Source organism: Phodopus roborovskii, unplaced genomic scaffold (genome assembly GCF_943737965.1).
Source record: "Phodopus roborovskii unplaced genomic scaffold, PHOROB, whole genome shotgun sequence".
In the NCBI taxonomy this organism is placed as follows: Eukaryota; Metazoa; Chordata; class Mammalia; order Rodentia; family Cricetidae; genus Phodopus; species Phodopus roborovskii.
The window spans coordinates 73420-145508 of NW_026125382.1; the positions used below are offsets into that span (position 1 = coordinate 73420).

A 72089-nucleotide genomic window follows, 5' to 3' on the forward strand; every position below is an offset into this window, starting at 1 on the left:
TTGTTTGAGATAGTACCAGTTGAGCTCTGAAGCTTGGTAATGAAGGGAAGGAACAAGCATTGTGGGTAATCTACATAGTATATGAGGAGATATTGTAAAGAAAAGGTGGCAACCTGGAAGTCTGAGAGAGGCCAGTGTGGCTGTAGGAGCACCCTGTGTCTCATGGTTTGAGAGGTAGGCAGGGCTTCAGGGCTTTTGTGTATGATATCTGACACAGAAGTTCAGCCAAAATTCTGCATCGTGTTTTCTCAGTGGGTTAATGACTTAGAGCACTTAAGCCATTATGTGCTTGGGCCACAGAATCTTGAATCAAAGAGGCAAGCAGTTGCTAGCTTGGCCACTAAAACCAATGACCAGCCTCTTGCCATTTAATGGTGATACTAAAGGGAGACTAACTTTTCATTTATTACTGATTTATTTTTTATGGCATTTAAACATTTTTATTTTATTATTGTGTGTCTTAGGGTTACTATTGTTATGATAAAACACCATAACCAAACTTGGGGAGGAAAAGGTTTATTTGGTTGATACTTCTATATCACAGCTCTTCACCAAAGGAAGTCAGGACAGGAAGTCAAGCAGGGCAGGATCCTGGAGGCAGGAGCCGATGCACAGGCCATGGAGGGTTGATGCATACTGGCTTGCTCCTCATGGCTCATTCAGCCTGCTTTCTTACAGAACCCAGGACCACCAGCGCATAGATGGCTCCACCCATAAAGGGCTGTACCCTCCCCTATCAATCACTAATTAAGAAAATGCTAACTAAGACATTTTCTCAATTGTGGGTTCCTCCTTTCAGATATCTCGTTTGTGTGGCAAATGGACATGAGACTAGACAACACAATAGTGTTTATATGGTGTGTGTGTGTGTGTGTGTGTGTGTGTGTGTGTGTGTGTGTGTAGGTCAGTAGACAGCTAGTGGAAGTTGGTTCTCTCCTTCTACCACAGCACCCAGTATGGACTTCTGGTTGTCAGGCTTTGGGGCAAGACTGGGACAAACACATTTACCTTCTGATCCATCTTGGTGGCCCAAGAACATCTTTTTTAGGCCTTTGTTTGCACAGTGCCCTGTGCAGCAGTGGAACAGAATGCTGTCTTGGGAACCCATCCATTTTTCATTTGCTACCTTTATGTTCTTCAGCTATTCAATAGGAATAGAAATAATTTCTTTCCAAAGTCTGTACTTAGCACACCGCTTGACTCAGCAACTATTCATTAAATATAACTATTATTTTATCTGTTAAATGGAGACAGCAGTAGCTGTCTTCCGTGTTTCCCTCCTCCCTTCCCTTCTTCCTCCTTCTCCCTCTCACCTTCTATAGCCCTGGTTGGCCTGGAACTCTCTCTATGTAGACCAGGGCTCTAATTTGTATAAAGTGTAAATCCTCCCTTTCATAACTCCCTGAGTGCTGGGATTAGATATGCAATTTACTTTCTTTCCTTCCTTCCTTCTTTCCTTTCCTCCCTTCCTCCTTCCCTCCCTTTTCTCCCCCCCCCCCTTTCTCTTCTTTTAAGGTCTTCCTTATGTATCCCTCTCTGGACTAGAAATAGAGATCCCCCAATGGCCAAGCTTCCTAGTTCCCTAGTGCCAGGATTACAGGCCTATATTGGTCCATTGCTGGTTGTAAAATCTTACTTTTTGTTTTTGTAGACAGGATCCTACCTTTTCAGAGGCATCTGCCCAGGGCAGGATAAATGCCTGGTGCATTCTGTTAAAAGTGGCCTTGCACTTTCCTCTTGCTTGGGGCTACTCATTTTTCGATTTATGGGTGTTTTTCCGTTTGGCAATCTGCAGACACCAGGCTGGGAAGCAAGCACAACTACCATGCCCCGCCCCGGCCGGCCACCGAAGATCAGTTAGACTGAAGCGCCGGGGTGCAGCAGAGCAGATCAGCCAATCAGAAGAAGTTTGGCCCTCTGCAGTTTCCGTCCGCTCACTAGGAGGCGCTGCGGCGGCCGCGGCGGCCCGGGCTGTCGCGGGCCGGGGCGGTTGGGGCTAGTGGCTGCGGCCATGGAATGGAGTTCCGAGTCGGCGGCCGTGAGGCGGCACCGCGGCGCGGCGGAGCGTCGGGAGGGCCCGGCGGCCGCGCCGCACCGGGAGAGAGAGGCCTCAGCGCAGGCGGACGCGAGCGGCGGCGGGAGGACGCGGAAGGGGAGCTCGGGGAGCGGAGGCGCGAGCCGGGGCGCGGGGACCGCGCTGTCCGAGGCGCGCACGGTGCTGGCGCTCGCACTGTACCTGCTCGCACTGCGGGCGCTCGTGCAGCTCTCGCTGCAGCGGCTGGTGCTGAGCCGGACCTCCGGGCTCCAGGGCGAGTTCGACGCTCGCCAAGCCAGGTACGGTCGACCGGCCCGGCCGCACGTCCGCTGCTGCCCCAGGCGGGAGAGCCCGGGGTGGGGAGCTCCGGGTCGGTGACTCTAGTCTGGCTGCGCGGTGTTGGGTTCGGGGGGGGGTCCCTGGGCGCACGTGGGTGGGAAGCGGGGTGGTCCCGCGCGTCCCTCTGGGTCTGAATGGCGGGTATCCGGGGCTTGCAGGCTCCCCTTTCGCTTTCTCAGGGTGGCCAGGTGGATCGAATCTGCTTCCCCGTGCACTCTGCCCCGCCCGCAGATGATTGGTTGTTAGCACGCCCCTGTGCGTGGGGTGTTTGGGCCAAGACTGCGTTCATTAAAAAGCCCTTTGGGGATGGTGTTGGGAAGGTGTAAGGTAGTGTGCTGCCTTCCCAAGCAACGCAGCCCCCAAATCCGAAAGCTGTGGACACTAATCCAAGAGGCCACTCATTCAGAGTTCTGCCTACACTTTCTCAAGTTCGCCTTTGGTCAGTGGCCCTAATGTGATAACGGATTGTATAGGGCTCAAGCTTTTTAAACGACCCCAGGTGTACTTGGGAAGGTGAACTCTTTGATTTTGTAACTTGCATCTTAAACCAGATGAATCCTAAGCTAGCAGAAAGTTTTTAACTGCGGTTGTTTTAAAAGCTGCTTCTTTGGATGTAGCGCGTTGAAAACATTTTCTTAAGGGTTTTTCTCACCATCGGTTTCTGCCATTTAGACCCAGTAAGGAACAATCTGTAACTAGCCTGTGAAGTTGTGTTTTCCTACCTAGCCTTCAGCAGCCACACATACTGAATATAAGCCCTAGTCTTGGTACTGATTTGATGTGGAATCAAAGGAGGAAAATTTGAAAGCATTAGTTCCTGGGATGTAATATAAAGTGATGAAACCTCCAGGTAATTTTCTTGGGGTGTCTGATTTTTTTTTTAGTTTATTTGTTTGTTTACTTATTTTTTTTTTTAAAGTGCCTTTAGAGGCAGAGGCAGGTGGATCTTTCTGATTTCGAGGCCAGTTTGATCTATGTAGTGAGTTCCAGGATAACTAGTGACCATGACTTAGACATGGGGGAGGGGCAGTGTTTTTGCATTTGGTTTTTCTTTATGTGAGAATTCAAAAGAACTAAACTTTCTGAGGTAGGAGGCAAGCTCTAAGATATGGTCATTTTAAGTTTATCATCATCATTCCTTTTGATTGCTTTCAGGGATTATCTGGAACACATAACAGCCATTGGTCCCAGGACTACAGGAAGTACAGAAAATGAAATTCTGACAGTGCAGTACCTATTGGAGCAGATCAAACTGATTGAAAGACAAAGCAGCAGCATTCACAGAATTTCAGTGGACATACAAAGGCCTACAGGTTCCTTCAGCATTGACTTCTTGGGAGGTTTTACAAGCTACTATGACAACATTACTAATGTTGTGGTAAAGCTGGAACCCGGAAGTGGAGCCCAGCATGCTGTACTGGCTAACTGTCACTTTGACTCGGTGGCAAACTCACCAGGTATGTACTTGTCATAATTACTAAACAGTGGCCCACAAGCCCCATGACAATCATGAGATGTTTTTGGTAGGCTGAAGTAGCCTTATTATTAGTTTACCATGTGTCTGTCCACTTGTAAGTGCTTACACAGCCAGGCGTTGCACTAGGCTTTGGGAAAAAGATCCCTACATTTCAGGAATACATGGTTTGGAGGACATTACTTCTAGCAGTTTCTGTTCACTTCAAAAGTTAGAATTACTGTCCACTGAGGGTATGATATATTGCTAGAATACTTAGCCTAGCACTCTGAATAGACATTGGCAAGATAGAAAACTTGATGTTTAAGACAATGACTGATTTAATACATATTTGTCAAATCAGTATGAATCCCCTAAATTGAACTTGTTTATTTTTTTTTAATTTAACTTTTTATTGATTCTTTGTGGATTTCACATCATGCATTCCAAGCCCACTCATCTCCCTGTTCCGCCACTTCCGCCCTCTGCTCTTGCAGCTCCCCCCAAAACAAAATTTAAAAGTAAAACCAAAAATAACAAAACAAAAAACATAAAAAAAAAAAAAAGTCTCGGTGTGGAAGCTGTCGTGTGGCTCAGTGAGTCACACAGATTATCCTTTAGTCCACACATCTTTTCCTGTTAAGTGTTCATTGCAATGAGTCATTGGGAACTTTTTTTAAATATAAGATTTTTCAACCAGGTGGTGGTTGCATTAGAAAGGCAGAGACAGGTGGATCTCTGTGTGGTCTAGGCTAACCTAATTTATAGAATGAGTTCCAGGAAAAGGCTCCAAAGCTACAGAGAAACCCTGTCTCGGGGGGGGGGGGGGGGGAAGAAAACCCAGAAACAAAAAAGAAAAAAAGAAGGTAACTCAGAAACAAGTTTTCAGTAGTTTAAGTGGTTTCTTCATGTGTCCCGAGGCCAGACTCTGGGTCTCTTTCTCCCTACAGTAGCACCAGAGAGTGCAAGGTATGTTGGCAAGAGCAATGGTAAGAAAGCATTTAAAACTCTTCAGCTGTTTGATGGGTATTGGTTGAAATGAATGTAGCCAAAACTTAAACCAGAAGAGGCATTATGTATGCTTCCCCAGAAATGTCGAGGAAAAGCATTACAATCAACAGGAGTAGCTTGGAAGTAGAGAGATGCAGTTAGCTTGAAAGTTCTCCTAGGATGTAGAGGTATTGATATAGCTGTGGGCCACAGGGATTCTGTTTGCTTTTTTTTTTTTTTTCATATGTATTTATGAAGTATTTTGAGAGAGAGTGAGAGTATGTATGTATGTATGTACATACGTATGTACTTGCGGGCCAAGAGAGGGTGTCAGATTCCTTGGAGTTGGAGCTTAGACATCTGTGAGCAGTTGTGGATTGTGGTGTCTGAACTTGTCCTCATGATTGCGAGGCAAACTGTCTTAACTGTTGAGCTTTAAGGATTTACTACTATTTTGATTTTTTGAGACAGGGTTTCTCTGTGTCGTCCTGGCTGTCCTGGAACTCAGAGTTCCTCCTGCCTCTGCTGGAATTAAAGATGTGTGCCATTACCACTGCCCAGCTCCAAGGATTAATTTTTTTATTTAGAGATGGTGATGTTTTGGGAAAGTATTAGAGGGAAACAAAACCTACCATTGAAATGCTATTATATGAAACCTTCTTATTGTAATTAAGTCCTAAAATCTTTTATCATGTAAGTAAATTTCCTTGACTCTCTTACAATGGCCTCATGTCTTAAACCAATGACATGCATTATCTCTAAAATTTCTTCTCTATATACTCATGTAAACAAATAAGACATGCAAAACAAAAACAAAAAACAGCTAATAATATAGGAAGGTAAGAATGGAAAGTAGTGTTTCCTGAGATTTTAGACATAAGAAGACCCCTTTTCTGATTATCACGTCTGATCCCACACAGCTGGGGTAGGTGCTTGACCTCCTGGCCAGGAAGAGGGTATCTGAGTATCATTAGGCCTTTTTGGGCCTATTGCCTAATTCATTTTTTAACTTCCTGTTAAATGGAAAAATAATGGCTAATTTCCTGATAGTATAGCTCAAAGGATTAAGTGTAAGTAAAACATTAGGACAGCATCTTTTAAGGAAATCTTCCCTTGTTGTTGGTACTATTGTTGACAATATTTCTGGTTGCCTTCGTGTATAGCAGGCTCAATATAACTATCTGGAGTCACATAAGACATAAACTAGCCTTAACTTGAAATGATTTTGTGACTGGATATTTCACATTTAGAATATGCTTTTCTTATTCAGAAATTAGTATACACATGTTCATTTTTTTTTTTAAAGGCAGAAGTGTTTTACCTTATGCTTGAGACACTAGACAAGGCCATCCTGTGTTCATTATTAAGATGCTTAAATTGGAAAGGGACACATAATGCTCTGGGTTTTTTTTTTTTTTTTTGGAGCATTGCATTAGAAAGACTGGATATATAGGTATCAAACAAATGTAGAAACCCTGAATTTTTCTTTATCTTTCGTAATCCTTATGTGGGATGGATCCTTGTAAGAAAAGATAAAAAAGAAAAGCAGACAAGGCTATTTCCCTGTGCAGATGTACCTGGGTGATACAGAAGGACACTATTTCAAAGAGGTGGTTCAGCTCTCTGGCTTAGCTATTCTTGTCATCAAGAACAAAACTGTTTTTGAAAAGTGAGAAGACAAAGGGAAAGAACCAGGTGGGGTGTAGCTTAGTGGGAGAGTGATTGCCCCAAGTCCCATCCTTAGTGCCACAGAAAAACCAAAACCAAACCAAAGGAGAAAGGACCTAGAATCAGTGGGCAGCAAATGCTGGAGATGACATGTATGGCAAGTAAAGTCTAGTTGGCTAAGTTTGCTGTCTGTAGGCTCTTCAGGGGCTAAGGTTGTCTTTGGAGGTTAACCTTTGTCCTTCCGGGTAGAGGGGGAGGTGGAACACCTGCATAGATTTGTGTTCTGCTTATAGGCAAGTGGGGGGAGGGCAGGGAGTTTTTTCCTGTTTCCTTCTGGATTTCTGTTAGTACCAAATAGTGTTTGCATTGTCTGCTGCTCTTCACACAATGCCAAGTGTATGGCTCCCATGTGGAGTCCACTAATGAAAAGATTCTTTGGACAGCCATTAGAATGCCCACCCCATTTCTTTCATACAGGGTCTCATGTAGCCCAGGCTAGCCTTGAACTGGTTTCACACTTGGCTATGTAGCTGAGGATGACTTTGCTGAGTGTGCCACTGTGCATGGTTTAAATGACTAAAGAGATTTTTTTTTTTCCAGATTGAATCTATGGTTTTCTGCATGCTAAGTAATACTCTATTTCTAGTTTAGAATCACTTTTATCTAAAATTTTATAATACTCATACTGATAGTGTGAAGGAAATATCTACCAATAATAAGGTAGGAGTAGTTTTTCAACCACTCTTCAAATAGGTGTCTATCTCCCAAATCCTTTCAGTGGATGAACTCACTGAAGCAAGAGTATTTGTGTGCTGGGGATGGAACCAGCACCCGTACTTGCCGGGCAGATGCTCTACCACTGAGCTATACTACACCTTCAGGAATATTATTGAGACATCCTCAACAGTGTAGTCTAGGCTGGCCTGAGCTTTACCAGCAATTCTGCTTTAGCCACCAAAGGACTGGGGTCGCAGGCCTCGCAGACCTGCTCAGCTGTGTTTAATTTCCTGTGAGCATCATTTTTAAGTTCTCAGCAGCATATGTGGACCCAGGAATTGATACCCACTAGAAGTAATGTTACCCACAGAAGGGCCTCATTTATCGTCTCAGCTCCTCTGCGTGGTGCCAGGTCATCAGTGAAAGAGACATTTGAGTTATTTTGGGGTGACTTCAATTTCAGGGTTGATTCTAAGTGGAAAGGTATGCAACTTAACCACTTGGCCTTTTTACTGTTCACGTTCTTAAAAGAATTTTGACCCCTTTCTGGGCCTCGCCTAAGACACTAGAACCATTAAAGTAGGGGAAAGTGAATGGGAAGTTTAATTTATCAATCAGCTATATGAGGATAAACGTTTTAAACCTTACTTAGAATAAAGAAAAGTGTTACTGTTTGCTTTTTATTTTAAAAGAACAGTTTCAATTCAAAATGGAAGTGTTTATCTGTTTTCTGGAAAGTGGCACACATAAGCTTCATCAGCTTATACTCCCTGCTCTAATTAATACTAATCAGGTAGCCATTATTTTGTTTCACTGTGACTAGTGACTAAAATACAGTCCAATATTCACCAAGAGAGGTGTCATTAGTATTGTTTCTTTTTGAGCAAGAGTGAGTTTTAGAATTTAACAGAGCCCCAGAGCAAGTATTTTATTTTACCCGGTTACAGAGCCTTCCCTAAGTTTTCAAAGAGAAGAAAACTAAGGTGGGGTGTTTCCCAGGAGCCAGGCAATGGGTGCTGTCCCGTTTAATCTGTGCATAGCTTGAACCATCAGTCCGCTTTCGAGACCCGGAAATGGTAAATGACATCCTGCTCCCCAGTGCCTGTGGAATGCTATAGCACCCTGCCGCTCTTGTGTGCACATCCAGAGGTGCTACTGCCTGAGTTAGAATAGTGTTTCTCACTCTAACTGCCCTTTAAGCTCCCTATTAGGAGAAAAATGAGATCTAGAAAACAGGGCTGCTCATTGACCTCCAGTGTGCCTCAAAGTCATGCAGCCCAGTCCTGCTGCTCTCTGCAGCCCAGTCCTGCTGCTCTCCTGCAGCCCCCTGCAGCCCAGTCCGGCTGCTCTCCTGCAGCCCAGTCCTGCTGCTCTCCTGCAGCCCAGTCCTGCTGCTCTCCTGCAGCCTTCCTGCAGCTCTCCTGCAGCCCAGTCCTGCTGCCTCCTGCAGCCCAGTCCTGCTGCTCTCCTGCAGCCTTCCTGCAGCCCCCTGCAGCCCAGTCCTGCTGCCTCCTGCAGCCCAGTCCTGCTGCTCTCCTGCAGCCCAGTCCTGCTGCTGTCCTGCAGCCCTCCTCTTCTTGGTTGTTTTGAGATTGCTTTTTGCTGCATTGGTTTCTCTATTTTAGTCTATATTGGTGAAGGATGGGGACCCCTTTGAGCATGTCAATAATATCATGAGCTAGCTCACTTAGAAAATCCAGTTATAACTTTTCAGTGTCATCAAATAGCCAGTCAGTTCCTTCAACTATCTCCCACAGAACTTTCAAAGTCAGCATATAGGGCCCAGCAAGATGGCTCTGTGCTTAAAGGCACCTGCCACGCCCAGCTGCCTGAGTCTGGACCCACATAGTGGAAGCAAAGAATGGCCTCTCAAAGATTGTCCCTCAACTTGCGTATGTGCACTGTGACAAGTGTGCCTCCCAGCCTGCACACAGAGTCAGTGCAAATGTTAAAATAGTGGATTTTATTATTATTATTTTTTAAATCAGAGCACTAGAGTTCTTTTTATCATCTTTAATATTATTTCCTGATGTACTTGACTGCATGCTATACCTTTCCAGTGCTGCCATTAGTTTGTTCTTCTTACCATTCAGGCGCCTCCTTTGTGCTCTTTCATTACTCTGTCCATTCAGAAAATCTTTAAAAAGTGTTACCTCATCCAATGTGAACATCCATTGCAGAGTGTTGCTCCGTCTGTAAATGTGAAGTGCTACAGCTTTTATGGTTTTGAAGGTCAAGGAAATGATAGAGTGGAGGAGGCCATAAGTACCAGAAGTAAAGAATTCTCCAGGGGGTGATGGGAGAGGATGAATCCCAGTTGGCCTTAGGTCCTATCTGGTTAATTTTTCAACACAGCTATTGAGTGTGTACTATAAGGGTGGTTCCAGGCACCGATTATGTCATTGAGCAGACCAGACAAGGATCTTAATGGGTGTGTCTTTGTTGGGCATAGTTGTCATCCTATGATGACAGTCGTGCTTCCCGGTCATGCCGCTGTTATGACGCTTCTCTGAGGGGAAAACTGCATTCCACAGGCAATGAGAAGTACTGAGACTCTGAGAAGTGACTCTGTTTTCTACTCCTAGGTGCCAGTGATGACGCAGTTAGCTGTGCAGTAATGCTCGAGGTTCTCCGTGGCATGTCAGTGTCATCAGAACCCTTGCAGCATGCTGTGGTGTTTCTCTTCAACGGTGCTGAGGAAAATGTCTTGCAAGTAAGGTTTTATTGTTTTAAATATTTGAGCCGACAAATGGCTGATTACTGTTACATTTCATTTGTGTGTTTTCTGGAAAGGGTGAAGCAATGAGGCAGAAAATCCAGTAGATATCAAGTGTTGGCACAAAGGGTTTTTATAAATAATAGGAACTTTGTGTTGTTCATACTTGCAATGTGTATGTTTTGTTTAAACTCAGAGTTATACACCAAAAGAATGAATTTTAATGTGTGAATTTTTTAAAATAAAAGTAATTTTAATGAAAAAATAAATATTTGAGTTGAGTAATAATGAGAGCAATAATGATTGGTTAGTAACATTTATTGTGTTTTATTAGCAATATGAGTAATGTCATAAAATAACATGCAAAACAAATACTGTACTTAGTAGTACTTTAAAAATACCCATGATGCAGACATGCTCAATATGTTAGAAACCCAACTCATCTTGTTAGTATGTGATTCTTTTATTTTCACTATCTTCCCACCCCCCCAAAGGACAGTGTTTCTTTGGTAGCATTGTCTGTCCTAGAACTGGCTCTGTAGATCAGGCTGACCTCAGATGCATAGAGATCTGCCTGTTTCTGCCTCCTGAGTGCTGGGATTAAAGGTGTGCACCACCACTGCCTGGCTGTTTTCACTTTTAGCTTTTGAAACAGGGACTTGCTGTGTCTCCCAGGATACCTGGCACTTGTGATCCTCTTGCTCAGTTTTCTGAGTGCTGGGATTACAGGCATGTGCTACCATGCCCAGAAAAGTGTTTGATTCAAGGGCTTTTGAATGTTATAATTACTCTCTGAGTTTCAGAGAGATGATTTGAGGAAGGTACACAGTACGAATGCCCAACCATATGGATTATCTCTCCTGCATTTTCTTAACTTTTGCATATCCTCACAGTGACTTTCCTCTTGGCTAACTGAACACCATTATATACAGGAAGATGCCTTTAGAGTCTGTCTGCCTTTAAAAAATGTTTATTTTGTTCCCGTAGTCCCCACCTTTTCAAGATAGCCATTCTGTCATGCAAATAAACAATATAAAAACATATTTTAACATACATTTGTTTCTCCCTCATTAAGGCCAGTCATGGTTTTATTACTCAACATCCCTGGGCCAGTTTGATTCGAGCATTTATTAACCTGGAGGCAGCAGGTGTAGGAGGGAAAGAACTTGTGTTCCAAACAGGTATGTGAGGTTGCGCACTGAGCATTTCAGTGCAGTTCTGGTCTTATGACAGTGGAAAGTTTTTCAGTGTCACGAATCTCTTAATGAGCAATCTATTGAATGAGATTTATTTTTAAGATGTGAGGTAATTTTAACTTTGTGAAAAATTTTGGTGTGTACATGTGTGGTATATGCACGTGTGTGTGTGTGTGTGTGTGTGTGTACATGCTTATGGTTTTGGTGTGTACATGTGTGGTATATGCACGTGTGTGTGTGTGTGTACATGCTTATGGTTTTGGTGTGTACATGTGTGGTATTTGCACGTGTGTGTGTGTGTGTGTACATGCTTATGGTAGCCCAGATGTGTTAGCATCCAGTGACTTCTTCAGTTACATCCTACCTTATAGAGACAGGAACTTACACATTCAGCTACGCTGGCTGATCATTTTTTTAAACAAAACAATGTGATCAGCATGTGGTTCCTCAGTAGTACATATTATATGCAAATGTTATTTGGAACATGCGCTGCTGTACATTGAGTTATTTAGTTCGCAAAGCAACTTGAGGAATACATGCTGCTATACTTGTACTTTGTAGATGAAGAACAGAGGTGGGCGAGTTTAACTTGCAAGGTTTTATAGTTGGTATGGCATGATTTGAACCTGAGTGATTGAGGCTCAGAGTTGGTTCAGAGCCAGTAATGGGATTATAGTATGTGCTGGTTTTCTGTTTTTTTTTTTTTTTTTTGGCAATATGACTCAAAGTAGAGTTAATTGGAAAGACAGATTCTCAATTGAGGAACTGCCTCCATCAGACTGGCCTGTAGGTATGTCTGGGGGGGCATATCTGTGGACATTTTCTTGATTAATGATTGATGTGGAAAGGCCCAGCTTCCTGTAGGTGGTATCACTCCTACACAGGTAGCCCTGAGTTTCACATGAAGCAGGCTGAGCAAACCGTAAAAAGCACGCCAATAAGCAGCCATTCTTCCTCTGTGGCCTCTGCTGTAGATTTGCTTCCAGGTTCCCAGCTGAAGTTTGTACCTTGGCTTCTGTTGTGATGGACTCTATACTCTGAAGGCTAAATGAACCCATTTCTCCCTGCAAGTTCCTTTTGGTCAGTGTTTTACCACAGAGCTGAGAAGCAAAAGAGGACATCATATAAAATGCAATAAAAATACACAAAAAATGTAATTAAAAATCATATTCATGGGGGGGAGGGGTGGCGGTGCATGCCTTTAATTCCAGCACTCGGGAGGCAGAGGCAGGGGAATCTCTGAGTTTGAGGTTAGCCTGCTCTAAACAGCAAGTTCCAGGTCTACACAGAGAAATCCTGTTTCAAATAACCATTAAAAAAAAATCACTATTATAATGGTGAATATTATTTTTAATTATGGATGATTATAAAGGTTTTTAAGTGATAATTTATGAGTTAGAATGAGAAAATTTACCCACAGTTGAAGGAAATTAATTCCATCACTGAGTTAATTTGAAAAAGTCAAAAATGGACAGCAACCATTTTATTTAGTGGCTCTCTGGCTATTATACTTACTATATTTATATAATATATAACATAATACATATTATACTTAATAGCCAGAGAGTTTAAATTTTAGGCAGAGACTTTCCTGAAGATAACAGGATACAATTAATAAATACCATGCACTAGTCATCCTAGCAGAAGTTAAAGCTCACAGATTTGCTCAGCCAAGGCCTGTTGAGACCCAACACTGGAAAGTCCATTTCTTGTCCTCTCCTTCTACAAATTTGGGCAAAGTAACAATGCATTTTAGCCACACACATAGCTTCTGCCAAAAGCTGTTTTTGTTGTTGTTTGAGTCAAGATGGTCTTACTTCGTATCCCTGGCTGCTCTTGAATCCTGATCCTTCTGCCTCTTCCTTCAGAGTGCTGGGATTATAGGCATGTCATATCATGCCTGATTTGCCAGGAGTCTTAATGGCAAATAGTGTTTTGGGTGAGGTGGGCTAGAGGAAATGACTTTGTAGCATCTTTAAAAGACATGGTATTGTTTAAGTTTTGAAATTACACCAAGTACTAAGTGTTTTTTGTAACCTAAATAGTATCATATTTCAATACTCTCAAACTTACTTTACACTCTTTCAAAATGGAACCAGGTCTAAATAGGGAATACCAGGTCAGCCAAGGCTACATAGTCTTGACTCAAAACAGACACTCACATACACACACACACACACACACACACACACACACACACACACACACACACGATCACAAGGTGAGATACAGCAAGATTTTGTTTTAGCTCTCAGATTTTTCTGTTTTCTCTTGAATCAGTGTGAAGCAGCTGAAGTCTAACATCTATAGGGATAGGCAGCTGTCTCCACCTCCAGCTTCTTGGATATCATCCATAATAGGAGGAACACTTTAACAGCTACTAAATCAAAAAGGAGCAGCAGAGAACTCTAAGCAAAGACAACAGTGAGTTCTCACCTGCTGTGAAAATCCCAGGCTCTGCTAGAGCAACAGCCCATGTTACATATTTCCCCGCCAGAAGTGCACTGTAAACTAAGTACCTTCATTGTTCTATGCTCTTATTCAGAGATAGTGCCACTCACTGCCTATAGACAGCCAGCTTCCCTGTGGCGCTGCTGTTTTCTAGAAAGCCCGCTATTGTTTGTGCATTTGACTATGAGAACAGGCACTCCTGGGCCAGCAGGTATGGGTTGTGTTTCAGAATGTGTGCCAGATCGCCATCCTCAGTGTTTTTCTGTGTGGTGAAACTTGTCCTATCTTGGCTTTTCAGATCAAACAGTTTGTACTCTCCAGAGTACCATTGTAACTTCAGAGGGAAATGCTCATTTGGGGAGCTTTTGGTGGCTGGAATAATCATTCTTAATGTCAGAAGCAGTGGCCCACCAAGTCAGCACCATAGTGAGTCAGGATGCTTGCCGGCATCATGTTTGCAGATGTTAATAAAATACAACCTTGTAAAATTTAAACAGATTAAACCATTAATATATGTTCCATTTTGAAAAACCCAGGCTCCACCAGCTGAGTAGAAGAAACCCTGTAAGCCAGACACTCATGGCACTCACAATGCCCTGAGCAAACCGGTGCTACAATTGTTTCTTTCAGGGAATTTTAAATAATGTCTATTTATGCACAAAAACACATATACACATTGTTTCCTTAAAATGTGGTATTTTGCAACTGTAGACTTCTTTATAATATATATATAAATACAAATGTTTATAAAAATAAATCATGGCTTATTATATCAAGATAAATGCCCTATAAGTTCACCAACTTAAATGGTAAAATTTAGTGGTTTTTTGTTTGTTTGTTTTTGTTTTGTTTTTAGCTATTTCCATAGTCATACATAATTCTAGAACATTTTAAAAAAGTTTATGTGTATGTGCTCATTATCTTTGAATATGTGTGTGTCTGTGCAGGTGCACCCAAAAAGGTTTGAAGAGATCATAGGATCTCTTGGAGCTGGAGTTAAAGGTGTTTGTGAGCCCCTTTACATAGGTGTTGGGAACCAAACTCTTGCCCTCATGACTGAGTGGTAAAAATTCTAACCACTGAGCAATCTCTCCAGTTCCTAGAACATTTTTTCATCACTCCTAAAACAATCCTGGTACTCATCAGTTAGCTGTTGCTTATATTTTCTCAGTACAGCCAACCATGTGTGGGTATGTTGAACAAAGCTATCTGGTTAACCTTGTATTGTCTTGTTTCATTTCAGGCCCTGAAAATCCTTGGCTGGTCCAGGCTTATGTCTCAGCAGCTAAACACCCGTTTGCTTCTGTGGTGGCTCAGGAGGTTTTTCAGAGTGGAATCATTCCTTCTGATACCGACTTCCGGATCTACAGAGACTTTGGAAACATTCCAGGTACTCTGTCAGTGGCCATAGGCTATTAGGTCAGAAGCAAACTCTACTTCTTGAGGACACTGTATATAAGAGCTTTGTCTTCTGACTCACCAAAGCAAAGTTCTTGATCCTCTCCTTTAAACCCATAGTAACTGAGATGCTGCCTGCTGTAGGGTGCTGTTGTAGACCACAGTGTGGGAGTTGGAGAGAACCGTTTAGCACTTCACCCCCAAAGATGCCAGGGTCCTCAGCGACTTTGGCTCCCATGCTTGTTGTCTCGATTTCCAACTCCTTTAGTGACTTGTATAGCCCAAATTCTATCCCTCAAACTTTCTTCCCTAATGTGTGATTTAAAATGCTTTAATTATTATGCTTTAAATTTATGGACCATAGTTACAGATTTTGTAAGAACAAAAAAGGGTTTATGACATTTCATGAATATGACAGACATCAGGCAACCTCATGTTTTGCCATTTTGTCTTTTAGAATTTATTATGTTAAACAAACAGGCCTAACCCTAGTCTGATCTTTAAAGTAAGATGGCTTTTTTCATTTTCTGTTTTAGGAATAGATTTAGCTTTTATTGAAAATGGATACATATATCACACCAAGTATGACACAGCAGACAGAATTCTCATAGATTCCATTCAGAGAGCAGGTTGGTATTAACAGGTTTGGCTTTTGGCATACAATGATGAAATATCTAGAAAGTGCGTTCTGTATGTACCCTGTGTGGTTGAATGAGTTAGATTTGAAGTTGGAAAGAAGAAGGCTTGCATTTTTGTCTTTACTGTCTGACTTAGCAGTTGTCACTGTGGTTACTTAGAAAGGAGTGGCTCAGGGCTATGGTGGGGGATGCTGATTTACTGTAAAGATTTGGAAGGGCGGCCCCAGGCTTATAGGGTTGTTGAATAGTAAAGAATGTAGCTAAAGTGAGAGCTGTGAATCGGAGGTAGCATCAGGACGTGGGTTTGTGTTTGTGGCACTGGCTTTGAGTAGAGAATGATAATATGGGCCCGTGGTAGGGTGGTGAGGACAGATGAGGCCCTGACCTAGCACAGAGCATTGTGGTGCTTTCCAGGGAGGCAAACCTGAGCCTTAGGGGAGAGCTGTAGGAGAGGGCCAAGGTTGAGCTTCCAAGTGGACAGGAAGAAAAGCAAGAGAGGGACTTTACCTGGGACATTTGGTAAGAAAGGGGGAGAGCTCCCAGTCACTTCTGTTTCAGATAGTGCCTGATCTGTTTCTGCTTTACATGGTATGTGTAAATCACGACCCAATCGATCATCTTATCTGTCTTATTAAAAGGTGACAACATTTTAGCAGTTCTTAAACACCTAGCTACATCTGACATGCTGGCCTCTTCGTCTGAGTATCAACATGGAAATGTGGTCTTCTTTGATGTGTTCGGCCTGCTTGTCATTGCATACCCTTCTCGTGTTGGCTCAATAATAAACTGCATGGCGGTCATGGCTGTTGTTCTGTTCCTGGGGAAAAAACTGCTGCAGCCCAAACATAGGAGTAAGTATTCCCCTAAGGTATGGGTACTGGGATGGGGTGTGATGTCTGAGAGATTTTACCCATTTAGGAGTAAGTATTCCCTCTAAGGTATGGGTACTGGGATGGGGTGTGATGTCTAAGAGATTTTACCCATTTAGGAGTAAGTATTCCCCTAAGGTATGGGTACTGGGATGGGGTGTGATGTCTGAGAGATTTTACCCATTTAGGAGTAAGTATTCCCCTAAGGTATGGGTACTGGGATGGGGTGTGATGTCTGAGAGATTTTACCCATTTAGGAGTAAGTATTCCCCTAAGGTATGGGTACTGGGATGGGGTGTGATGTCTGAGAGATTTTACCTATTGTTTTTGTTTCTTCCTAGGAAGTATAGCATCTTAGGAGAACATTACTTGATTTATATTTTTAGAATTCCTAGATAAGTACTGAATTGGTATGCTCATTATACGTTCAGGTTGGTGAAGTCAACAGTTTTTGCACTCACCCTGAAATTGGTAAAGTTAGCCGACTTGTCTGCCGTAATCAAACTAATGGAAGGCAGAGCCTCATAATGCCAAAGAGCTGTTGTGCAGTGCAATGCCCTGTGCCCTGCGGGGATCTGTGGGAAGCTGCACTGTGTGCTCCTGGAGCTGCCTGCTGTCTGAAATAGACCCTTAGTATTGTAAACGATGTAAAGAGAGGTGCTTTCATGTGTACTTCTTCAAAAGAAAAGAAAAGAAACTGTTAGGTTTCCCTACTTTTTAATAGCAAATTTTAATATGTCTTGAAATTCAGTAATATTCAACTTTATAACTTGCGTTAAAAGTTAACTTTATATACAACCAAAAAGAAAAACAAAAGGTTTATAGAAGTTGACTTTTTATGTTTTAAAAATATTTGTATTTTTTTTTTTTTTTGTGTGTGTGTGTGTGTGTGGAAGTCAAGAGGACAGCTTGTGGGAATATCCTTCCACCATGTGGTCCTGGGTGGCCTGCTGAGCTGCCTGCTGGCCCTGTGGATTACTGTTAGTGACAAGCTCCATTAAGTCTTCTTCACTATAGGCCATCAGCACAGTGCAGAAGATGGATGCAGTGCTTCTGGTTAAATTGTTCCCTTCTACCCAGGTCATTTCTGCTTGAAATGTTTCAGAAGCTAAATTGTTGTATGTTATTCAAGATAAGTATTTAGCAGCAATTTAAATAATTCTTTACCACCAGTTATTTTCCCTGTCATTGTTTTCCAATGTTAACATCTTTTAAAACATTTTTACACTTATTTATTCATTTATTCTTGTGTGTGTGCGCGTGCGTGTGCGTGCGCGTATGTGTGGGGCTGGTAATACTACCATGCACCATATGCCATGGTGCATATCTGTGAAGTCAGTAGACAACTTGTGGGCTTCAGTTCTGTGGGGCCTGGGGATTGAACTCAGGCTGTTAAGCTTCTGTAACATGAGTTCTAACAGGTCTTAATAATAAAAACCCAGAGTTGGGTATATGCTGAAAGATCAGAGAAGTAAAGGAGCCAGACACAAGAGAGACCTCTAGTCTCTACTGAATCCTCAAACCAAATGGGTGACCCTGTTTCTAGGAAGTCTAAGATCGAATGCCATGAGCTCCTCTTTCCTCCCAGCCATATCACTCTGGTCTTCAACTCCCTAGTGCTGGGATTAAAACATGTGACTCCCAAGTACTGAGATTAAAGGTGTGAGCCACCACTGTTGGCTGTTTTTTTTAGACTGGATCAATCCTGTATAACTCAGGGTGATCTTGAACTCACAGAGATCCGTATGCCTGTGCTTCCCGAGTGCTGAGATTACTGCCTAGGGTCTATGGCTAACTAGTATAGCTAATTCTACACTTTGATCTTCAGATCACAAACAAAATAACACTACAGGCTTGTATGGTAAGTGTACTTTCCTGTGGAACCATCTTACCAGCTCTCTTCTATTGCCTTTTAGCAAGAGTTTATATGGAACTTTGCTTTTTAAAAATCCTTGCTAATGCTTAAACAAAGCATCCCAAAAATGATGACGATTACTGCCACTTTGCCTAGTAAGGAGTGTATCTGAATTGTTCCTGTGAGACATCTCTTAAGAGCTTTTACTATTATGGGAATTTCACTGTGTTCCTTGAATATCATCCTTTATTCTTATCCCATTCAGTTCTCTACACTATACTGCAATTACAGTAGTGATTTTTTTTTTTTTTTTTGTTTTAAAATTTGCCTCTTTAGCTTTACTGGTGTTATAGTTGATTTGATGAAGATGGTGACATTAACTTTTTGTATTCTTCTCTATTAGATGTTGACTACACAAGAGACTTCTTATGCGGACTTGCCATTACTTTCATTAGCTGGTTCACGAGCCTTGTTACAGTTCTTATTATAGCAGTGTTCGTCTCTCTCATTGGACAGTCTCTCTCATGGTACAACCACTTTTATGTTGCTGTTTGCCTGTATGGGACTGCAACAGTGGCTAAAATAATACTCATACATACCCTTGCAAAAAGATTTTATTATGTGGTAAGTGGCTGAGGTGTTTTGTTATTTTCTTTTTGCTGCTTTCAAGAATTGAAGACAAACAAGTGAAATTTATTATGTATGGTCTTTCAGAGGCATTAGACATTGTTGGCATGGCTGTCATAGTGTTAATTTCGTGGAGTTAGCTTATTCTGGGAATGTGTGACTGTCACTGCTCTTCTGGACTGTAAGACTGATGATGGTGGCATTGCTGGACTCTCTCTCAAGCAATGTCTGACACAACTTGTCTTCTTTCCTAAAAGAATAGTGCATTTAAAATGTTCTCATTGGTTTTCCCATCACTCTTTCTTTTGTTTTTAAGATTGTGTCATTTCCCTCTTTCTCTTTCACCTTCTAATCCCTCCCATATACCCCTTCCTGCTCTCTTTCAAAATCATGGCCTCTATTTTCAGTACTTGTTATATACATGTATGTATAAATATATGTATATGTTCACAAATATAACCTCTTTAAGTCTATATACTGTTAATCATGTATGTTTTTAGAGTTGGCCATTTGGTATTGGATAACCAATCCCTAAAAGATTATTTTTCTTCCACTCAGCATTCCTTAGTTGCCTGTCTGTCTTTGTGTAGGGCCAAGGCCTTGTGCAGCTCATTTAGACAGTCATGTTGGTGAGACTATGGATGTAGCTTCTGATATTACTAGGGGACAAAGTCTCATAGCAAACTCCCTGATCTTCTGGCTCTTGCAATCTTTGTACTTCCACTTCTGCAGTGTTCCCCGAGCCTAAGGTTCTAGAGTTGTTTGTAGATGTAGTCACTGGGACCGGGCTCCACAATTCTGCATTTTGATTGGCTGTGGTTTTCTGTAATGCTCTCTATCTGTTGCAGAGTTTCCTTAATGCAGGGTGAGGACCACACTTATCTGTGGGTCTGAGGGCATGTAGAATATGGTTAGGGATTAAAAAGTCCTGGGTATTTGGCCAGGTTTCTAGTACCAGGTTTTCAGTACCAGGCATGATTTCCCTCCGAGTAGGTCTTAAGTCCAACCACCAAGATAATGTGTCAGTCACTATTGCACCCATAGGGTTTTCTTGCCATGCTGGTCATTATGGTTTATAGGCTTCACAGCTGGGTAGGTTGCTTCCCTCCTGTGGAAGCTTGCATGTTGTCAGTTCTAGCTTATAGGCCTCCTGTGTCTGCACACGGTATCTGAGCAATAAGGACTCACCTCCACCTGTTAGGGGCAACCAAGGACAATAACAATAGCCTGTAATGTTTTGGGACTCTCTTGGGCAACTCTGACCAAAAACTTAAAAGAGGGCTTCTTAAGCCTGGTGTTAGGGTTTTGTTAGATGGCCTTTTGGCTCTTGGAGGGAGCATTACCAGCCTATATGAGAAAATTTCACTTAAACTATATATGTATATTTATACACATCATAGTATGAGTCTGTAATACTTTTTCAGACATCTTTAGTTGTTTTAGCCCCTCCCACCTCCTTCTGTGTTTATCTCCCTCCCCATCCCTAACTAGAGTACCCCCTTTCCCTGATCAGATTACTTGTGCCCTGATATTCCCCCTTCTGTTGTTCCTCCACCCTCACCCCACACATCCTAGCAATGGTCCCTTTTTACTTTGCTGGTTTCTGCAGTTAAAGGATTCATACTCACATTTGAATATCCTTGTATACTAAGCACTTTTCTTATCTCCCTCTTTTTTGCTTTTACTTTTGAGACAGGGTCTCACTAAGTTTCCTCAGGCTGGCCCTAACTCTCACTGTATCTACATAGCAAGTTTCAGTGTTCCTTACTGAGCTCTTTGAGTGCATTTAGTTTCAGACTGAATTACTGCTGCTATTATTATTTTGAGTATTTTGAGGCAGAGCCTCACTGTGTCCCAGATTGGGTAAGAATCTTGTTCTGTAGCCCAGCCCAGCTTCAAACTGCAGGGTGTCTGACTCAGCCTCAGGAGTGCTGGGACCACCGGTGTGCATCACCCATCTAGCCTTCAGGTTGAGGTCGGAGAATTATTTTCTTTTAAGACCATGCCTCTTAACACTAGGTTGGGCATCTAAATATTTAACTACCCCAAACTGTTTGCCAGTGAACTTTAAAGTGTGGTCCCTTAACAGAAATGAGAATGAGAGAAAGAAGCTTAAAGCCCAGCCATTCTCTCTTTGGTATCTATGCATTGTGATTATAATTTGAGGTTTACACTTTTGGAATCACTTGGGCACATGTTATATTTGAAGTTCCGTAGGCAGCTTTCTTCCCAAATAGTATACGATGCCCTTGGACTCCATGTCTTTCTTTAAAAGGAACTTCAAAGTATAAGAAAGTATCAAGAGAAGAAAAAGGTGTCCAAGTGGCAAAGATGATGGATGATGTAGCATAGGAGAGACAGGAAAATGAAGTCACACATCCACCATGAGCATCGCTGTGAAGGGTGGGTGCTCTGATACGTGCTTTGTGATGCTGTAGCAGCTGGTAATGTCCTTCATGAACCACTAGATTGCTTGTAACAGTGTTTGGAAGCTGCAGAAACAGAAAAGGAATATGGGGTGGATGTTTTTAGGAATCTTTCTATTACGTTTCCAATCCTTATGATAGAAACAACAGTGTTGCTCCTGCCTTCTCTGTCTTGTCCTGTGTAGCAGCTGCAGTCAGGAGTAGCCATGTGAGTCTTTCCTTCATCTGTTTGAAGGGTTGCCCATGCTGGAAATATGCATTTGGCCTTGAAGAAATTGTAATTAAAAACGTTGTAAATGACTATGAACAAGACTACATTTCTTTCTTTCAGAATGTCAGCAACCAGTACCTGGGAGAGGTGTTTTTTGACACGGCGTTGTTTGTGCATTGTGGCTTTCTTGTTGTTCTCACTTACCAAGGATTTTGCTCTGCATTCATAAGTGCTATCTGGGTAGCATTTCCGTTACTCACAAAGCTTTGCGTGTACAACGACTTCAAGAAGCATGGTAGGGTCATTTTTGTTTTTTTATAAAAATGGAAACTGTATTAAAAATGCAAGTCTCCTAGGGATTATTTGTGTATTTAATCAATTGGCTTTCTAAAATATTTTATTCTTTATGTCATACAAATATTTATCTTATACTTTATGCCCCATCCCATTCTCATGTTTCTGAACATATGCTACTATATTACTTTAATATTATTTGTATTTTATCATCCCTGATGAAAATGCCTAATTGTACTAGATCACATGTACCAAAGGGACTCGAGTGACATCTGACTCAGTTTCTGCCAGGTGCTAGAGCAGGCCAGCACTGTGAAAAGGAGCCCTGCAGCTTGTCATGGTCTCTTACAGGCTTGTTTCTTCCTTTTTCCCTAGGTGCCCAAGGAAGGTTTACTGCTCTTTACCTTTTGGGGATGTCTATCCCATATCTTTATGGACTGTATCTCATCTGGGCTGTATTTGAAATGTTTACTCCTATCCTTGGAAGAAGTGGTTCCGAAATCCCTCCTGATGTTGTGCTAGCCTCCATTTTGGCTGTCTGTGTGATGATTCTCTCCTCCTATTTTGTAAGAAAAAATGGGTTTTGTTTGCTTTTATTTTTTTATATATGTGATGACTTTAGCTGTACTGGATTCTGTGGATTTATGTTGCTTATACTTTATTAAGAAAAAATTAAACAAAAGATAGGGTTAGTGTGTGGACACTGTGGGTTCAGTGTGCCAAGAAGACAGAGAACACGGTGATGCACACTTTAGTCATCACTCAAGGAGAAATGAGAGGGTCATGAGCCCCAGCCAGGGCTGCATGGTGAGGTTATTGTTACTGTTTTAATGATTGATATATATATATCAATATGTGAGAAAGAGTAAGCGAGCAAGCTCGAGAGCCCCTTCCATATATACGCTAATAGATATGGATGCGTGGGATATATACCAAGTGTGGATTGTGAGATGTTCTGTTCTAGGGAACCAAGTGGAGACAGGGACTGCAGTTCATGACTGCTTAGTTGTTCATGGACGATGGTGAGTTTTTTGTACCTGCAGTGAAGGGAGTTCCCTGTAAATTAGGTTCTGAAGACCTCACGAGGCAAGGGGCTGCCACAGTCATAGTCAACACCATCTGCGGAATTTCCCCAGCTACCAGGAAAGCTCTGCATTTATTAGAGTCATTCTTATGCACACTGCTTGCTATTAGCTATACTAGTACTAAAAGAAACCTGACCTCTTAACTGCTTGCCTTTGAGATACAGATGAAAGGCTGAGGCAGTAGCTCACTGATGAGTGCCTGCCTCATGCATGAGGTCCTGGGTTCAGTTCCCCAACACAGAAAATGATCCCTCCTCCCAACAAACAACACAACCTACAGGGTAATGGTTAACTCTTACTGGCATTTACAGAGGTGGATGGAATCCTAACGTTTGTTGTTTACTTCTAGTTTTATTATTAACCCTTTAACCCTGTATTTCTGTATTTGTTAAGTGTTCTTGCTTTTCTTATCAGTGTGGAAAATACCTGGTAAAAATAACTTAAGAAAGGAAAAAATTATTCTGGCTCATGGTTCCTAAAGGCACTGTTCATGGTGAGGAAGGCAGAGGTCCCCTGGTGGTAGAAACCTGTGGGAGGTCTAGATGAGATTGTGACAAGAAGCCAGAGGCAACAGACCAGAGACCTGTTTTCTCCACTTAGACCTTGCCTGTTTAATTGTTTCCCCAAATAGCACCTCCCAGCTAGGGGCTAAGTGTTCACATAAACTTGAAGGAAACATTTCCCATTCAAACCGTAGATCTTCTGTTGTGAGGATTACAGAAGCTAGAGGCCTGGGCATGGCGACACATAATGGTAGTCCCAGCACTTGGGAGGCTGAGGCATGAAGATGATGATTTTGAAGCCAACCTTGACTACATATTGAGATCCTGTCCTAAAAAACAAAATGCAACCATAAAGGAGAAAGTAGAGTTCTGTCCTTTGTAAATGGGAATCTGGTCTAAAGGGTAGCTATGAATTATGAATCAGGTTTTCATTGTACTTACACTATAGAGCAGCGGTTCTCAGCCTTCCTAATGCTGTGACCCTTTAATACAGTTCCTCATAACCATAAAGTTATTTTCGTTGCTGCTTCACAACTGTAATTTTGCTACTGTTATGAATCATAATACAAATACCTGTGTTTTCTGATGGTCTAAGGTGACCCTTGTGAACAGGTTGTTCAACCCTCAGGTTGAGAACCACTGTCCTAGATGGTTGAAACTTCTGGTGCCTACAAAGGTGATTCAGGTGTAGGACATTTGAATCCTATCTCATGATCATAAGGAACCTGTGAAACGAGATTAGGAAAGTCCCCCAGTCATGGCTTTCTTGGAAGCCAGAGGAATGAGATTAAAGGGTTACCAGGATTACCAAAAAGTATTATTAGGAAGGCTTTGTTATTTGTTTTTAAGAAAATACCTCTTGGAATATTTAAAAAAAAAAAAAAATTGTTGGAATGAATGTACCTGAGTCCAAGGCCAGGCTGGTCTACATCTGAGTTACAGGTTAGGTTAGGATAAGTCTATGTAGTAAGAACCTGTCTTAAAACCACCATTCTTCCCCTAAAACAAAAACCTTATTTCCTTTCATTACTATGTGAGAATGCTGCTGTTACTTTTAGTTGTTGTAAGTCATCTTTCTCTTTGTTTTGTCATTTATGTGTCACAGTGTTGAAGACAGTGGCTTCCTGATTGAATGAGGTTGTTCCTTGGGTAGCAGAGCACTGAACCATAATTTTTACTTCAGGGAAGCTTCTTAGTCATTGTCATTGAGGCTTTTAAAAATACATGTTTTGGAAAACAATTACATTTTTGTTAAGTAATAAGTTACCATATTTCCTAGAGTTATTGTTTGTTGGGTACCATGGTTGTATCGATTGTCTGAGAGCTGAAATAGATTTGATGATAAACATGGGGTCAGAGCCCTGTCATAGTTCATACAGGTTACACTGGGGTCCTTTAGATGTGCCTTTTTTTTTTCTTTCATGTGTGTTGTATACACATATGTGGGTAAATGGCATTTTGAGGGGCACAGAATGGCATCAGGTACCTTCCCCTACCAGGCCCTGCCTTATGTCCTAAAGGGAATAACTCACTGAACTGGAAGCTTGCTTTTCGGCGAGGCTGGCCAACCTGTGAGTTCCCAGGATCTGCCTGTCTCTGCTCCCCCAGTGCTGAGGCATGGGTAGTCATGCCTGACTTTTTACATGGGTGCAGGGGATTAAAACTCAAGTCCTTATGTATGCATAGTGAGTGCTCTTACCTACTGAGCTATCTTCCCAGATCCACTACTCATTAATTCTGGTGTTTTGACACAAGGTCTCATGCCCCAGGCTAGCCTTAAACTTTCTGAAGATGACCTTGAACTCATGGTCCTTCTGCCTCCACTTACCAAGTGCTGGGATTACAGGACTGTGCTACCACACTTAGCTTCATTTGATTCTGTATTCCCTTAAGAATTTAAAAGTGACATAAGGTACAACATTTAAGGCAATACAACTGTAAAGGTACTCAACTGTGGAATCCAAGCATACTGTCTCTTTATGGCCGCTCCTTCATTATCTTCATTCTTTGAGCCCATTCATTTACAACCTTCTAGAAGATGAGTCTTAAAATTTGGAGAAGACAGAACTTCAATAGGAAGTGGTAGCTTCAAGTCGGATTTTAGGGTAGCTTTGGCAGTAGCATTAAAAAAATAAAATACATATATAGATGTAACTAAAATATATTAATTTCTCTCCAATTCCATTCCTTCATCCAACTTGATCTGAACAGTATCTGTATGTTCAAATTTACCAGGCTTCCAGTAGAGGGGAAGCTCATTACTTGGGACATTTGAAGCATGTTGGGCATTCTGACTGTGTGGTAGAGGAACAAATAGGTTACAGTTGTTTTGTTGTCTGGGGTGATTATTTCCTAACGTATTAAACAAGAGTAAGGCCTCCCACCCAAGAATAGCACTGTTTGGTTGAAATTGCCCCAAAAAGGACATGGGAATACTTGGTATGTGGAGCCTTTAACTTTGCATAACTTTGATATATATATTTTTTGTTCTCCTCAATGGAAATATCTTTGTATTCATGTTCTTCGTGAGTTTAAGGTGTGGGCAGGAAGATAAAGAAACAAAAGGAGCTAGTTTTAGATAGTTTCTCAGACCTGAGGGGACTGAAATGTATTTTGTGTGCACCCTTCTTTCAATTTGCTGATTTGGCTACGATAAAAAGCTAAGTATATCTTTTGGATGCCAACCTTGCAACTGAGGGATTCATGTTTACTGTCCCAAGTTCAGATTCATTGTTTAGTAGTCATAATGGTTAACTTAAAAGTACAGTACTGTTTCATAGTTAGTTTTTCTTCAAATGGAACTTTTAGAAGATCCATCTAAAAACTAGTAAGTATGACTCCAACTCTTATTAGCATGTAATAAACACTAAAGGTAGAATCTAACTTTTATTGAAACACATTTAGTCATAAAAACTTACCTTTTGACAGTTTGGCAGCTTTGATGCCATGTTTGGGTTCAGTTCAGTGGTAGTCTGCTGTGCAGGGTTGGCCATTATTAGCCAGTGAGTCACAGAAGGCAGTGGCTTGACTTGACTGCAAATGGATTCTGGCCCTTTTTCTTTTGATGCTTGAGCACAGGGTCATTGAGTCTTGTTTCCATCCTCCCTGTTGGTTTCCCGCCCACTGTCCCAAAGTTCCGTCCTGGCCAGCTGAAGGCACCTGTCATTTTCTAGGCTCTGACGGATACCTGAGGAATTACTGCTTTGTTTACTGTGTCACAGTACATTACCCAGGCTTCTAGTGACAATACCCACTAAAAAACATCATTTAAAATACCTGTCTACCAGAGGTATGGATTAATAATTTTTCTGTGTTTGTGTTTAGATTATATTCATCTACCTTGTGAAAAGCACAAAGAAAACCATGCTGACCCTAACCCTGGTGTGTGTGGCCACACTGCTCCTCGTCTGCTGTGGAGCCTTTTTCCCATATAGCTCCAACCCTGTGAGTCCAAAGCCAAAGAGAGTGTTCCTTCAGGTAAGGGCAGTTCTTCATAAGCAGTGAGAGTCAGAGGATGACATCACTGTGTGTACTTTGAGCTCTACTGGTGAACAGGAAAACTGACTTTTCAGCTGTTGACATAATTTAGTTGGTCTATATTTCTTTGTGTATAAAACAACAAGGGACACTGACCATCAGTGCACATTCTTATTAGCTAGACACACTTTCCATGATGTATATATGTGTGTGTGTGTGTATAATAGATGCACATATATAATCATGGAAATCATGAACATTTGAAAATACAAATTGCATAAATATCTGTAGGCTGACCAAAAGTCTTAAACTATTACTAACAATATAAAATATAAATTAAAAATTGCTAGTAAAATTGAGCCTTAGTAACATTCAGAGTAATATGTGATGAATATAACCTATAAAAGGGTTATTAAAATGAAGTTTAGGACTTTCTTTGGATTTCAGGTCTTTTTATAAAACCTCTTAGAAGTGGTACCAAATAGCCAGATGCTCATTTTCAGTTTTGTTAAAGGTTTTAGCATGGTCACACAGTGCCAACTGAGTCATGATTTAGATAATTATTCAAGGACGGAAAAAATTCTATAATCTGAGAGATTTCGAAAAGGAAGCCAAGTAGTCCTTGGTGGTAGTCTTTAGGACAGGGGTCTGTTTTGTAGGAAACCTTTGGTGAAGAACAGTTTTTAAGGCAGTCCATCATGGTCTTCAGTGGAGTGGCAATTGTTCCAACTCTGGCAGTAGGATTTAGGAAAAGTTATATTTTTAGTTTTAAAAGGACTGTGACTTGTTTTGAGTTCTTTTCGCCCCTGATGGGCAAAATAATAACTATTTTAGGCCCTGCCAGATGTGCAAGTTTCTATTACTGATAATCTGCTTTTATAGAGGAAAGCAGCTGTATTCTACCCAAAAAGCTAATAGCCCTGAGTTCCAACATGTGCTCCCTCTGCCATGACCCATGCCATGACAACCCTGTCTGTGCTGTTCCCTGCCTCCGGGCTGTTCTCTGCTGCTGAGTGCTATTAAATACACTGTAAGCCCTTTGGGCATTAAGACCGATATGTTGTCTGCTGCCATACCTGTCTTTCTCTGTGGATGGATTAACTGCATGTGATGCACTGAGAAGGAAATGAGTGTGGTCATACACATGTGCTTTCCATTATAAATCTTCTGAAAGAAATTATAACTTAAATTTGAGTAGAATTTCTTTCTTTCTTTTTCTTTTTCTTTTTTTTGGTCATTTGGGTTTTTAAGAAAGACATTTTAAAGTTATGTATATACATGTGTCTGTGTGGGTATGTGTATCTGAGTGTAGGTGCCCTCGGAAGCCAGAGGTGTCGATCCTGGAGCTGGAGTTACAGGTTTTTATGAGCCACCTGATGTGGGTGCTCAGAATTCGACCAGGGTCCTCTGGAAGAGCAGTACATGCTTTAACCACTAAGCTATCTCACCAGCCCATTTTGTTTTCTGAGACAGACTCTTACAGTATTACCTAGACTTCCTTCAATTCCTGGGCTCAGAAGACCCTCCACTTCAGCCTTCTGAGCAATTGAGACTACTGCATATACAATGTCCCTGATCAATTTAATATGTATTCCCCCACCCCCAACACACACAGAGATTCTCTGTGTAACAGCTCTGGCTTTTCTGGAACTCGCTTTGTAGATAAGGCTGGCTTTGAACTCAGAGATCCACCTGCCCTCTGCCTCCCAAGTCCTGGGATTAAATGTGTATACTACCAGTGCCCAGCTAAGTTTTATGTATAATTTAAATATACTTCAGCTATATTTGTAATTTGCAATAAAACAGTCATTTACGTATCTGTCATCTAGTTTAAAAAGAAAAATCCCACTAACAGTAACTTAGTAATTATTAAGTTTCCTTTTTGTTTCCTGTTTCTAATCAGTTCTGAACTGGGGTACAAATGTGTGTATAGTAGCTGAAGAAGTTTCCTTACTTACTAGTCTGTTCTTTTTAGCATATGAGTAGAACTTTCCATAACTTGGAAGGAAACGTAGTAAAAAGAGACTCTGGAATATGGATCAATGGGTTTGATTACACTGGAATGTCTCACATAACACCTCACATTCCTGAGATCAATGACACAATCCGAGCTCACTGTGAGGAGAATGCCCCACTCTGTGGCTTCCCTTGGTATCTTCCAGTACACTTTCTGATCAGGTTGGTCATTACTTTTTGCTTAAGTTGGGGGTTATTCTTATTAATTGAAACTTATCCTTAACTTGGTCAAATGTTGTTTATAATACTTTACAAATGCTTGTTTATAATATGACTACAAAATGTCCACTTCTTTAGATAACAAACTCAGGAGAATAGTTTTAAGAAGTCTCTCTTCAAGAAACCTGAGTAGTAATTAGAAAGGGCTACCTTCCTAACATAATACAAGCAATAGTTACAGCTTCATACCAGCTTGAGATGCTCTTAGAGTTGGCATCTCAGAATTGCATCTGAGGAAATAGGATTGGAATTGCCTAGGTAATTCCTGTTCTTTTAAAAGGATACACTTTATATGTATGTATGCTTTCCCTGCATTTATGTGCATAGTGTGTGCACCTTATACCTTTGAAGAGAGTGTTGAATCTCTGACTCTGGAGTTACAGGTTGTTGTCAGCTGTCATGTGGGTGCTGGGAACTGAACCTGGGTGCTCTGTAAAAGCAGCCCAGCTTTTGACTGTTTAGCCATCTCTCCAGCCCTTAATTCCTTTGATCTTAAAGTTAAGGAGGATTTGTTACACAGCGTGGGCATCAGAGGAGCTGGCATCATTTACCATATTAGATGTTTTCATACTCTGTGTATTCTGAACTCTTCTGTGAGTTACATTTTACTTATTGTCAGTTAAGAAGGCATCCTAAATATTAACACTATCTTTACAATAGGAAAAATTGGTATCTTCCGGCCCCAGAAATTTCTCCAAGAAATCCTGCTCATTTCAGACTTATCTCCAAAGACAAGACACCATGGGGTTCTATAAAGTTGACCTTTGAAGCAACAGGTGAGCCAGTTTTCTTCCCATCTCATTTGCTTAGTTTTTCAGTAAGTTGCAATATATATGTCTTCCCATCCACTATATATCAGAGCAACATCCATCCATCCATCCATCCATCTTCTGAGACTCATGTAGAGATCATGATCTTCCTGCCTTAGCCTCTTGAGTGCTGGAACCATGTACTATCACAACTTGTACCTTATAGTATTTCTAATAGTAGCTGAAACTTCTACAAGAAAATCTAATATGCTTTATTGCTTAGAATAGTTTTAGGATTAAAAAAATGAGTAAAACTACACTTTAAAGTTTATCAATTTTCTTGTCTAGACTACTTTTCTACTACTTTTTTTTATTTAATTCACTCTTCTTTTTCTTGTCTAAGGTGGAAGCTTAACTTATGTTCTTTAGATTGTTATCCCTACTATATGCATTCAGTGCTATAAATTTTCTTTTCAATATTGCTTATGCCCTACGGTGAGGTTTCTTAAAATTTTTATACCTGCCAACTTTTTACACCTGAGAAATTTTTATTTGGCTCTGGGGCTACAAAGTAGATATACAAATCAATCATTTACTGCTAATAAATTAGAGAAATTTATTTTCAAAGTTCTTTGGTGTACATATAATTTTACCAGTAACTAACAACAAAAACAAATGTGCACACTAAGGAGATGGATGACTTCATTTAATTTTTACATGAAGAGTTACATCTAGAGTACTTGCTGTTGGAAGATTTAGAGCATCTTCTGTACTTCCAAAAGTTGATCAGTATTTTGACTTTATAATCGTCAGTGCTGAGAGTGCCACTCCAATAAGTATGCAGTACAAATGGCAGAAGTGGTTAGGGCCATTGCAGAAATTGTAAAATTTTGTACTAATCCCAATACAAAATTCATTTAACAAGTCTTTATGAAAGTTGTCAGGAACTCAAACAGCAAGTCTAAAAATTAAAGTCTTAACACATTCCAGTCCAAAGACAGTCAGATTTGATATTTATATGCTTATAGAGGTTAAATATTATAAATGTATGACTATATGACCATTACATTTATGCAAGAGAAGAAAATCTTGTACAGACAGTATAAACACTAACTCATAACCTAATGAATATTAAATCTGAGCTAGTGTTTCAGGCAGCATTTGGTGGCATTGCATACACAGTACAAAGTATTCATGTCGTGTGTTCAGATCCAAGGCTGTGTGTAAGTCATGGAGTGCATCATTGGATTCATTATATGTTTGTCTTAATTACTTTTCTGTTGCTGTTTCTAAGACAGGCTGTAAAATGAAACATTTAGTTTGGGGCTCACAGTTCTAGAGGGTCAGAGTCCATGGCCATCATGATGTGGAACAAGGTGGCAGGCATGGTGCCGGAGTAGTAGCTGAGAGCTTATATTTTGGTCTATGAGCAAAAGCAGAGAGAGTGGTAAGTAGGGATGGTGTGGGGTTCTGAAACCTCAGAGCCTGCCCCCAGTGACACACTTCCTAGTTCTTGCCAAACAGTTGTACCAACTGGGGACCAAGCATTCAACTATACAAGCCCATGGGGGGGGCATTCTCAGTCAGATTACCACAGTGTTTTCTCTCTCAGACTATCACAGTGTTTGATTGTTGTGGTTGCTGTATATTCAGAAACCTTTTACTATTGCTAATTCTCCACCCCCACATTGAGTTATACAGCCTGTAAGGTGCTGTGGACCATAGTTTATGAAATTGGCTCTAGACCCCACAGATTTTAAGTTGTTGTAATTTAGTGTTTAGTTCAAAAAACTAAAACACAACCCTTTCTCTTGACACTTACTTCTTGAGTCTTTTGTATTGACCCATTTGTTATCAGAAATGCACTCTTTAGTTTCCAAATAATCTAGCCTCTTTTCTGACATCAACTTCTTGTTTAATTTCATTTTGAGCCAAGAAATCATTGTTTGATTTATATTCCAAATATGTGATGGTATAGTGCATGCTGAGGATGCAGTGGCTTGGGTAATGCTCCTTGTGAGTTGCTAATGTTGGAGGGACATTCTTTGACTGCCCTGTGGGTCCAGATTCAGTGATGAGTTTTTGTGTTACTTGTATTCAGGCTTTGCTGTTAGGTGAATGCATTTTAAGTACTGTTTTATCTTCTTATACACTACTTTTTGACCTTATATAATTGCCTTTTCACCAGTGAACATTTCCCTTGCATGAGTCAACTGTGTAGCTTTCCAAAGCTTTCTTTTGATTATTGCTAATTAAAAATTGTGTATTTTTCTGCTGTATACATATTAGGTAAATGTTCCATCACCAAGCTACATCTCTAGCACCTTCCATTTACTTTTCATCTATGTGTATTTATCTTAAAAATTTCGTATAGATAGTACTTTGTTGGGTCTTGTTTTATGACCCAGTTTAAATGGGTTAATAGTTTTGCCTTTGTATCTTTTTATCTCCCATCCTTTTTAATGCCTCAATGTAGTTTTCACTGAGGTATTAACTACTTCATTTTATAGGTTTTGTTTTTTGTTTTGAAATTTTGTGCTGGGCAGTGGTGGTACATGCTGTTAATCCCAGCACCCAGGAAGCAGGCAGATCTCTGTGAATTCAAGGTCTACATAGTGAGTTCTTGGAAAGCTACACAGAGAAATCCTGTTTTTTATTTTTAGTGATTGCCCTAGAGTTTGAAATGCATATCTACAGCTAATCCAGTGTCACTTTCAAACAACACTGTACTGCTTTGTGGGTATGCCTTTGGTTTGCTTGAGACAGGGTCTTGCTCTGTAGCTCAAGTCTTGCCTCAGCTTATGATTCTCTCTGCGTCTGATTTACCAGTGCTGGGGTTACAGGTGTATCACCACACTTGACCAACTATTTCGCTAAAACTTTTAACCCTTTTTCTCTCAGTGTCATTATTCAAATAGTCAAAGGCCAATTAAAATCAGGCTGGGCGTAAGCAGATCTCTTTGTGTTCAAGGCCAACTTGGTCTATATATGGAACTCCAGGCTAGCCAGGTAGCATAGTGAGCAGCAAATGCTCTTAACAGCTGAACATCTATCTCTCCAGCCCCAAATCAAACTTATTTTAATGGTTGCTGAAGGCACAGTAAGTTTACTCCCTTGGAGCACATGACATTGGCCTCAAAAACAACAGTTAGGTCCTAGGACACTGCTGCTTCGCTTAGGGTGATTAGAGCTTATCTCCTTAGGCTCATTTATTTACTTTTCGGACAAGCCATCTTCAAATTCAAACTCATGGTCTCCTTGCCTCGGCATCTTGAGGGACTGCTGGAGTGTGCCACTTGGTGATTTTGAGTTTTGCAGGTTTTTTTTTTTTTTTTTTTTGGTGAGGGGGGAGACAGGGTTTCTTATGTGTAACCTTGGCTCTGTACAGGCTAGCCGCCAAACTCAGAGATCTGCCTGCCTCCAGAGTGCTGGACTAAAGGTGTGTACTGCTATTGCCCAGCCTGGTTATGACTTAAGAAGCCTTACTGAAAATGTAGTATTGGTCATTGTCAAACAGATACACACTGAGCCTTGACTCTTCCTTTTTCCATGTTTAGCCTTCTAGGATTTCCCTCACAGTGCCACCAGCTGATCTACATTTGATTGTCACTTTCCTCCTTAAGTAGTTCTGCTGCTTGCAGAATGACTCTAGACTTCTTGGCATAACATTTTAGGTCTTTGGTATAAAGCCTCAGAGGCATCCCAAGTTATTCTTCAATAAGCAAATCAGGATTATTTCCATTTATGATGAATTGTCCTTTGTGGAAATGTGATTAACTTTGTGTACCTTGGGATTTGGCTAAATTATCCCAGACTTTTCTGATACCATGTAAATAGTGGATTTGAGTCAGGTTGATCAGTTACCCTAGTCCAAACACTGAGAGCCTTAAGGAACTAGCCACAGGCAGATTACTTTACAACTCTTCCTGCAATCTCGGGGGTGGGGGATTAGGTAAATTCCATTAGCAGTTACTTTTCTCATTTACATTCTCTGCCTTTTCTGTTCTCTTATCCTTACTGCTAGATATTAAATATCCAAGGTGGTAACCCTCCTGCCTGTGGAGAGCCTACCTATAGTCACAACACAGATGAACCAGGACAGTATGGTTTGGTTTGGGCATTAACTGTATTGCTTGTCACTCCTGACTGATGGAAATGTTCCTCTTCCAGGACCAAGCCACATGTCTTTCTATGTTCGAACCCACAAAGGATCAACACTTTCTCAGTGGTCTCTTGGCAATGGCATTCCAGTCACAAGCAGAGGAGGGGACTACTTTGTGTTTTATTCTCATGGACTCCAGGCCTCTGCATGGCAGTTCTGGATAGAAGTACAGGTGGGAATTTCCCAGGCTCCCAGATAGTACTTGGAGTTCAGTGTTCTGGCTTCAGAGATCTAACTGGTTTTCTCTAGCAGGTGTCAGAAGAACAGCCAGAAGGAATGGTCACGGTGGCCATTGCTGCACACTATCTATCAGGGGAAGACAAGAGATCTCCTGAGCTTGATACTCTGAAAGAGAAGTTCCCGGATTGGACATTTCCCTCTGCGTGGGTTTGCACTTACAGTCTCTTTGTGTTTTAATTGTGTGGATGGGCTTGGGGGCATGTAAATGCCCCTTGGACATTCCATGGGACAGTTTCTCTCCCATGTCATATGGATATTTGTAACACAAGTCAATGAGTTTTAGTGAGCATATGTTCAAAGAGCTTTTGGATTAATATTCTTCAGGGTCAAGTACCATATGGGTTAAACTTTGGGATAGTGATGCCTGGCCTTTTTGTCACTTGAAAATTCCAGTTTTCAGGCACGTAAGCACATGTGGATACTGCCATTTATACATGTCAGTTGTATGACTGTAAGGATTCAGCAACATACCACTTCAGTAGCTTTCCTTTGAGGATCAAGAAAGATGTACAGTTAGACTACTGTTAATGAAGTAGGTTATCAGTGGATGGTGGGTAAAATACCATTCAGAGGGATAGTGGCTCTTCTCACGTGTAATTGCAGTATTGCAAAGTGACTGCCATGAAGAAGGAAGTCCCAAGAGCTGTTTCTTTAGGCAGCCATTAGGGGGTTTTAGTGTCTTTTGTGAGCCCTGGGTCTGACTCCCAGCCCTGGAAGCCACTTCTGGACCGCTATTCTGAGGTAGCATTCTTTGTCTGCTCCCCCTTCAAAATGCTCCAATCATTTGGGAAGAGAACTTTTCACCTGCATCCCCTTCTCATAGTTCATGAGTTGCTTTATTTGTGCAATGTAAGACTTAAACTTCTTCCCAGAGCACCGAGTTGCTAGCATGGCTCTTCTGAGATAATTTTATTGCTGCATTTGATTTTCTGTTTTGTAGCAAGTGAATAAGTTCTTAGAACTTGCTGTGCTGACACTAAGGTTGTGGCTTACACAGGAATGAGATAACTACACCCATATCTGTTAGTGTTCAGATCCTGGGTATAAGCAGCATATGGTTTAATGGTGCTTTTCATTTGGAAGTAGGAATGCAGCTTGTGCCTCTTGTGGCTTCCCTAGGTCCCAGCGGTGACAGAGATGATGAGATGAACAGTAAAATATGTCAGTTTCTTTTTTTACATTAACAAATGTAAAAAGGCAAAACTTGAGTTAGTCAACAAATATGACCCAAAATATAGTTGAAAGAAAAGCTATACATAGTAAAGCAAAAACAAAGTAAAATATACTTGGGCGGTAGGAACAGAAACGCTTTTTCTCAGAGTGGCCCTCAGAGCCATCTGAATTTCAGTACGAGTAGAGTTAAGTGCGGACTGCAGGAGAAAACTGCTTGTTTGGTATGTCAGTTTCTAATCATGTTCCTTGTGTTGCCTGCTTCATCTCTAACTCCTGGAAAACTGCCTGGGTCTGTGCAGACAGAAGGGCTGCAGCTAGAGCTGGATGGTAATGTGCTGACTGTTAACATGTGTTGACACTGGTTTTGCGGGACTTACAGAAATTGTATCTAACAGTGCTTCATGTGTCTGGCTCTGCTGTATGTATATTATCTGTCAGGTGGTACTTAACAGCTGCAGCCTGTATAGAACCACAGCTGATAAAAAGAGGTAACAGTGCTAATAGCTAAATGAACTTCAAAATATAGGTGTATGTTCTGTTCCTGGTTTAATCTGAAATTGATTACTAGAAATTACAGGAGGAGGGGAAGCAAAACATCATGCTTAGGAAGCATATAAAAACAAGATGTTCTCTGATTTCTTTCCTTTTGGCAAGGTGCCATTGTTCTTTTTGGCATAATCATGTTTTTCCTTTTGACTTTTGGGTTATTTCTCTATGCAAACAGTTTTGATTTTAACATTATGAAACTTTGATATTATGCACCCAGTAACAAGATGCTCAGTTTTAGGACATGCTTAAAGGCCAAAAATGGTCAAGTAATTACAAACAGTATTCATGCTTTTAATAATTACATCCCATAGTTATCAGTACCCCCCTCTTTTAAAGATTATAGGACCACTTGAGTAACTTCTAAAAGTATATTTTCAAGGTATAAGTAATGCACTCCCCCCAAATGAATGTAAATATAAGCAGCACAATAGGGAAAGAGTATAAAGTAATATTTAATTGGTTCTTCTACAAAGTATTTTCAGTTAGCAGCTGTAATTAAATGTCTAAGATTCCCCAAGGTTTTACCACGAAGGAGGTTGGACCACAAGCAGTCTATGTGATTCAGGAAGCTGCTGGAAGAATGTGTCTGGCCCATCTCTTTTTTCCACTGTTCTGCTGACTTGTTGAGGGTTAACTGTTGCCTTACAATGTTACTGAAATAAACTTTTTTTAACATACTGGTTGGAAAAAAAATGGATCTTTACAATTATTTTATTCTGTTTCCATATTTAAGGCTATTTTATGGCCCTAGTTTTTTATATTAAAAAAAATCTTTAAAAAGATCTACATGGCTTGAGCATGACTGCTATTTTAATAAGTGGTGTAAGCAAAGAATTCAAGATGGGAATGCTCACTTCACTTGGACTCTTTTACCTGGAATGAAATGATACATCTGAATTCCATAGAAACAAAAATAACCCTGCTTAGCAAATGGTAAAATCACAGGTGTATTTGGGCTTAAATCCTCTCCATGGTGAGGGGAAATCACAAAAGGATTATCTTTTTTTTTTTTTTTTTTTTTTTTTTTTTTAAAAAAAACGGGCTAGGGATAAGAGCAATGAAAGAAATTACCTTGTAGCCTGTGACCCACAATAATTCTCATCACCCAAGGAAAGGCTGGTGACATTTCTCAAAGCGCTTAGTTTTTGAGGGGATTCCTTCCCAGCAGTTCCATACAAAAGGAAACAACCATTTCTGGTCTTCTCCTTTTAGGGCCAATAAAGACATAATACACCTATGTATGCTTCATTATGTTGAACTTTTACTTGATTGCAAAAATTATTGAGAATTTATTTAATCCAGTTATTCTGAGCAAGAAGGATTAGTGAAATGGACCACACTAACAGAATACTAAGGATGTTCTGTTCTACCATCTCAGAAGAGGGATTCCCCTCCACCTGGTAAAGGTTGTCATACCACAGTGTCATACTTAATGAGACAAGATATCCATCATTGCTACTCCTACTTTGAAAGTCATTCTGGTTCTAGCCAGGGCAAGCTGGCAAGAAGAGACAAAACATTCAGATCCTTAATGCAGACTCTGGTTGCAAATGACATGACTGTCTATATAGAAAGTTTAAAAAAAAAATTCCAAAGATGACGTTAAACTACAAAATACTGCTAAAAGAAATCAAAGGCCTAGGATGAAAGATAGCATTCATGCCCAGGGGGATACATGGTACTAAAAAGGACTGCATTCTTCAGATTTGTTTACACATTGCATAAAATTCCTATGCAAGTCCCACTTTAGGACCATTTTTTCCAGTGTGCATACACCCAAATTCCTATGGAACCAGAAGAGTCCTGGAATAGTCCAAATAGCCTTGAATGTATAAGCAAATGTAGCGCTTGTACTTCCAAAATTTCCTGTGTAAAACAGGAATTATCCAGCGTGCTGCTACCACAAACAGATACTTGTAATAGATGCCTATCGTTACAACTGAGTCTGGAAAAAAGCCTGCATTTATAGCTGTGGAAAAGACTTTCCCCCCAGTGAACTGTGAAAAACAAACAGTACTCAGACAACTTAGTAATCATATGCAAAAGAATAAAGTTAGAGTTCTTCATATATACAAAAATTAATTCAAAATGGATCTAAATGTTTGAGCTACAACTTATAAAGCATAGGCATAAATATAACCTTGGGTTAAATCGTAATTTTCCAGCTTTGACACAAAAGCACAAGCAACAAGAAAAGAATAAATTAGACTCCTATCAACAAGAAAAGCTCTTCCAAAAGATAGTATCAAGGAAGGGAAATCATAACGAATGAGAAAATACTAATCATAAACTTGGCTAAGGCCTTGTATCCAAAAATACATAAAAATCACTGGCAAGCCAAAGATAAAAATGACCTTTCAGTTTCAAAGGTGTCCAAGTGTCTGATGGCGAATCATTTCCATGCAGATCTTGGAAGACTGATGAAGATGGTAAGTTTAGGTAGCAGAAGCTGGAGCCTTCATTCACAGCTAATGGGAACTTCAGGCACCCTGGCATAGAGAACTTGGTATTTGCTCAAGGACATGGTCACTGCATCATCCAGCAAGTCCATTTCTATAGAATTCAAAACACATCCATACAGAAAAGCCTGGTTCCCCCAATCTTCCTTACCTATGGGGATGTGGTCCAAGATCCTCATTGGGTTCCTGAAACCAGATACATCAGTTTTCCCTATATGTATATCCATGATAAAAGATAAGAGGTACAACAGTATGCTGTAATAAAAACTATTTAAAATTTAGAAACTTTATGACTGTATTTTTTATATTTAGTACTCTTTGGATTTCAGTTGGAGGCAAAGCAGAGTAAGGGAGAATTACTAAACAAATGTTTAGAGTGTTACAATCTAAAGTCAAAAACTGTAACCTTTAAATGGATAGTAAACGTATCCACACAACAGCTTTTAAAAAAATAAAATAGATACAATACATGAAGAATTTTGAAAACATAATACCAAGGTAATAAACACATACTAGGTGTTTCTGTTCATGAAAGGTCTGGAATAAGGAAATCCATAAAATATTTAAGGGACATGGTTCCCATGCTAATCAATCATTTTCAATTTACATACTGGCATCATTTCTTAACTATTTGAACACATATGCCCATGTTACGAAGGGTTCAATATTCTGTCATCAGGCCCTTGGGATGTTCCCACTCTGTATCTGTTATGATAATGCATATGGGAACCTTGGATTCCAAGGCAGGGGAGCGTCACCAAAGGTGGGGGTGGGGATCCTGCCTGACAAACAGAGCTTAGTGAGCAATTTTAATAGAAAGGGGAGAGGGAAGGAAAGAGGTAAAGAGACAGAGAGGACAGAGAAGAGGGAGACAGGAAAAGTCCTGTCTGCCCCAGGGGAACAGCGGGAAAGAGAGAGGGAAAGTGTAAGTGGGTGGTGGTGGTGAGGTGTCTTCCTTTTAAGGGGGTCCTTTGCACCTGAGCTGACCAGAGTGCATTCTGCTAGGTGATGGGGACAGGCTAGCACACTGCCCGAATCCTTACAGTAGCTACATATATTTTAAATATACTTGTCTGAACTTCTAGTAATTTCATTTAGGAGAACTTAAGTGGTGGGGACTGTAAAGTGAAAATTACTTTTTGTGGCATTTAATACATAACCTGAGATAAGTAAACAAAAGCTCATATAATAGTTTTATTACCCTTTACCAGGAGGTGGGGAAATACATATTACAGAAGCAGCAACAACTCTTAATTACAAGCAAAGGTTTTTAGCCCCAAATAATTTGGTGTCAGCAAGAAATATAAGCATATATGTTAACTTTAAAATAGTTACGCTGAATATTTAAGTTCATTAAAGATATGGCTTACACAGTTGATGTTCTGAACCAAACAATACAGCAAAACAAAAATTTTAAAAAAGTATATAAACACCAGAGGATAATTTTCTTAAGCTCACCACATTTCTTGCCCTGTTTCCTAGTTCTACTAGTGAGACACTGTATATTTTATTGGAGTCATTTCCAGCCTGAATCTCAGAAGGAACACCGACAAATGCAGACCCTGCTTTACCACTGTGCAGTGGAGACGGGGGTGACTCCAGGGTAGCAGTCAGGAGAGCCCGGCACCTGGAGCAGCTGCAAAGTTAGAGGTGGTGTACAGCTTGGGCCAGGATCTGCCTCAAATATGGAAAGGGGGGGGTGTGGTAGGGGCTGGGATATGACTCACAGGGGGAGCACTTGGTTAGGGGCCTTAGGCTCATCTTAAATCTGGCCTCCCATCACCACAAAGTGAGATTAACTCAGCAGCAGCCTTTAAGACATGAAAAGACCACTGCTGCTTATGACGGCAAGTTGATTTTATTAACTAGATAGTCACACTAGAAATTGACTTAATAAAAAAAGAAAGGCTGGCTCTTCTCCCTAATGGAATGAATGGACAGAAGAAATGTTAGCTTAATTATTTTCTTTTCTGTACTGCATATACTTATATAGGAAACTTTATTCTGTATTTTAAAATTCAGAACAAGATGGTGGTTTGAGACGACTTAAATAAAGTAGCACCAGGAGGACCAGGTAACAATAGTCACATATTTCACCCATTCAGGAGTTTTATTATGTAAAATTATTGCACTTCTAATGTAGAAAGTAAATAACAGTAAATTACCAAATTTAATAATTTTAAATAGTTGGTGAAATCTGAAGTAATTTCAAAATAATTTTGAGATTCCTTCAACAACGTTGCCTAAGAGGACTAAACCTATCTCTTTAAAAAGTAGAATAGAGGGCTGAATTTTATTTCTAAGCTATATCTGCACTATAAGAGAGGCTGTTTTACATAGTGGTACGAATTTGGTCCACATCAAATACATTGTGTTATAAAAATAAACAAGATTTCATAAAAAATAACATTGCATTCCTTGTTCAAATTGCACAGTACAAATAAGCTATCTAAATTAATACTGTTATTAATAATTGGAATTACATATGGTGGGTATGTGTTTAGCCTGAAGCAACTGAATATGTAGTTCTGCTTTCATAATATATGAAAACTAAAATTTAAGTCATATCTAGAAATACATAAAATATTTTTAAACTTTACAATGAAGAATTTACAAACTAATTTTTAGTAGCTGATAATACAGGATCCCAGTCTATTTACATAAAAAGCCCATTTTTATTTGATTTACAAAAGCAATAAATAAGAAACTACATTAATTTGCACAAAACCTCTTCCACTTCATGATCAGTGGGACTACTACTACTACTTTACAGCTGAGCCAATAACCTGTCTCTATGAAGACCTCTCATTTTGGAAAGAAGAACAAGTCTTTATTCCAAGAGTGAGTATAGTCATGCAGAATCCAGCATAAAACCTTACAGAGTATAATACATGCCTTAAAAATATGGACAGTGCCTTTGTATATATTTACACAAGAGTATTCACAAAAAGATACAGTTCTTTGATACAAAAATTTAGTGGTGTCAGCATAATTGACAAGAACCCTTCACCCTCTGTCCGCACTGATCTAGTAGGAATTCAGCTTGCTCAAACAGGCACATTAACTCACAGGTATCGCTTCCATTAGTCAGGTCTGCTAGAGAATGGAGTCCACTGACCCATACTGTGCAAGGGCAGCATCTATTCAGAGGACCAACTGGAGTCTAGCTGACTCTATACAAGGAAGCAAACAAGTAGTTCAGGTACCTGAAGAGCTACAGCAAGCACCTTAGCATTTATTTAAAAGAAAGTTAAAAAAAACAACCGACCCCACAAAAACAAAAACAGCCTAGACATACACTGAACTGAAAATATATAAGCTATAAGTAGTGGAAAAGCTCCCGGGCAAAGTAATCCCTACACATTAACAACTGTCAATCCGTTGTGAGTAAAACCAAAATACTCTATGTCTATATTATGCTTGTTACTTTCTAGTGGAGCTTAAATTTTCTTATGAATATGTTCTGATACCACATTTTTTTTATGGAGTCAAAGAGATTTAGAGGAAGAGTTATAACATATAATAATACTTTATGAAAGAGTTTTGACCCTTGTTCTATTTCCTGTTAAATCACTCAGCCAGGTCACCACTATGCACTCAGTTGCTTGTTGCTGTGATTAATACTGCCTACTGTGATGTGTCTCACTGTTGTCAGGACACAGAACAGTCATAAGCCCCATCCTGGAATGGCTCCTCATCATCAGCTTGTGTTGTGTCCTCTTCATTCCGGCTGACCACATTGTTATTCCCAGTCTCACTTTGAGAGATGCTTGCACGGCTGGAGGAGCCCCTGCTCTCCTCTGCTCTGGGGCTGCTCTGTTCAGGCGTCTTACCCACTGTTACTGGCTGGAAGGTGTCAGGCTGGACCTGCTCTTCTGTTATTTCACTGAGCTTCTGCAGTTGTGGCTTAATGATGTTTAAAAATGGCTTATATCCAGGGCTGAGTAAAGGGGGAAAAATTAGTTGTCATCTGCTGTAATTCAAAAGACTTGCTAGAGGGGCTGGGGAGATAGCTCAGTCAATAAAGTGCTTGTGCAGGCATGAGGTCTTGAGTTCAATCCCCAGCACCCACATAAAAAGTTGTGGTGGTGCTGAGGAGGCACAGATAGGGTTTCTAGAGGCATGCTGGACAGCCAGCCTAGACGAATCAGTGAGCCCCACATCCCAGTGAGGGACCCTGTCTCAAAAAACAAGGTGACTAGCTCCTGTGGAATGGCACCAGAAGCTGACCTCTGTCTTCTGCACGTGTACACAAATACAATGCACGCACGTGCGCACACACACACACCTTGGTTAAGTGTTGAGATAAACTCCTAGCAGACATCAGTACAGTAAAACAAGTGATGGAGAGAAGATTCTCAAGCACCCTTCTCAGAAAAAGGCACATGACTCAAGGCTGAGTCTTAAATTTCTCAGTAGTAAGGGCAAGGACTGTTACTTCAAAATTAGTATTACAATAACAAATAAGGAACAACAGATTCTAGACTCAAAAAGATCATCTGGAAAGTATCTAAAATACATCTGGTAAGTAAGGAAAACCTAAGTAAATGAAGTAAACAGCTTCAAATCTATTCATGACTGCTGAAAAGGACATGCCCTCTCAATTATTACCCACTACTTCTAATTAGTGACACTACTAATTGTCATGGAGTGTTGAAATTTATAGACTACATAACCTGTCTTTTCATGTAGACTTTATACTATTTTAACTACAGAATTACCAATCTAAGTTCCAATCTCATTTTTAGATCACTTACATGGCATCTTAAGCCAGCATATGCTTCCCACATTATACATTATAAACCAACGCTATGAACTATTCAATAGGTAGTACCCATTCAAGTGTCTGAGTACACAATGGTTAAAGAAAATGACTTTAAAACATAAATATGAAAGCACTTTTAGTTCCGCACACTTACAGACCTCCAAAATGAATGAGTTATAAGTTGTTAGGTTTTGTGGTGGTGGGTGGGTTGGAGGAGATAGGTTATCATGTACCTCTGGCTGACCTGAAACTTGCTATGTAGACCAGGCTTACTTCAAATCCAGAGATCTGCTTGCTTCTGCCTCCCAAGTGCTAGGATCTACACATGTGCTACTACACCTTACAATCATAACAATCATAGTGTGAAAGTCATTATTCATCTAAGAATTACCAAGTTTCTAGAAACTAGGACTTACCAGTCTGTAGAGGCCCATCGGTCCACTGCATGTAGCCCCGTTTTTATGTTCTGTAACATTTCTCCATCCATCTCTGAAGACTGGGCAATACTGAGAATCTGACTGACTACTGAGGATTCTCTGAGAATCAGGCTGATGACAACACACCAATCCAGACAACCCGCCTCCATGAAAATGTGCAGCAAGTAACTATATATAAAGCAACAATAGAATGATTTGTATGAAAGAGATCTGATACACAAGGGACAGTGCGCTCTAAGAAAATAGCTCCAATTCCCACCAGCACATAGAAATCTGGCTAGGCCTTTTGTGTTTTCAACAATCTGAGAAACTCACCGAAGTTGAACTTGAGATTTATGAGGTCCTTTACTCGCCAACTCCATGGAGATGTGCTCCAACTCAGACTGAGTCAAACTGAGTGTAGAGAAATTTTCATCCACCACTGTCCAGTCTCCATCCACCATGGAGCTGCTTTCAGTCAAGTCAGTGGCTGAACCAATGCTGCATTCATCACCTGATGAAGAAATTTCAGAAGTTATAAATGAGCTTTTCATTTCAGAATTAAGTATTTCCCTTTCATTATAAGTTAGTTATTTCCAAAAAATGCTGACTTCTCAAGATTTCAAAATGAAATCAATCTATTGCTAAAACAACCAATATATGAACAACATATATTTTAAATAAATAAAAAATTATACGCCTTCAAGTGGGAAAGCATTCTAATTTTATAATTAAAAGTAATAGTAGTTACAAGCTTTTACCCATCACAGATGCATCACTAACTGTGATGACAAAATGGTAGCCCAATACTGGGTAAACACCTGAACATTAAGAAAACAGGACACACTGGGCAGTGGTGGCAGTTGCCTTTAATCCCAGCACGTAGGAGGAGAGACAGATGGATTTCTGTGAGTTTGAGGCCAGCCTGGTCTACAGATTGAGTTCCAGGACAAGCTCCAAAGCTACAGAGAAACCTGTCTCAAAAAACAAAAACAAAGAAGAGGAAAAAAAATTTAATCTGGCCTGTGCTACTTGGGTGGCTGAGACAGGAGGATCTAAAGAAAAGGGCAGCATGGAGTGAAACCCAGTTCTCAAGATTTAAAATATAATAAAAAACAAAACCAAAGAATAGAGAGGAGGGCTTAAGGAAGAGTTCAGTAATACATGCTTGCTCAGCATGCAGGGGGTCCTAGGTTCAATCCCAAGTATTGGCTATCCCCTACTCCACACACACACACACACACACACACACACACACACACACGCACGCACGCACGCACGCACGCACGCACACACACACACAAAGCACAATTACTATTGAAGCTTTTATATTTTATAACCCCATAGAAACACAAATTGATTTAAAACTTCTTCTGTTTGTAGTTTAACCACTACTGTACAGCAGAAATTGGTATGTTTTGTAAAATGGTCACATAATAAATATTTCAGGCTTTGAAAGCTAAGAGGTAAAATAAAAATTATATATAACAAACCAAAAAAGGATTTTTCATAAACTTTATAAAAGAAATAAAAATTAGTGATTAAAGTACATTTTTATGACAAAAATCTACTTATTCTAAACAAAAGAATTCCTTATGTGATGATGACATTTTATTACCTGGAATTCAAATATAGTTATTATCAAAATTAGTAGCAAAACCTCAGCAAGGTGGCTCAGAGAGTAAAGGTACTTGCCACCCGATGACATAATCCTGACAGACAACCTGAGTTTGATCTCAGAAACCCACAAAAAGATGGAAAGAGAGAATTACACCAAGTTGTCCTCTGACTTCCACATGTGTATTCTCCCACACACATCACAATAAATATAAATTTAAAAACTTGATTGTAAAGATTTACTTATATATTTCATATATCTAAAATAAATATGGTAAAGCCAATTTGTCCCTATTTACCTCTGTAGGCAGATGTTTAATGGCTAATTCTTCAGGATATTCAAAGAAGTATGATGCTGTAACTTGGAAAGGCTATGGTACATGATCTTTCCCCAAACAAAACTCAAGAAGGGCTACAACTTGTTCCTTTATTAGATATATACCTTTATTAGATAATGGTGACAGGAAAGCATCTTGCATTTGTGGTCCAGGGGGATGAGGCTATGTCTGTGTCACGATGGGTGGGGCCAATGTTGCTGAGCCAGCTCTGACTCCGTTGGATGTTAGTGATGCCAGCATCCATCTCAGAGGTTAGGAAAGGGTCAGATGATTGAGATTTTAACAGCTGCTCTCCCACTGTATCCAGAAGCAAAAGAGGTGTAGTGTCATTCCCAACACAATCAGTTCATAGCCAATCACCATCATATGCAGTATCATTTCTTCAAAGGCAGGGATGTGAAATTATGAGCCATCTTATGTTTCTTACTGTACCTAGGCCATACTTTACTCTCTAAAGTGATTTAAATGACTTGCCTTGGTTCTAAAGATAACCCAAAGTTTCCAAACACCATGATAAAAAGGTTTTGTTTAAGTAATTGGAAATTATCTGAATTTACAAACTTTTTTCTTTTACTCAAACATGGTTTTACTTTTTCTTCTCCAAGTTCAGGAAATGGCACAAGTGTCAAAGACAACTGATCACCGGGGTGAGTTCTGTCGCAAATCACAGCCAAGTTTATTTGAGGTTCATGACTAACTCATTCTAGACTCTTTGCTGCAATAAGGTAAATATAGGAGCTTTTACATTCAGTTTTAAACCTGTTCATAATTTAATAATGGTTAGATTTGTGGGTTAAGCTTCAAGCCCAAAAGACTTAAGAGGCAACAGTTTCTACTTGATCTATCTATCTATCTATCTATCTATCTATCTATCTATCTATCTATCTATCTATCTATCCTTGGCCAAATGGAGGCTAATGTACAAAAAAATTGGCCTTTATTTGCTTAAATATGGAATGAAAAGAGTTCCTTGAAAGAAAGTCCAACATGTCTAAATATATAAAATAAAATACAAGTTTTGTAAAACTGTTAGAAGTCCACATTACCTGTTCGGCACTTCCCATTTTTGAAAGGGGGAATTAACAGAAGAGGCTGGGATAATGGGAAGTGGCCACAGGAAATCCTTGTGAAGTCTCTTCAGGGCTACTACGAAGTTGTCTACACGGGCAGCTCGAGTACGTTCTTTACAAAGCCAGCTGATTAGTTCAAAGCCTAGCTGGGCTGCAAAGCAGCCAAGGTCCTTCTAACCGCACATCTTCTAAGAGGCGCCGAGCGTGTCTCCACAGCATCATGTCAATGTACATGTTCTCAGCGCAGTCACTGTCTTTGCATCTGTAAGAGACAGAAGCAGCTAAAGAACAACTCACTGAACAACTAACTCCATGCACTTTCAGGTAGCATTGATAAAGTTGAAAGGTAAGCAAGAGATCCAATATCTAATTATGCCTGAATAGGAAGAAAACCTTCAGGGCTTCTCTCCATGTTATACCATAAGAACTTAAGGCACAAAGTTACCTTTTTTAAAAATTTTGAGACAAGATCTTTCTATGAAGTTCTGGAATTTACTATACAGTCCAGGCTGCCCTTGAATGATGGGAGATGCCATTATGTATATATGTTTCTCATACTGGTTAATGAATAAAGCACTGTTGGCCAATAGGAAAGCAAGATAGGTGGGACTAGGAGACAAGGAGGAAAGAGGAAGGAGTAAGGAGGAGTCAAGATGGAGAGTCTGGAGAAGGAAGAACCGCCAGCTGCCTCTCCCTGGTAAGAAGAACACGTGGAAATATTAGATTAACAGAAATGGGTTAATACTTAAGACAGAGCTAGCCGATAAGAAACTAGCACCTGGCCAACAGAATTATATCAAATACAGAGCCTCTGTGTGTTATTTGGGGCTGGCGGCGGCAGGACCAGAGCGGCAGCGGGAGGAAAAACCTTACTCCCTACACTTGAATCACAGATATCATCCTGGCTCTGCCTCCCAAGTGCTAGGACTAAAGGTGTAGTCTACCATGCCAGGCACAAAGTTACCTCTTAAGACCAATTTGTGGAATTGAATATATATGGAATAATAATAAACAGGAGACAAAGAAGTCAGACCAGGAAGAGGAGATATGTAGTTGAAGGGAGGTGGGGGAGAGCAAAGAGATAATGCATTTGGAAATACTATTAAAAAAAAGGGAAAAACATAAAAGAAAACCTTTCTACTTGAGCTATACAGACACATGAAAACAAAACTTACAAAAATTAATGAAAAACAAACACAGCCTTTCATCTCTCACAGACATGAGCACCTTGTTGCGGGTCTGGTAACACAGTGGTGGGCGCGAAGTGAGAAACAGGGCTATGGTGATGTCTGTCTGTGATTAACAAATAACGCTGCCTGAGGGTCAGAAAGCAGAGCCAGCCACTTTAGTCAGCCACACAGGCCAGGCGGTGGCGGCGTGCACCTTTAATCCCAGCACTCAGGAGGCAGAGACAGACAGATCTCTGTGAGTTCAAGGCCACCATGGGCTACACAACAGCACTTTAATCCTAGCACTAAGGAGGTGGAAACAGAAGTGACATGGCCAGGCAGAGAAAGGAATAAGGTGGGATGAGAGAGGAGAGAGATGCATCTGATGATTCACAGAGATGGCCGCAGTCTAGGAAGTCAGTCTGAGGGTGCAGTCGGAGGGGCAGGCTCTCCCTTTGGTCTGAGCATTGGTAGAGGTAAGAGCTCTAGTGGCTGCTGCTTTTGCCCTTTGATCCTTCAGCTTTCATCCTGATAGCTGACTCTAACACCAATTAGAATTCATGCTAGAAGGTATGAGCAGTAGAAAGCCTGGCACCAGAAGCAGGACTTCTCAGATTTAGAGTTCACTCTGCTTTCCCTTAGTCACGTGAACATAATCAAGTAGTTTTTTGAGCATCTGTTTTTTCACCTGCACAAAGAGGAACAACCCCTCAGAGTTTTAAGGATTAAGACCTAAACATGCAAATGCTTAGAACAGTGCCTGGCATCTGAGCTTTTGGTAAGTACTCAATATTTAACCAATATTTAAATCCAGAGGTGGCTGGCAATTGTTGACACACCTCCATGGCTTTATTTTATAGTATGTTTGTATGGGGGGAGGAGTATTAATGACCAGTGACAGGATAAAAAGTAAAATATCATAATACAACATGTTAACTCTTGATATGTGCCCAGGATTGTAGTAAAAATATAAATAAAAGAAACACCTAGAGAAGAGAAAATGTAAGAGCCAAGAAGCAATGCAAGGACTTCCAGAAGCCAGAAGAAATCCCAACCATCACCACTGCTGTGAGTCTATAGCCACAGTGCCAGAGACCATTTTCCACCAGGAAAGACATAGTCTTTGGTCCTCAGAATGTACCAGTCCTTTAGCTCTCCCAATATCTAACCTTTTGTTTTGCTCCTCTGTCATCAGAAGTAATCTGTTAATTACATTTAGAACAAGTGCATCTAGATCTACTTTAGCATAAAACTTACACAGAACAGGAGTGAACTTAACAGGAAAGAGAAAGAAAAGGGAAGTCTTCTCTAAGGCTTTTGTAAATGAAAAAAAAATTGCAATTGAATTAAATATCCTTTTAAGACTCAATTATACAAATGCCTTGAAATGCAATGTGACAGATGCTCTGAAAACAGTAACTGTTCTTTATTCTTTTACCTTTTTCCAGAAGGACCAGATGGCATACTTAGTGTTTTCTGTAAGCTGAATTTACCAGGAGGAACATTTTCAGCTGACTGGGATAAACTGATGCTCCGATTCCTGAAGAACTCAAATCCACCACTTGAACTGGGTTCCTATGGTTATACACAGCATGCAATAGTTTTAGCCAAAGATGCTCTGTGGTGGTATGCCCTAGAGAAGCTGTACAATTCTGCAACTAACCTGAGCTGTGGGTGTGGACGGAGGTGTCTCAGATTCTCCAGAACCAATGGCTTTAAGAAACCGAATCATGTGTCGACACAGGTCCCATTTGCCTTGTTCCAGAGCTGTGTTGAATAGAAGGGTGGCATGCTGCCTACTTACTGCAGGAACTTCCATATTCTATAAAAATAACCAAGGAAGACAACAATCGATATATGTGTTACAATTTTGGAAGATAGTGTAAGTCTTTTTCTTGACACTTCCTCATCCCAAGAATTAGCTGGCTGGGGGCAATTTAACAATAAGATTAAAAAGGAGCTTTAAAAGTACCATATGGGGGAAAGAGAGGCAGTCACTATGCTAGTATAGTTCATATTATGATTCATTGCACTGTTACATGTCAGATAATATATACCTTACATTCATCACACCTTTCTGTAAAAAGTTACATCATTCCTTCCCATTTTAGGAGATGAGGAAACAAAGTTATCTAAATTGTTTAATGTCAATAGAGAAGCAAGCTAAATGTAGTATTGCCTGTCTGTCTCCTGTAGTGGTTTTTGAAGAGCTGACTAAAATTTTTGCTTTAAGCAGGGCCAGGCAGCACTGGTACACACTGGGTGTTTCCAGCACTTTCTTTACAAACTAGCACCCTGCCTGCTTTCATGGAAAGCTGCCCAACAGGCTGAGCTAGAGCCTCTTTCCCCCAATCCCAGCAACCTAGGCAGTCTGAGGGAGGAAAGTCCCAACTCCACAGCTGGGGATTTTTTTTTTTTTTTTTTTTTTAATTAAGGGGAAAAAAAGGGATTTTAAAAGGGAAAGGGGAGAGGGGGAGAACTGGCCTTCAGGGACAAGAGCAGTAGGAGAGAAAAGGGGGACAGAGAAAGAGAGAAGGATGGGAGGTGGGCAGGGCCCTTTAAAAGGGAACATAGTGAATGCACACAGGTGGTGCTCTCAGTGGCAGCAGCTGAGGGGCGTATCCTGTCAGAACCCCAAGGGCAGGCCGGTACAGATGCCCGAATACTAACGATTAGGGCTAACTAGCCAAATGAATACCAGAAGCTTCAGGCCACTAGCCTCTGCCTGGCTGTTTCCTCTGGCTTCAGTTACTTGTCATGAAGCAAATATGTCAAGAAATTTGCTTCAGTCTGAGAATCTAACTGGGCTTATGGTTAGCTTTTGTATAAATGAAAGAACTTCAGTGTAGCCTTTGAAATTCATATCACACAATGGCAACAAACTTTCTAGCCCTTTTATCAAGTACATAATAAAACAAATATTCTGGGATCTCATTATTTTAGAAAAAATGTGTTATGCAGGTTATTATTGTGGCAGCCCTGGGTCTTCCCAGCTGTCCACAGAAAGGCTGAGATTGGATGCCCCTACAGATGCTGCATTAAAATTATTCAGAATCCTGTCAGCAACTCCATACTGTAAGGAAAAATTTCTATTACTGTAATGAAAGCACTCATGTCCAAAGTACCATTTTTTCACTGTTAATGTTTCTTACATTTTATTAGTCTAATGTAGTATTTTTAATGGAACATGTATATCATATATATTTCATATAATAAGAACATTTCATCTGAGGAAATGGCTCAGTTACTTTGCAAGCTTGATGAATTCAAAATCCATGTTAAAAATAAAAAAGCCTGGCACGGTCTGACACAGAAGCACATCCATCTGTAGTCTGGAGGAGATGGAGACAGAGTCCACAGGAGCACAAAACCCAGTTCTCCCGGCTGGACAGACACCATCTCAGACAAGGTTGAAGGCAAGGGTCAATACTATTGACTCTTACATGCACACCAAAGCATGTGTTTACCTGAATGGATGCACATATGTACACACACACACACACATCCCTTCAGTCTTATTTAAAATTATATTCTGAAATCATTAATCTGTTTTAGGCCTATTGAGGCGTAAACAGCCGAAATACTTTTGTAATGTCCCTTTTTTAACATTCAAGGAAATCTAGTCATTTGGCAAGCTTCAGCTCTTCAAAATGGAAGATATACACAATAGAGAAATATGAACATTAATTCCATAAACATTATTATCACAGGACATACCTTCCTCTCTAAGATTAAGATCAATAATTCTTATCCTTTTATAAAGAGAACTGTTACCTGTAAGATAATAAGGTAAGAGGCAGCTGTGTCCAAATCCTGAGCCATCAAACATTCCTCAAATAAGTCCTTGGGGTTTCCAACAGCTGCAAAAGGTAATTCCACAGAGCATATTCAGTCTTCCTGGCACAGTGCACGACTGTCTGAAGGAAAAGTGGGAACTCGGTGATAAACTTGGCCACAGTGGGGAAGCAGGGGATCGGGAATGGGCTCCCGTGAGGTAGCTTCTTCTTCCAGAACTTCATGCAGCATGAGCTCCAGCACATGAGGGAAGTAAGGTAACGCAGCACAGGACTGGGCCAGGAGCAGGGCTTGCTCTCCAAGGTTCCTGACCAGAAGCTGACGGAGGATATGGTGGAGGTGGATCTGAGAGGTTCTCTCCACAACACAGAAGGGAAGAGCACCTCTAGCTGCTCCCTAGCACTGTTCCGCGTATACAAAGAGTCATAGAGTAGAGTGTCATTGACAGCACCAAGGACCAATGCGTCTTCAAACAGCACGGCCAGGGGGTAGATGTTGATGTGGAAAGGCAGCATGATCCTCTGGGACAAGAAGGAGTGGGGCTTGCGGTGATCCCTAGGAAAGAGGGGGAGCCACACTTTCATCCCTGCACCACCACAGCTCAGCCAGAGGGCCTCCAGAAGGTGACGTTTTTGCTTATTTGCTCGACAGGTAGTCCAGACATTTTCCACCGACTGGGCTAGTACAACCGGAGGACAAAACGGCAGCTGAAGGAGGAGACACAAGAATTGCTGTTCTGGTTTGCCTATTAAACACGTAGGCTCAAGCTTATAGGTACTAGCTTTGTAGACTTTCAGAATTAGTATTTTGTTGTTTTTAAAGTAGGGACATTTATTTAGAATCAGAGATAACAGCAGTGATGTTTCAAAGGATATGCACTGAAATCTAAGAAATTGAAATTTACTATGCAGTAACATCTGGAAAATGAGACACTTTAGTATTTTGGGACTTGCCCTTCACTCTTCTTAGCTGAGTTGTAAGATGAATTTTATTTATTCCCTTAGTTTCTAATCACAACACACTGCTCTCCATTTAAATCCCTCTACTCACAAAGCCTAACCTCATAACTTCTCAGGGCTTGCAATGCCTTATACTTTTACTCACGAGTTTCCTTTGGTTAGGGTTACTGTCTTTTTCCCGGATTTGAGGGCCTGACCTGTCCCTCTGCATCATGATGAGCTGTCCAGCAAGGTTGAGCATTATGCTCTCTGCATCGCGAGCCTGAAATGTCAGGAAGAGAAACGAATCGATACTGATGAATAGACATGTTCTTGACATTCCCTCTCCACCTAGTAAAATTTAAAGGTTAAACAACCAACAACAGTTCCTGGGATTGCACCATGTATAGCCACTTTGCTAGACTCTGAGGATAAAGTGTCCTGGTTATGATGGAACAAAGCATACCACTGTGCAGTTAGTGACTATGAGTGCAGAACAGAGTTATTCTGCAAGAACTAAGAGAACTCCAGAAGTCCACAAAAAAAAAAAAAAAAAAAAAAAAAAAAAAAAAAAAAATCAGAGGTCATTTCAATGACCTAGCTAGAGAAGGCTTAAAAGGGTCTAGAGAGACTTGGAAGGTCAGGAAGTTTCAGGTAGTATGGAAAGGGCTAGTATTATAAGTTAAGCATGAAATGTAAATGAAAAAACAGAGCTAGAACAGGACAGTTCCACTGGAAAAAGGGAGAATGATCAAGATGGATGACAACAGATTTTCAAGGAAAGCTTGGAAAGTCGGTCAATGGGGTAGCAGGACACAAACTACCACACGTGCCTCTCAAACAAAAGAATCATTCAAATAAAATAAAATAAAATAAAAGCCTAGTTAGGACTAATTACTATATTGACTTCAGGAATGAGGAATTACTCTGCACATTTTACTATGGACATTTCAATCAAATGCCAGCATAAAGAGACTACAATTACTACTGTAAATTCTACCACCCTGCCTCAATAAGCACACAGGAGAGCTTGAGAAACTCTGCTTTAAACCAACTAGCAGACAGATCAAGTATTTTCACATGTAAAGAGGAAGATTATTTTGACTTAAAAATAGAACAGAATTTAGTGCTGACTTAGGCATGAAAAAAAAAAAAAAATTAGAAAAAGCATGTCTGAACCAGAGATGGCTTCAAGGTACTGGAGGGATTGAGGTTGGTGTTGGAGCGATGGCTAAAGTGGTTAAGAGTATTTCCTCATCACAGGGGACCCACGTTCTGTTCCTAGCACCCACGCTGACTGCTCACAATGGCCTGTAACTCCAGCTCCAGGATTCCTCCAGCACCTGCACACACACATGCACATACCCACAGATAGATACACACACACACACACACACACACACACACACACAAAACACATAATTACAAATAATAAATCTTTCTTGAAAAGTTGAGGACATCAGCAAGGAGGAACAATCAGGGAAGGGCAAATGAGTATGTTTCCCCCACTCACCCACATTAAACTGGAAAGAAATTTGAGATTTTCAAATAGAAATGTGTGTGGCAACTGAGCAGAGATGGATATGCTAACATAAGTACTATGCTAAGGCTGAAAAGCTAACACAGAAGGAAAGAGCCTGGGATGTCACCTAAGCCTTTCCAGAACAAACATGGGGAAGCCTATGGCTGCATAAGCTAAAGGAGACTCGAGAAGAGAGGGGCTATCTGCTGCTTTCTGTGTCTCAGATTTTGATACCCGCTTAATTGATAGGTTTAAGCTTTCGGTATCATTTAGGGCTCAGTCAGAGGAAGTAAAAATCAGTTGCCTTATGTAATCCCAGCTTTATAATACTTAATATTCTTGCTTATATATGAACTGGCAAACTGTAGATGTAGCCCAGTGGCACAACACTTGTCAAGAATGTGCAGGAAGGGGGAGGGGACAACATTAAACTTGGAATGCCTGTCATAAAATGAGGATCTTCTAATCAAATGTAGGAATGAGATTGAAAACAGAATTTAAAAGATATCTGGGAACCATCAGAGTCAGGCACTCAGACAATAGATAAATGTAGCTGAGTGGCAGGAAAAGGAAAACAAATACACACACGTGAATTAAGACACTGGCAATCTGGGCATTCACATGTAGACAAATTCCACAAACATTTTCAAAGGCCTTGAAAGGACTTAAGAATTTACTATACTATGACTAATTTTCATAGTGGGCCATATGCATGCCAGGTCAATGTTCTACCACTAAGCTGTATATCCAGACCTTCATTTTAAGATGGTAGATTTCACCACTATATTTTACATATTTCTTTAGAAGAATATATATATATATATATATATATATATATATATATATATGTCTTTTCTTCAAAAAGCGGCTATTAAGCCAGCTGTTGGTGGTGCAGGGGCAGGCAGATTTCTGTGAGTTCAAGGCCAGCCTGGTCTACAGAGTGAGTTCCAGGACAGGTTCCAAAACAATACAGAGAAACCCTGTCTCGAAAAACCAAAAAAAAAAAAAAAAAAGCCTAAAAAGCCTATTATTAAACAATCCTAGTATTTGACATTGTTACAGGTGATTATAATACTACTCTGGGACAACTTCATGAGTTTTCAGAAAAATAAGAGTTACTGCATGCTCAAAATTCTGAGTTTCCTTACAAGCTCCCTGGCAGACGATCCTGAACCGAGTCTGGAATTTAACAGGGAGCTCACACTCTGTCCTGAGAGGCCTGATTGTTAATCAGCCTCATTGTTTCCTAAAGGGTGATGATAATTGAAGCAAAACTTGCCTTGTAGTGCTGTGGCCTCAGGCTAACTCTTTTTTATATTCCAACTTTTTAATTTGATCTTCACTAAGTTAAATATCTCTATGAAGCCCTTTCTATAAGCTGATGATTATACAGGCTGTTATCAGGTTTCTAGTATATGCCCTCAGAGAAGTTTATATATGTGTAATTACTGTTTAATGCTGACCCAGAAACTAGTCTGCTTGGTTTGCCATTAACACTCAGCATCTTCATGCAAGGTACAACATAGACACTTGGTTTGAATTTGCTGAACAAATTAACAGGTCCTAATATTGACATAAAGACGGAAATGTAAACTCCTAAGAGCTTTGAAAATGTATTAGTACCTGCTGTGGCATTTTCAAGGTGATTCCATTCTCTGTACTCACTGATGTCAGTGTGACAGACACTACCAGGAAAGGGTGAGGAATATACCGTGACATGGAGACTTCCTGAAGAACTTGAACATTAGCCGTAGTATTCGAACTGTAAAGACAAAAAAAGCTCATAGCTCAACAATGTTGTTTTTCTCCATATTACAGCACATTTTATGTCTACAGCTGACCCAAATATCTTCTTCCTATTGTCCTCGCCTCCCTAAATACCCTTCTGACAGGACTACTAATGTTAAGGGGTCCAAGGAACATATACAGGAATAAGACAAGAAAGGCAGCAAAATGCTGGAAAGCAGGAAAAAAAAAAAAAAAAAAACCACAACACAACTACACCACCGAAAACCAGTAGTATGGAAGCAGCTATATGAATAGAACCACCTGGGAATTGGGGTGGTGGTGGGCAGAGACAACTGTTTGGTTGTGAAATGACAAAAGTTTAATTAATGAAGTAGGAATGTCTTAACTTTTTATCTTTGTATTATTAACACATCACAGTATTTCAGCAAATATATGTCATGTCCTAATTAAACAAACATACTTCTAAGAACAAAAGGAAAACCCAAGTAGTATGGCCTACACACTGTATGCTGACTAAATGTCAACAATACAGGGCTACATGTAATGAATGCAGTAGGACTTGGGCTTCTGTGCTGCAGACTACATCATCCACTGCAGCAGAGACTAAGTGAGCTTTCTAAGGATACTTCCTCCACTTTTTCCAAGTGTTCAGAAAGCAGGACAGCTGTTAGCCACCTACTTGTAAATTGTGAAAAAAGTATCTAAGATTTATCTCAGCTAAAATTATTATCCCCCTCCCCCACCCACCACCACCACTAACACAGGAAGACAAGTTCAAGCAGTTAGCACAGGTTCTTCTCTTTTCTACATAGCTGCTACATAAACATCACCAAAACTCCTTATAATGAAAACTATGAGGATGGAGAAAGGTTTTTAGAGAATATAATAGAGGACACACAAACAGGAACAAAAGTCACTCACCCATGATAAACTTACCCATCAAATTTTCTTTCTATACTATAAAGGCATATTGAACAGTCTGCTCTAAACACTACCACCATGTCCCGGAAGACACTCAACAGTAATGTTTCTGCTGGTGCTTTGGTGACATGAGCAAAGGCATTGTCCAGATTTGATGTTCGTAGGTAGATTCTGAGCTAAAGGGGGAAAAAAAAAAAAAACAAAAAGCAATTTATAAAAACAAAAGATGGTTACCAAGAATGTTTGGTATCAGTCATATTTTTATCTATATACCACCCACTACCTCCAATTCACTTTAAAGTAGTAGGAGTTAAAAAAATTACCAATGATTTAGCAAAAAGTGAGAGTATTTTTATTTTGGCTATCTAGTACTTCTTATAAATAACTAAAGGTAATGTGATCAAGAGTAATGTATTATTATGAGACCATGTTTCAGATTTTGTGTACTCAAATCTTACTACCGAGACTACCAAAACTTCAAGACCACTATACAAATCAATAAATTAATAAACCTATCCTTAAAAACAGTCATTCTTATCTATTTTTTGCTTTTAATGTTTTATTACCAATCTTTATATATTATCTACTAGCTAAAAAGGATAGCCTTTTTAAGTTCATTTACTTTTTGAGACAGGTTTAATATTTAGCTCAGAATGGACCTGAACTCATAATCCTTCTGTCTCAGCTTTTTAGGTGCTATGATATAAAAGGTTATCTACAAATTTAAATTGTCACCTTAAAAAAGAACATAAATAACCAAGAACACTAATTCTATTGTAACATGATAAATTATTAAATTAAAATGTTGTTCAGTTTTTAATGGATTGCTGTATACCTAAAATTAAATCCTGCTTAGTTTGAAAATTAAAAATCTATTATTTCTTAGGGGGGAAAAAGTTACCTCTTCTTGACGGTCACTTAAGTTATAACACGCAAGGACCATAAAGTCATTCCACCAGGCTAATCCACCAGTCACAATCATATTTTGCTCCTTAAAAGAAAATATTAAGATGTATTTACCTTAATTATGTTACCCAAAATTTCAATAAAGTAACAAAATACTCTTAGGAAGCTCAAATTATTTCTGATTCATTCTCTCTTGCCTATTTCTCCAGGGCCTTTATTAATAATGTACCATATCTTACCTTAAAAAAAAAAAAAAAAAAAAAGATACTCTTAACTCCTATAAAGAAATACCTATGTTGTTCAAAATACCTCAATACCAGATGGCATCATTAATCCTACATCTAAAACAACTTGATTTAAATTCTGGTTTTATTCTTCATCAGATGAGTGCCTGAATCCCAACTTTTAGTAAATGGTAGTATTAGTGTCCTAACTGGGTTTATAATAACATAAAAAAACATTTTAAAGTACTTGATACACAAAAGACACCTACTTTAATTTTCCTTCTTTCTTCCTGGTTGATTCTTATAATATCTAATTAATTCTCCCCTCTGACCCTCCATCCCGACTCTGCTATACAAATACACATATCACATACAGAATGATCTCTACATTTCTAGACATTTAGTCTCACCACATCTGATACCTCAATTTTAAAGATTACATTAAACCTAAGCTATACAATTATTGTTACAAATCTTTTTCCTTCTTTTCACATCTATGTACTTGTGTGAGTGAGTGTGTATGTTTTGTGTACATATGGACCAGGGTTTGATATCTGGAATACTCTTTGATGACTCTTCTATCTTATTCTTTGAGGTAATGTCTCTCAATCAAAGCCAGAGCTGGCTGATATGGCTAGTTTCTCCGGGCTGCTTGTTCCAGGGATCCCCCATCTCTACCTCCCCATGATGGCATTACAGGTGACTTGCCATTTCCACCAAGCATCTAAATGGCCTCTAGGAATTTGAACTGATGAGTTCCCTTAGTTGTATAGAAACCACAAATGGTAGTCATCTTCCAGCACTTGTCAATGATCTTAACCAAAAATGAAAACCCAACTATCTCAACTCAAGATCTTTTATCAAATTATCAAGTATTTCATCAAAAGTGACTTACTGGCAATTATCCAACACCAAATCTGTCTCCCCACTTCTCCGTCCCTGCCAAGCCCAGTGAATATGGGAAGTGTTTTATAGTTGAGCTACATCTCTAGCCTCACTATCAGTTCCTTTTTCATCTTTATGCTTTGTATCTTGAAATGTATTTTTAGTTAAAAAAAAAAAAAAAAAAAAAAAAAAAAGACTAACCTGAGTAATGTTCCCAAAAAGTTTCCATTTTTTGGTGAGTAAAGAATAATGTGCAAACCTCAAACTTGCCAGCCACAGCGATATTCTGTCCAAGTTCATCAATAGCTGAAAACTGTTTAAAAGGAAAAATTAAAAGCTCTTTCCTACAAATATATACACTTTACTAGAAACAAAGTACTTAATAAAATATAAGGTGAAGAGACTACAAATAAATGTCTGCTAAGTGATTTAAATATAAAATGCTAAATTAAAACTCAAATATTGATAGCTAAAAAGTGGCAAAAGTGTAGAGACACCAAAGATTAAAATTGCACTCTTACAAATCTATAAGGGTTCAACTCCTAGAATGATTACCACAAAAACCAACAAAATAACAACTCACCCGTATAGGCCAATTGCTTTCTAGATAGGTGCTGGAAATCTATAGAAAATAACATATCAGTTTGGTGAGACTTATGAAATACATTTCAATTTATAGCAATAACAGCACAGCATGAGATTCAGCTTCTTGCATGTTTAAGGTGCCAAGCAGTGGCTTTAGTAGCAGAACCCTTGGAACTGAGCATTTGTTTATGAGCTTAAGCTACTATTTTTCTATTAGGCTGTTCAATGACACTGATCAACAAGAACCCTTATACAGGATGCTAATCTCCTGAAGCACCAAAGGTATCCACAGCCTCCCATGATATCTAGCTTACACCTTTGTTCACGGTGTCATTTTATCAGTGCTATCAAACTTTCAAACGTATAGAAAATTCTGTGAGTTTCTAATGTGGAGTAAGTTTTAGCTTCACAGACTCTTATGTCTCTCTTGGTCTACTAATTAGCTTTCATGAGCAGCTGGAGGAAGAGGAGTGAGAATTAACAGAAAACAGAATGATGGAAGAGTCTTCTGTTCCTGGATTAAGAAAAGCTTCAATTTATTCAGATTAATTTTAATTTGACTCAAGAAAAATGAATCCAAATCAGAAAGCCATGTAAAGTATAATAAAACCCAATAAAATTGTGTAAAGGTAGAAGAGGATCAAGTAAAAGCAATATACCCAAAGCACTTGTATTGCTCTAAATACAGTTAGCCCATAAAGGGTTAGAATAGTCAACTTAACTTAATTAACAGCTTTCAATTACTCAAAAAAGAATGTAACAGGTGGACCAGAGTAAGTGGCACAGTACCAATGACACTGGGTAAAAAAAAAAAAAAAAAAAAATTAAAGAACCCTACACTTCCCAAACTTTGATGTTTCACTAATTCCTGTGAAAAGTGATATGTGAGCTAGCATGTCACTGCAAAAGTGATTCCAACATAAAGAGTCAGTAAAAGCTTATCAAATTATCACACTCTAATGTATATCCCTACAGAAAACAAAAAAACAAAAAAACAAAAAAAAAAAAAAAATCTATTCTTTTAGGCTTCAAAAGTCTATGACATACTACAAATTATAAATGATCTATCTTTAAAACCCAAATACAAGTTAAAATCAATTTCTTAAAATTTTCATCTGAATAGTTTATGACTAGACAAAGTACACATATTTTTCCTAGTGTCACCCTTTTTGATCTATGTGTCATCTGAACTTTGTCCTATATACTTAATGCTGTGTACAGAAATAGTGGAACAAAAAGAGCAGCTAACAAGTAATAATTTTGAGTCATAAAGTCGGCACAGGAGTCATGCCACACGCATAATCTTGAGTCATACAGTCGGCACAGGAGCCATGCTACACGCATCACTGGGAGACGGTGCTAAGGTACAGAGCAGACCCTCACCACTCTTACCAAAGGGGTTTCCAGTCTCTCTGGAATGGAAATGAACTGCTTTCCTTCTTTTTTCCTGCTAAACTGTCTCAGCCTAGGCTTGTTTTATCTAGCCAGTGTGACTAAAAGATTACATTAGATCTTTGCAAAATAGCATAATCTTCCACACCTGATAAAACTAGGGGGATGTGAGCAAAATAGCCTTTAAAATTCACTACTGACCTCCCCAATGAAGTGTCTGATATTTACATCCCACATTTTGTGACAAATAATTTTTTAAAATAGTTAGAGCCAGGTTAATTATAAAACCAATTATCTTTAGAACACTAAGTAATAAAGACCTTTTAGAAACCAATGTTTATCGTATACAAAACATTGAACATTAGAAGAAACATAGCCACAAACTAAAAGGGTTTTGTGTTTTAATTTCACATTGTGTTCCAGTACTTTGTAAATTTGTAACTAAGAAAACTAAATAAAAAAAAAAAAAAAAAAAACAACTTTGAAAAAGGCACTGTTTATACTGCCAGTTACTAACTTTGCTTCTAACAAGTGCTGTATGCAAAAGCTTCTAATCTGGAAGTTAAGTTGCATAAAACAGAGAAGGCTTGACCACACAAACAGGAAAATAGTTCAGTATCCCAGACGATGAGCAGACAGCACAGAATTAGCTGGAGCTTATTAGATGAACTCTAAATTATACAGTAAGCACACAAATAGAAATCCACACAAACAAATCAACTCTCATGGAGGATGTGGTCCTAACCTACGAGAGGGTAAGTGAGAAGGGAAATGAGATCATGCCCCTAGTTTCTCCAAGGAGTCCACATGACTGGCTAAGAAGGTTAGCCAGCAAAGCTTTAGCACTATATAAACACTACCCAGAAAGATCACTGTTACTCTGCATGCAATTGGTAGGCTCCAGTGTAAGCAAGCAAGCAAAGAGCAGGGCAACTCTAAATTAAAAAAAAAAAAAAAAAAAAGGGGGGGGGTGGGCTGGGTGACGCACACCTTTAATCCCACCACTTGGGAGGTAGAGGCAGGCGGATCTCTGTGAGTTCAAGGCCAGCTAGTTCCAGGACAGGCTCCAAAGTTACACAGAGAAACCCTGTCTCAGAAAAGAAAAAAACAAAACAAAACAAAAGCCCACAAAGGAAATTACAAGTTTCAGTACTTCTATGAGTCAACATTCAATACCTAGACTTTTAAAGTACACTGAACTTTTTTCTTTAATGTAGACTAGGCTGGCCAGTGCATCTTTGTGTATGCTGGATGAGTTGTGTTAACCTCCTGAGTTTCAGTTTTCTCATGCACAAATCTAGGTGGGCTGTATGATTTCCAAGGCCCTTCCAGCTCTAAAACATTCTATGGAATTTGAAATAAAAATTCTACTACAATTTAAATGTCTTAGGAGCACAACTGTGGCATTTTTATTAGCATTTATTATTGTTCCTTTCTCATTAGGGTTTACCAGGTCTCCAAAGCAGAGAAATGTTCTGAGAACCACTTGTTTACCCTTACGGTAAATAACCATTTAACAGATACTTTATCAGTTATTTTATCACTATGTAAGACTAAAAGGACAGAGATGGGTAAGGGGATAAAAAGACCTAGGTGAACCCACACTTCGAGCTCATCTGCAGACATGAACACAGTGAACTGTCAGATGACCAAACCCTGCTGCTACCTGCAGCCCTCACGTCGGAACTATCTGCGTGTCTAGATGCTACCTGCAGCCCTCACGTCGGAACTATCTGCGTGTCTAGATGCTACCTGCAGCCCTCACGTCGGAACTATCTGCGTGTCTAGATGCTACCTGCAGACCTCCGCGGTACTGTCTGGGTGTTTTGGCTACCTGCAGACCTCACGTCAGAAATATCTGTGTGTCTACAGGGTGCTTCATGGACGGCTAAGAATCACTGAATTTTTGAGCTGGAATAAAATTCAATATTGTTATTGCCTGATGGACTTTTTAGTTCCAAACCTACCTTCTTTGATCCTCTGCTCTACTTGGCCCTCTGGTAACACAGACCTGGCTAGGCAGAACTGGCATTGATGCCAGTGTAGAATGAATAGTTCAAAGTATGGGGAAATGAAAATAGCAGAGAAATGGCTACAGGAGAGAAGGGAGCAGTGGAAAATTTTAGTCAAGGAAGTAGCTAATGCAATTTTATATTTCAAAAATGTTACTAATTATAAAATGGTATGCACATTTTTTTATTCCATGAATTTATGTATGTTAAACACATTTTGTTTTAGTGCATACTATATTTCAATGTAGGAGTCATTCCTCCTTTAACCCTTGACAGAATCACCATTATCCTGTCTTTCATTATCTTCATTAAAAACAACTGAAAATAACACAAACGCTGAAGTAAACCAGTGAGATATAAGCAGAAGGCAAAGAATCATGGAACTAGGGAACTGATTAAAAGACGCTAGTGTGGTAGTGTACGTGTATAGTCCCAGCAGTCGGGAGAGCTGGGACAAGAGACTGTGAATTCCAGACCAACTATACAGCAAGATTCTATCTCAAAAGGAAAGAAAGTAAAAAAGAAACTGACAAAAAGAAACTAACCCAAGAACAGGCTCTGCTACATTTCAGCATCAAAAGGAGAAAGAAAATATTCAGGACTTTGAAACTATACATACAAATTTAATTTCTTTCAAGAAATTTCAGTTTACTCACTGCACCAAATTTATTTTAATTGGCATAAAATTTCAGAATTAATCTATATCAAATGTTCAATCCGTCACAATTGCTAAAAGAACCTGCTAATTTAAATGTGGTACCAGCATGAATCCACAATTTGGAAAAATCCAAATAATGACAAAATTATAAACAATAAGTTTCTCAAATGTTGAGAAATTTGAAATTTGGGTGCATTGTTAAGTGATAATTACTGAAACTATAAAGTCAGCTGTACCAGGTACTAGTCAAATCATTGCTTTCCATGCTATGCAAATCCACAGAGCTAGATTAAGCAAAACAGAGGCTCAAAGTGAAATAAAAGTATCTTCATAGAGGGGAAAAGAAATAAACTTCTAGTTCTTGACACTATTAATGGTGAGCATGTACTCTGAATCAAATAGAAAGAAAAAGCATTAAAAGAGATACAGCAATGAAAATAATTAAAAATTGGTTCCAAGTGACACCTTACCAATGAATGAGTCCCTTGTAGTAAGTAAACGAACACTGACCTGTACAACATGCCAATGCCGATGTCCAAGTAAAGTGCTTAACCCTGAGACTCCAGACCTCCATCTGCAAATGGGCTCTTCTCCCAGTGGGTATATGACCAGTGCGTGCAGAACTCTTGGGATTCTGGGTTTGCAGAGGCTTCTCCACAGTTTAAGTACAAGCGATCTTCTCCCTGAAGCAACACCTGTTCTTGGTTACTCTAGACAGGCAAAAGGGGAAAAAATACTCAGTATTAGGTAGGGACAATTAAGTAACATGCTGTTTCAATTTTATTTTTGAACATGTACTATATATCTCAGTAGATTTTCTTCAGATGACCAAATCTACATAATATATATATATAACACATATGTATATATGATACATATATGTGTATGTATTATATATATATGTATATATGAAACAATATTTTAGTGGTTTTCATTGTAAATAAGGTTTTGTACAGCGTGTTTTTGCCAATGCTTTGCCAAACTTTTTGCAGGTTTACAAACATTTGAACAGTACCTTTCGTTAGCACCCCTAAATGGTGATACTCTGAGAAACTACACCTGAAGAAGTATATGTAGGTATAAATTTTTACAGCTGACTGTGCAAGTTTCTATGGATATTCAGACAAATGCAACAGCTTCTGCTTTTAGTTAATTATGCCCTGGGTTTTAGAGGGCCAATATTCTCAAGGAGGGAAGATTTCTAATATTCAAATAAGACAGTGGTATCCTATCCCTTCCCATTTAGTCCAAAATATCAACAAGCGTGCTTTATTTCTTTCGTGTGTGTATGGTGTACACATATGTATGTATGCATGTGTGTTTGCGTGTGTATGCACATGTGCTCTAAGACTGACTTCAGGTCTCTTCCTCAGTAGCCATTCTTCATCTCACAGACTGAAGCATGGTCTCTTGGTGAACCTGGAGAATGATAGCCTGGCTAGGTAGACTAGCCTGCTTGCTCTGGAATCACCACCACCACCACCTTCCTGCTGGGACCACAGACAGGCTGCAATGCCCACCTGCCAGAGCTCATTTACCCACTCACTGAGCCATCTCTCCATCCCAGAGGGGTGCTTTAAAGTGATCTGGAATGGGGAGGAGCAGGAAATATACTCTATTTTTATTTTTCTGGGAATCCTTAATTTTCCTTTTTTTTTTCTTTTATTCTTTATTTATAACTGTTTTACTACTAGTGGGGATGCTAATTTTCATTATTAAAATCTATTTTCACATGAAAATTTCATGTGAAAATAGATTTTAGGTAATTAGCAACATGGTATTTTTTTTTTTTTTTTTTAATTTTAACTTCAACCACTTACATTGTAGCCCTAGCCTCATAAAGACAAATAGTATCAAACTCTGAGATCTGGGTTATTTTCACATTAATTTTTAATGTGTTATAAGTTTTAAATAACTTGCTACAGCAAATATCTTCAAAAAGCTATTGATAATAGGTACTGAGATATATACTCACAGCATATAACAGTAGCACATTAAAGTATATGATCATATAATACATATTAATCAGAGAAATAAAATGGGAAGTGATGGGAGATGTCATTCTGTATGTTTCTCATACTGGTTAATAATAAAGCACTGTTGGCCAATAGGAAAGGAAGATAGGAGGGACTAGGAGACAAGGAGGAAATAGGAAGTAGGAAGAAAGGAGTCAAGATGGAGAGTCTGGAGAGAGCTGGACGCCAGCCGCCTCCCCGGTAAGAGAAGGCCATGTGAAAATACATAGATCAGCAGAAATGGGTTAATAATTAAGGCAGAGCTAGCCGATAAGAAACAAGTAACCAGGCCAACAGTATTGTACCAAATACAGAGTCTCTGTGTATTATTTGGGGCTGGTGTGCGGCGGGACAAGACCAGCGGCAGCGGGCAGAAAAACCTGTACTCGTTACAGGGAAGTTTATATTGTACTTTGTAATACTACAAGTAAGAAAATAAATTGTAATTTGGGGCAATGCTTCCCAAAGCAGGCTCTTAGACATATGTTCTTCAAAGAGTTCCTTAAAATTTACAACTTAATGAGTAAGCCTTTTGTATCATAACTACATTTTTTGTGCCAGATATGATCACAACTAGAGTTCTGGAGTCCTAATCAACTCTTTATTTTAAAGCCTTTATTTCATGTAAGAAAACAGGATGTAGGTCATAGAAAAGGGTCTAAAATTTTGCTAAGAGGCACTACAACGAAATGAAACCACAAAAACAAAACAAAATGAAAGTGCCCACAGCTTTAATTACTTACCATGCAAGGGTTTACAGTGAGCACACTCTTGATAAACTGAAACAGCAAAATGCTGGGCTGTTTTACTATACTCCTGAGGTCAGACTCAATTTCAGTGTACTGAGGACCAAATCCGCTGATCACCCACAAGTGATAGCCTTCTGCACCCCAGCTCTTGAAGAAAAAATGTCAAAGCAGCAAAAAGTTATTTTTATCTCCTTTGTAACTTGGGTTAAATATTGAAAACAGTGAATGAAATAACCAATGACACCACTGTTGTCTTTGGAATGCTGGAGAAACCATGACAAATAACAGAGACTCTAAGAGTCACACCCAGGGCTCAGAAAGGTGGCTCAGCAAGGTGTGGAAGTATGAGAACCTGAGTTTGATCCCCCAGCATCCGCGTAATGGTGGAGAGAAGAACACCATAAAGTTGTCCTCTGACATCCACACAGTAGCATGCCCACATAGACACATTAAAAAAAAAAAAAAATCACAACCAATGATTCTTAGCCATATAGTACACCTTATCTGTTTCCAGAGGAAACACTACTTAGAATGGTAAAACACTGAACACTGAATAATGTTCTCAGGTTCAACTTCAGGGTTCCAATTCTAAAAATGCTTCTGTAACATCTCAAGTACAAAGAGATTTTACAAACGACAACTCTGAGTAGGCGACTAGAAGCTCAGTGAAGAAGCGTCTACAACAGATGCAGCTTTGTATATAGCAAAGAACACCAGAGTCTTTGTTTCAGCTTGATCTTTCTGTTGCACTGTCTTGGCCTCTAGAGAGAGGTTTCTTCAGTTGTGAAGTATAAAGTGAAAAGATTTAAATGTACTTCTCCAAGCCCAATTAGAATTAATATTGTGTAACTAGATTCCATCATAGTATTTTTCAAGACAGTTATTTCTAATCTGTAATCCAAGAAAATGATGAGTGAGGTACATAACACGGTTAAATTAGGATCAGGATAAACAAATGGGCCGAATAGATGTTTATTCAGGGAGAAATAACTTACAACCTATCTCACTACAGGTACAGACTGCTGCAAATTGTTGAAAGCTTAACATTGTTTATTTCATGTGTGCATATGTGTATCTGTGCTCCTGACTTCACTGCTCCTCAGATTCACTCAGACTGCTATACTCTCCTCAACGTGGCTAGAGACTAAACTCTCAGACTGGATGCCAGCCCTGAGACCCTGCTCCTGTCTTAAAAACCTCTCATGAGTCCTGGGATTAAAGGTGTGTATTCCCAAGTGCTGAGATCATCTTTGTGTGAGCTGTTTCTCTTTAGGACTGGATATATTTCCTAACAGAGATTGTCTACCTCTACCTCCCAAGTGGTTGGATTAAAGGTGTGTATCACCACTGCCTGGTCTCTATAGCTTGGGGCTGGCTTTGCTTTCTGAATCCTCGGGCAAGCTTTAAGAAATCATAAATAATGTGTCACCACAGCCAATAGTTTCAGAACTATTATACTGAAAACTTACACTTTTGTGTCTATATATGAGGTATATGTGTGTGTATAAACCGGATGATGTCATTTGTCAGAATCATCTACCTTATTTCTCAAGACAAAGTCACTCCAAAGGCAGGGCAAAGAGGACTATTAGGTCAAGGCTAGCCTGGCCTATATAGTTTGAGGCTAAATGTTGGTTCACAGCAAGGAACCCCATCTGTTTTCTTGTTGGTTTTTTTTTTTTTTTTTTTTTTTTAAAGGCAAGGTTTCTTTGTGTAGTCATGGCTGTTCTAGAACTAGCTCTATAGACCAGGCTGGCCTCAAATCCACCTGCCTTATATTCCTAAGTGCTGGGGTTAAAGGTGTGTACCACTATCACCTGGCAAAGCCCATCTTAAACAGGAAAATAAACTTCACCAAAAATGAACTATATAGGAAAAAAAATCTGCTGAGATAAAAAATGCTTTCTTATTTTATGTTTTATGTAGAAAGTACTTACCATAGAATTGATCTTAAGGGGATCTTTTTTGGTACCACTCAGACCTATAACTAAAACAGAATAGAAACTTAACTCGATTGTCTCCTAATTACACAGTATACACAAACCACTCCTTAGAAACAGAGATACATAATAGTGCATGAAAATGAAATACTCATGCATTATTATGTATTTCTACTTTAAAGAACAGTCACTTTCACTTTTGGTTTGGTTTTTTATAGCATTAGTTTTGAGACTATGTAGCCCAGGATGGCATCAAAATCACAGAGAACCCCCGATTCTGCATCCTGAATGCTGGGATTAGAGGTGTGTGCTACACAGTTCAGCAGTCACCCTTAAATCTTAGCATGAGCTCATATACACAACTGGGCTCCAAAAAAAAAAAAAAAAAAAAAAAAAAAAGTGTATTTTCCCTAGTATTTGGAATCAGTAAGTAATTATCTAATCAACTGTCAGTTTTAGGAAGGTGAATGTTTGAAGAATCATCATATTCTCAACAAATTAAATCTGAATTTCACAAAATGTTTTGCTATAAGAATAAAACAGGAATGGATAGACTTAGAGATCATGTTAAGTGAAATATAGCCAACTCAGAAAGACAGATTATCCATTTTTCCTCATAAGCAGAATCTACACAGGACACGACAGTGAGAGAGAACTATGATGAGGGTAGAGTAGTGGTCCTAGAAGACAGACGAGATGGGGAAACGAGAGAGGGGCAGTGGCAGCTGGGAAATACAGATAAAATACTGCATGCTTTTATCATGAGTACTGTCAGTCTAGATTTAAAAACAAATATACATATAGCATGGCATGAAGAAGGAGGCAGCTATCTGGTGAAAAGGAAGGGAAAATACGGGCAAAGTACACTAATGTGCCCATGTGAAAATGTACTCATCAAGGAATAAGGGCAAAGGGCATTGATGTGTACATGTGAAAATGTACTCACTAAGCTCTACTGTTTTAGATAAGTTACAAAAAAAAAAAATTAAGAGTGATTTTTTTTTTTTAAAGGTAGCCCCATGAGTTGCATTTCTGAATATATGAGCTGTTAGGGAAATACCAGGTTATTTATCTAAAGTTTTCTTTATTCACTCACGCAAAGTCTCCTCCAAGTGTACAAATCAGCTGGGCTCCAAACACACTCCATAAAGAAAGACCTCCATGTTCCCCAGGTTACTATGTACAGCACTATTATCAGGAGACCATTTAATCATTTTAACAGCTCCTGTTTTGTCTCCAAATGTCTGTGAAAAGATAGTGAGAAAGGTTAATAAGACTGCTCAGAGATATTTAGTACTTTTTACATACTGCATGTTCCAAACTGAATAAGGCAGAATGGCACAGGCTACTTGAATTCTAAGATGAGTCCTGTTCATGAAGAGTACTCGAAAAGGGGCAAAGTTGATCAGCCTTTGCCTGATCTCAAAATTCAGGCAAACTGTAGGAAGTAAAGGCTGGTTTTGCCCCTGGCTAGCTCTAATAACTCTCAGTGTGTAATAATCTTAAAGCTCTCAGACCAGCTCCCATAAAAATGGGACAAGGTTGGAAAAACAGTCTCTTTAAGGGAAAAAATAACAAGTCTTTTCCAGAGTGAGCATGATAAAAATGAATACTAGGAACAAATAAATATCTGTTTCTGCAATATAGCAACTATACCATCCTACATGATTCTTCACGCTGAAGTAACTAAGATGTTGAACGTTTCAAAATATTGGGGCAAAGAACTTTCCCTCTGAATTCATCTGTCAAACTCTGAGAATCTATCATTGCTGGTGAGTCACACAGCATGTAAGGGTCAGGAGATAAAGCTTTAGAGCTTGTCCACAACAGGAAATCTAGTAAAGATACCCAGTAATGTCGAGATTATAAAGGCTGCATCCAGAGTACAAAGCAGAATAAAACCTGCCATGTAGATGAGGCAGGGGAATTGTTGATATTTCATCCATTACATAGAACTGGAACCAAAGTCCCATGGTAGTCCTTAGTCACATATCAACCAGTCCTCACTCCCCTGATTTCTAATTCTGGGTAATTAATGTGGTTGAAAAAAACAAAAACACTTATACAGAGAATACAATACAAAGGGGTTCCAGAACAGTGTGGTAACCCCCAAGTGATCTCTGAAAGAAATGCAACAAATAATCCAGGCCCTAAAGCATCCACCAAATAACTCTGAAAGAAACATCAGCTTTCAGTAAAAAGTGCTAAGATACATAAACAAATCCTAAGAAATAAGATATAGTAGAGGTAGATTCAAAGTCTTTGGAAACTAGGATTAATGGAGACTGACTATAAAACCTTTTTGTTTTTTGTCTTTGTTCAAGACAGGGATTTCTCTGTGTTGCCTTAGCTGTCCCTGGGAATTCACTCTGAGATCAGGCTGGCCTTGAATTCAGAGATCTGCCTGCCTCAGCTTCCCAGGTGTTGCCGGCTCACAACCATTATTTTTAGGTGAAAAAATAAAGGAAGGCCAGTGAGACATGTTGGTGGCAAAAGTCCTTGTCATGCCAAGTTCATGGACCTGACTCACCCTTATAACCCATGGTGGAGAAAATCAACTCTAAAGTTGCCCTCTGATCTGGACATACATGCTGTGACACGTGTCTCTCCCACCTTTTTTCTGTAATAAATGAAATCAGAGAAGGAAACTGGAGGTTGTTCAGTAGTTAAAATGCTTGCTGTGTAAGCACTGGAGACCATATTTGGTTTACAGCACCTACATAAATGCAGACATGGTGCGTGTACCCGCCACCCCAGCAGGTAGGGAAGCAGAGATAGGGAGATCTCTGGGGTTTGGCTGCTCGCCAGACAGCTGACCTGGGTAACCTCCAGGTTCTGGGGGGGAACCTTCCTCAGAGAGGAAGAGTGACTGAGGAAGACACTTGATGGGCCTCCTGGTCCTCACACACACACACACACACACACACACACACACACACACACACACACACAGAGGAACCCTTCCTCACAGACTAAGAGTGACTGAGGAAGACACTTGATGCCAGCCTCTGTCCCACACACACACACACACACACACACACACACACACACACACACACACACACACACACACACACACAAAGACACTCACACCATATCCGAGAAGACTTTGATGAGGATCAGAACACACACAGGCTAGATAAACTAAACAGATCTTTTAAAAATAAAAACACAGTAACTAAATGTAAAACTCAATGGGCAAGCTAAGCAGAATTATTTGACGAGAGAAATTTAAAAATTTGAAGCTAGGCAAAAAAATGTAGGAAAAAAATGCAGCAGTATCTAATTAGAGTCCCAAAAAAGTATGACTGAGAAAGATGATACTCAGAGGTGATGACTGAGAATTTTCCACACTGCTGAAAGATTTGAATCCCCACCAGTCTCATTTTCAAGCACTACCAAAAAACAGAAAAGCCATGACAGGCAAGCAGTCTATCAACTGAGCAACATCCTCAACCAGTGGAAATAAATTTAAAACCAGCAGCGTGCATAGTTATTTCCCATTCAGTAAGTGGGACCCATTCCATTAGCATAAAAATGCTTTAAAATCAGAAAACATTTTCTATTTGTAGGAATTTCTTATAAAATGACAATAATTTACAGACAAAAATATTGATGAAATAGGGTTACATCCAATTACTCAATAAAATATAAATCTAGGCACAGCCTGTATAAACCCCAGAGATAATAAAATTGGAGTAAACTAAGAAAGCACGATAGGGGGGCTTAGCAGGTCTTAAAATGCCACATATGCTGAGATAGGATCAATGCCTAATGCCATCCTTGTCCCTTGCCCATTTCTGCTGATAAGTTTAGAAAAAAAACCACTTAAAATTTTTTTTTTTCTGCCTAACACAAGGACATATTTATGGCCAATCAAGAAAGCAGTGCTGAGGAGCAGGTCATCC

General features: G+C 39.7%; 2 protein-coding genes across 3 annotated transcripts; one reads left to right on the forward strand and one right to left on the reverse strand.

Annotated features, from left to right (window-relative positions):
• Positions 1-1982: 1982 nt before the first annotated feature.
• Positions 1983-34877, forward strand: LOC127214653 (endoplasmic reticulum metallopeptidase 1). Of its 2 annotated transcripts, none has more exons than XM_051174984.1 (15): positions 1983-2334; positions 3530-3831; positions 9788-9915; positions 10994-11099; positions 14809-14955; positions 15500-15592; positions 16240-16452; positions 18729-18949; positions 21710-21884; positions 22259-22449; positions 26796-26948; positions 28924-29126; positions 29844-29959; positions 34103-34266; positions 34344-34877. In XM_051174984.1, the coding sequence occupies exons 1-15, from the start codon at positions 2012-2014 to the stop codon at positions 34509-34511; spliced, it is 2703 nt and encodes a 900-aa protein (XP_051030941.1). In that variant the 5' UTR covers positions 1983-2011; the 3' UTR covers positions 34512-34877. The 2 variants fall into 2 exon arrangements, with proteins under 2 accessions (XP_051030941.1, XP_051030937.1); XM_051174980.1 differs by having other exon boundaries at positions 2003-2334; positions 34347-34877.
• A 6983-nt stretch (positions 34878-41860) lies between these two features.
• Positions 41861-70724, reverse strand: LOC127214690 (guanine nucleotide exchange factor subunit RIC1-like). Its single transcript, XM_051174993.1, is given in 26 exon segments — positions 41861-42455; positions 43697-43885; positions 44033-44210; positions 45756-45804; positions 45806-45948; positions 46698-46725; positions 46727-46894; positions 46896-46983; positions 49329-49465; positions 49554-49712; positions 51665-51759; positions 51762-51852; positions 51854-52062; positions 52065-52392; positions 52790-52906; positions 55769-55907; positions 56831-56991; positions 57717-57806; positions 59032-59091; positions 59093-59143; positions 59414-59452; positions 63988-64034; positions 64037-64187; positions 66236-66388; positions 68179-68228; positions 70712-70724. Coding segments are annotated over 26 exon segments (3222 nt in total). The 3' UTR covers positions 41861-42166.
• Positions 70725-72089: the final 1365 nt, after the last annotated feature.

Excerpts from the sequence above, each read along its gene's own strand:
- LOC127214653 (XM_051174984.1), top strand. The coding sequence starts at position 2,012 with ATGGAATGGAGTTCCGAGTCGGCGGCCGTGAGGCGGCACCGCGGCGCG. Across the intron at positions 18,950-21,709 it reads CAAAAAGATTTTATTATGTG|AATGTCAGCAACCAGTACCT; the intron begins GTAAGTGGCTGA and ends TCTTTCTTTCAG. Across the intron at positions 21,885-22,258 it reads CAACGACTTCAAGAAGCATG|GTGCCCAAGGAAGGTTTACT; the intron begins GTAGGGTCATTT and ends CTTTTTCCCTAG.